Source organism: Homarus americanus, unplaced genomic scaffold, assembly GCF_018991925.1.
Source record: "Homarus americanus isolate GMGI-L3 unplaced genomic scaffold, GMGI_Hamer_2.0 scaffold18703, whole genome shotgun sequence".
NCBI lineage: Eukaryota > Metazoa > Arthropoda > Malacostraca > Decapoda > Nephropidae > Homarus > Homarus americanus.
The window spans coordinates 2,411,920-2,480,491 of NW_024749779.1; the positions used below are offsets into that span (position 1 = coordinate 2,411,920).

At 39.3% G+C, this 68,572-nt stretch overlaps 8 protein-coding genes and 5 non-coding genes across 13 annotated transcripts; 6 read left to right on the forward strand and 7 right to left on the reverse strand.

Annotated features, from left to right (window-relative positions):
* Positions 1-4,549: 4,549 nt before the first annotated feature.
* LOC121853881 (heart- and neural crest derivatives-expressed protein 1-like) lies at positions 4,550-15,541 on the reverse strand. Its single transcript, XM_042348260.1, has 2 exons — positions 15,017-15,541; positions 4,550-5,098 (listed from the first exon to the last, which is right to left on the reverse strand). Exons 1-2 carry the CDS (start codon positions 15,539-15,541, stop codon positions 4,907-4,909), a joined length of 717 nt encoding a protein of 238 aa, XP_042204194.1. The 3' UTR covers positions 4,550-4,906.
* Positions 15,542-24,221: 8,680 nt separating this feature from the next.
* On the forward strand, positions 24,222-24,293 carry Trnap-agg. Its single transcript has one exon. It is a non-coding gene; the product is annotated as a tRNA-Pro (tRNA).
* A 1,149-nt stretch (positions 24,294-25,442) lies between these two features.
* On the forward strand, positions 25,443-25,514 carry Trnap-agg. The gene has a single exon. It is a non-coding gene; the product is annotated as a tRNA-Pro (tRNA).
* Positions 25,515-26,572: 1,058 nt separating this feature from the next.
* On the reverse strand, positions 26,573-28,201 carry LOC121853885. The gene is made up of 3 exons (XM_042348264.1): positions 27,669-28,201; positions 27,216-27,474; positions 26,573-26,938 (listed from the first exon to the last, which is right to left on the reverse strand). Exons 1-3 carry the CDS (start codon positions 27,844-27,846, stop codon positions 26,824-26,826), a joined length of 552 nt encoding a protein of 183 aa, XP_042204198.1. The 5' UTR covers positions 27,847-28,201; the 3' UTR covers positions 26,573-26,823.
* Positions 28,202-29,987: 1,786 nt separating this feature from the next.
* On the forward strand, positions 29,988-30,521 carry LOC121853816 (protein ZBED8-like). Its single transcript, XM_042348192.1, has one exon. The coding sequence runs from the start codon at positions 29,988-29,990 to the stop codon at positions 30,519-30,521; it is 534 nt and encodes a 177-aa protein (XP_042204126.1).
* An 8,535-nt stretch (positions 30,522-39,056) lies between these two features.
* On the reverse strand, positions 39,057-39,128 carry Trnap-agg. The gene has a single exon. It is a non-coding gene; the product is annotated as a tRNA-Pro (tRNA).
* Positions 39,129-40,733: 1,605 nt separating this feature from the next.
* Positions 40,734-42,032, forward strand: LOC121853900. The gene is made up of 3 exons (XM_042348293.1): positions 40,734-40,890; positions 41,108-41,366; positions 41,671-42,032. Exons 2-3 carry the CDS (start codon positions 41,113-41,115, stop codon positions 41,783-41,785), a joined length of 369 nt encoding a protein of 122 aa, XP_042204227.1. The 5' UTR covers positions 40,734-40,890; positions 41,108-41,112; the 3' UTR covers positions 41,786-42,032.
* Positions 42,033-43,921: 1,889 nt separating this feature from the next.
* Positions 43,922-45,128, forward strand: LOC121853898. Its single transcript, XM_042348283.1, has 3 exons — positions 43,922-44,029; positions 44,161-44,419; positions 44,858-45,128. Exons 2-3 carry the CDS (start codon positions 44,166-44,168, stop codon positions 44,958-44,960), a joined length of 357 nt encoding a protein of 118 aa, XP_042204217.1. The 5' UTR covers positions 43,922-44,029; positions 44,161-44,165; the 3' UTR covers positions 44,961-45,128.
* Positions 45,129-45,620: 492 nt separating this feature from the next.
* On the reverse strand, positions 45,621-45,692 carry Trnap-agg. Its single transcript has one exon. It is a non-coding gene; the product is annotated as a tRNA-Pro (tRNA).
* A 1,648-nt stretch (positions 45,693-47,340) lies between these two features.
* Positions 47,341-48,503, reverse strand: LOC121853888. Its single transcript, XM_042348268.1, has 3 exons — positions 48,442-48,503; positions 47,997-48,255; positions 47,341-47,748 (listed from the first exon to the last, which is right to left on the reverse strand). Exons 2-3 carry the CDS (start codon positions 48,248-48,250, stop codon positions 47,646-47,648), a joined length of 357 nt encoding a protein of 118 aa, XP_042204202.1. The 5' UTR covers positions 48,251-48,255; positions 48,442-48,503; the 3' UTR covers positions 47,341-47,645.
* A 2,114-nt stretch (positions 48,504-50,617) lies between these two features.
* Positions 50,618-50,689, forward strand: Trnap-agg. The gene has a single exon. It is a non-coding gene; the product is annotated as a tRNA-Pro (tRNA).
* A 703-nt stretch (positions 50,690-51,392) lies between these two features.
* LOC121853869 lies at positions 51,393-52,432 on the reverse strand. Its single transcript, XM_042348246.1, has 3 exons — positions 52,369-52,432; positions 51,985-52,243; positions 51,393-51,794 (listed from the first exon to the last, which is right to left on the reverse strand). Exons 2-3 carry the CDS (start codon positions 52,236-52,238, stop codon positions 51,692-51,694), a joined length of 357 nt encoding a protein of 118 aa, XP_042204180.1. The 5' UTR covers positions 52,239-52,243; positions 52,369-52,432; the 3' UTR covers positions 51,393-51,691.
* A 4,839-nt stretch (positions 52,433-57,271) lies between these two features.
* LOC121853794 lies at positions 57,272-59,023 on the reverse strand. The gene is made up of 3 exons (XM_042348163.1): positions 58,916-59,023; positions 58,320-58,633; positions 57,272-57,793 (listed from the first exon to the last, which is right to left on the reverse strand). Exons 2-3 carry the CDS (start codon positions 58,628-58,630, stop codon positions 57,679-57,681), a joined length of 426 nt encoding a protein of 141 aa, XP_042204097.1. The 5' UTR covers positions 58,631-58,633; positions 58,916-59,023; the 3' UTR covers positions 57,272-57,678.
* Positions 59,024-68,572: the final 9,549 nt, after the last annotated feature.

Here is a 68,572-nt window from a genome sequence, read left to right on the forward strand (position 1 = left end):
GCACGATGTATCTAAAAGGTGCTTTTGGCACAGTGCAGGTTGAGAATGTGTTTTTGTTTGCATGCAGATGGAATATCAGAAACGTCATCTTAGAGTTGTGTGCGAACAACTTTCTTGCTCCCCATAAGCGCCTCCAACCAAAGCCGCCACGTGACCTGACGGCAAGGATTAACAAATGTGTGTCCGTGACACTCCACCGTCAGCAGTGGCGTGAACTCCAATCAACACATCTCTGTGCTGATCTTCAGTCACCATGAGGATGTGAGGTGATGTGAATTTAGCTGCAGAAACTAGTATACATCAAGGTGCTGTGTAGACATTATTTTGTTAGGAACTCTGTGAGAAAACTTTGTGGTATTATTTTCAGATGACGTGAGTGAAAAACACTGAGGTCCATTTATTGTACTTCCCGTAATACTAAACTTTATTACTTTATGTTTGTCTTGTGCTACATATGAGTGATTATCTCTACTTTATTTCCCTTTATGATAGTTTTCCCTTTTTACTCTATCTCTTAATCTAATCCTTTCATTATTTTACATCCATATCCATTATTTAAATTCCTGTAAGATCTAAAATTCTCTCGACTTTCATTCCATAATCATGATATACTATTACCATAATATGATTCCCATTTTGATATCCATCGATTTAACAATACCCATTATTTCCTATTAGCGTCCATTATTTTAATCCCTACGAGACACCCTCCCCTTGAACTCTAATCCCATTTGTGAAACACTTAACCATTTTTTTTTCAACTTGGCATCCATTATTTTTTTTTATAATTTCCATTTTTATATCAATCACTATTACACCAACTCCTTATTCCCCCATCACTCCTTCCTTACTGGACTACAGGGGTTTGTTTTGCTGTTTCATTTTACTATAAGACGTACTGAAGTTATATGTTTACTAAGGTATTTAAGGTCGTATTCTATAGGTGAACATATACACTAAACATCCACAACTGTATCTTAAGACTGATATATGAATATTTTTTTTAGGTTACCTTGAAATTTTTAGGTAATTTCTTCATGATTATGTATATTAATTAGTTATATCTGTATTAATGTGTATGTGTAGTATGATAGTATAATTTGACCAGATTTGTTGTACTTCTAAAGGATTGGGTAATGTATGTATGTAGTGCATGCGTCCAGAGGTTAATATATAAGTGTATATTAATGTTCTCGTATTTCAATAATAATAAAACAAAACTTAAAGAATAAGACTAAAATACTGTATTGTAATTTCTGAAACAATATTGGAAAATTAATAATAATAAAGTATTTTGAATCATAATTTATTCATGGAAACAAATTAACATTGTATGGTAATAGTAATGGTGGTGACGGGTCCAGCCTGGCGAGGAACACTACCATGGTGACTCACTGCTGTCATGGTGAGTCTTATCTGTCTACTTTAATATAGATACCATGCTGTTCACTTTCAAACAAACAGATCACATGACAATATATAACAGAAAATATGACATCACATAACAGGTCACGTAACGTCACATGATAGGTCACATGATATCACATAGCAGGACAAGTGACATCATTTAAAAGGTCACACAATATCATAGAACAGGTCATATGAAATGTCACAGAACATCACATAAGAGGTCACACGACACCACATAACAGGTAACGTGATAGGTTCCTTAAGCACATGACAGATGAAGTGACATCTCGCATGACACGGTAGACGGCATCACCCCATGGTAGGTCATCGTGTACTGTCCATCAAGGCCATGAACAACTTGTCACTCACACTCTCACATCACCCTGAGCTCCATCACTCATCTCTGGCCAATAACATATTTTCTAACTGATCAATTAATAAATAACTACAATCTCATCTTTAATCTTCAAGGAAATACACATCCATATATATATTTAAGATACAGTGTACCTCAGTATAATCTGTGCTACTACGACACCTTAACCAAGTCCCAGACATATTTCGCCACAGTTCAAGTAAGACCTCGTCACCAACACGTCGCCAAGCTTATAGAACATCACACGATCCTACAAACACGTCACTCTACCACCTCTGAGTCTAGAATAGTTGGTTCACAGATTGTCATAAGCACTAAAGGAACTTATTGGCGTTAGACATTGGTACAAGACATAAAGAAACTGTTTACCATGAAATAGTTACTACAACCTCGTGGGAATTACAGCCTCCTGGACTTGGTGTTGGCCACGTTCACAAAGACTTTAACTGTTGTATACAAAGTTACTATCAGAAGGACCCACACACCTCTATATAATAATTATAATCTACGTAACATAATTTGTTGGGTAGGGCTCTGCTGAAGGGCTCCTGCTGCTGTTGGACATACCTGCACCCACCTGTTGAGAGCTACTGTACTGTCAGTCACCTGCTAGACGGGTACGAGGCCAATCAGTTAACTATCCAGTAACAACAGACAGCCTCCATCAGAGCAGAATAACCAAGATAAACTTATAATAAACTAAGATCACAACACTGCACCGAAATATTTGGCACCGCTTAACCTCACAACAACGTCGCTGACACAACAACAAATTCACAATGAGTTCTAGTCCACACCAAACCAGCGTCTAGACAGGTTTTAAATTTAATAAAAGAAATCATCTTCAAACTCATTCAGCTGCTTTACACATTAGATTAAGCAGTTACGGATCTGTCAGGAAATTTGGACTTTGTTAATCAATGAAAATTAAATTGTTGTTTGATAAATAAGAATTAATGAGTTGTAATTAACCTGACATCAATTATATCCAATCTAGAACAATGTATATACCTGCTTGGCCGTCTGATGCGATAGTCTCTTTGATTGGATGCTGGATCAAGGATCAAATATATACTGTACACTGTTCACTATGTCACCGTTGACGCCACCGTTCAAAGTTCAAGCCATCGATGAAGCATAATGAACGGTGCCACCAGTCAGGTAGTCAAACCTGATTCACATTCAAAACACCTCAATTTAATGGGAGAGAGTGCCCCCTCAATCACTGGGTATTTATCATATAAAGATATAGAACATACTTAATAAATCTATGAAAGACAATCTAAACTATTTTATATTTAAGTAATAAGAGTAGGGGCGGATCGGGCACCTGGAGGTCAGGAAAATTCTCTTGGTACCTGCAAGAAATCCCCTAACGTACAGACAGCCAATCCGCCCCCTGAATAAGGGGGTACTTTTTTAAACACAATACGTGCTTCAACACATCACGTCTTGTGTCGACGTGTTGCAAGAAGGTACAGCAAAATACAGCATGGTCATGATGGTAACAACAGATATATACACAAAGCATCAGCGACTATGCCTGTCACGCCTTATTATAATATAGCTTCCCAACTGGGCAAGATGATAGGTAATAAAGGAGTAAGGGAAACTATTCCACCTCGTTCATCTTTGAGAACTTGTCGCCACAAGTCATTTATAGTTACTCGGGGCATCACCAGTGAGGTGCCGTCATGGCCAAACACCGACCATTCCTCTCATTGTCTCAGGATTTCCATCATACAAATTTAAGATTCCGTGTAAAATTTTGTGAATTGAAGTTCACATGCTGTGTTTTCCAGTAATGTCCCCAACTTCAAGCAAGGCTACAAATAACATCTACAGATAGACTGAGTAAAAAAAAAAAAGTTTTTGGTATATTAGTTTACAACACTATCAGGAACTATTATTGGCAAACGAATCTTTTTAGTAATCATTGTATTGAGGTGTACTCCACACCTCAGCACAACAACACTCGACTCTGATAGCAGAAAAGACTCGTCCTTTTACATTCATCAATAAGTACAAATTAAGTTCAAAGAAGAATAAATAAACTCTAATTTTGGTGTCGTTGATAAACATTTATATATATCTTAATCTGAAGTATGTTTGGTTAATTTTTTAAGTCACATATGAATCTCCATTGTAAGTCATGGTAGAAAGGTATAAAAACAAAAAGAAAATAGAAAGTCGATAGTTCCAAGTAGTAAATTTGTGAGGAGGGAACACACAGCAAGAGGAGAGAAATAAGATAAAATAACAAAAACCATACATAAAATAATAACTCCCACCTTACACCCTTTTTAAAATATACTGTACTGGACAATTGGGAGACAGGGTTATCTCTCTCATAACATCTACCAGAGGATTACCCCACCGACGTTGCTCTGGGTTTGACACACTTTGCCATTTTTAGATCATCGTAGTGTTTTTTTTCTTCTCTCCCTAGAGCTCCTAAGTGCTTAATCTATTGCTATTAGTGCATCTTAAGTGCCAGGAACTCTAAGGTAATGTGTAAAGCTTTCTAGTGAATCATTTAGTTCACTCCAAAATTTTCTATCAACACTTTATAGTTAAGAAAGAAAATGTTGTAAGTTGTTTCTTCATATGCGCTCCAACTTAATCTCACAAGAAATCAGTACTGCAGCTGTCGTAGGTCAGAGCTGCAGCTGTGGGAAGTCAGTGCTGCAGCTGTGATAAGATCAGTGTTGCAGTTTTGGTGGGTTAGTGCTGCAGCTGTGGGGAGTCAGCGTTGCAGCTTTGGTGGGTCAGTGATGCAGCTGTGGTAGGTAAGAGCTGCAGCTGTGATAAGTCAGTGTTGCAGCTGTGGTAAGTCTGTGCTGCAGCTGTGTTAAAACAGTGTTGCAGCTTTGGTAAGTCAGTGCTGCAGCTGTGGTAAGTCAGTGATGCAGCTGTGGTAAGTCAGTGATGCAGCTGTGGTAAGTCAGTGATGCAGCTGTGGTAAGTCAGTGTTGCAGCTGTGGTAAGTCAGTGTTGCAACTGTTATAGGTCAAAGGTGCAGCTGTGGTAGGTCAGAGCTGCAGGTGTAGTAATTCAGTGTTGCAGCTGTGTTAAGTCAGTGCTGCAGCTGTGGTAGGTCAGTGCTGCAGGTGCGATAGGTCAGTGCTTCAGCTCCTGTGCCCACACAGTCTCTGGCCAGCCTGTCCTCCCTCGGCGCTTCTCCAGCGTGCTTCCCTCGGTGGTGGAGCCGACGGAGGCAGAGGTGGAGGATGAGGGTGAGGTGGTGGAGGTAGCGGCAACCACACCTTCTGCCCCCGGGGTAGTGGGTTCTGTGTCCATGTCGCTGTCGTCCTGGGAAGAATAAAAAAAATTAAATCAAGGTAGAAGGCTTCAGGTGGTGGCAGATACCCTTACATTATGGCACAGGCTAGTGTACTTTCTCGGAATATGCTTATGTTATTAACGGTATATTATAGTCTACAATACATCTTTATATTATGATCCAAATGAGTAGATGGATTATCTTCGGCACACGACAAGGGCATTTGTTTCCAAGAGCTTGAGCGAGTTCAACAATGGCCATAAACCCATTATTTTATCCAAAGGAATTAGGGCGTCCAAAGCTGCAACACTGACTTACCACACCTACAGCCCTGACTTACACACCTGCAGCCTTGACTTATACACCTGCAGCTCTCACCTACGACAACTGCAGCTCTGACCTACGACAGCTGCAGCTCTCACCTACGACAGCTGCAGCTCTCACCTACGACAGCTGCAGCTCAAATTTTGTCACGGGGTTTGTACTGGACACAGGGTTACTGAATGTTGATGCACCGATTAAATTTATTACATCACTTAAATTGTCTACTGGTCAAGAAATTTGCCTACCAAATTTCAGTCATCAAACCCAAGGTGAAGGAGAGACATTCAGCTATATTTTGTTGGGTGGACGAAACAGAAAAAAAGGCAATGTTTTCCTGCCGTTGACATAAAAATATCTCATAATGATAACATATAGGTTGGTCATATAACGGATTTTAGACTTACGGATGAAATTAATGATGTATTGTCCTAACAGCCTGTTGCTGCAGATCACACCTCGCTACATCATCTAGGCCGGGTCTATCAAGCGGGAACCAAGGAGTTAAATTGACAACTTAATTCCCGGGAAAGTGTTCGGAAATGTGATTATCAGTGTGTCAGTGCACTCAGTTGTAGAGTTCATTAGTACATATTATTGGACAATTATTTTAGCGTATCAAAAAAATTATTTGGAATACAATCACTTTGTTTGGTTACATTATTATTATCTGAATTATAATGGAAATTGTAGGTATTGGAAAGGAGTCATTTTAACATTATTAATATTTTCATTGGGGAAATTTATGGTATCCTATTTTGGGATTTAAATGTGCACCTAAACAGTTTGTACGGTATGTCAATCGTCGAGTCTGTTGGCTAAGTGAAGTACTTCATATATACAAAGCAATGATTAATCATGGAGTAGAGTATCCAAAGAATCAGCATATGTGATGAGATACTCTCGTGTTTATTCCACCAAGAAACACGCGCCAACCAGCTGACGGAGTGTAAACAAAATGACGAGTGAAGCCCTGGAAGTTACGTGGCCACAGTCAGACATTATTTTTCTTACAGGATTTTTGTATATCTGTTAAATCTTCAATAGTCACTAAACATGAGTGCTCTCTGAACAGTAAGAGATAACGATAATTTATACTGTAATCTTGTCTTCCTTTTTATCCATCACCACTCACCACACTCAACTCCTTCCACCCCTCACCTCTTATCTACCTACCCATCCCTACACTACAACCTACATCTCCCATCACCGACCTCACATCAACATCTCCCATCACCCCTCATATCTCCACCTCCCATTACCCCATTACCCAAGACAATGCAGGTAACATACACACCTCCTGCCATTAAACATCATGCAGATTATTGATGCAAAATTTGTTCACGGAATAGGAAGTTTATCAGCCTGGCAGTATGAAAGCATTCACTCATTATACTTGTAGAAATGGCAACCGGCAATGGGAAATTTCTCTCGGGCGGGATAAGAAAAATTTGTAGGCTCTTATTGCTGTTAAAGATAGCCAGATCGTCCACTGCACACTCGGAGGGGCAGATCTTGAATATCTTCAACCTTGTAGTCAAAAAGAAACAGACAACTGTATAATCACGCATACTTATGTTGCAGTGAGTGAGGGAGCCCAGAGAGTCTTGATACGATCAGTAGACACAGATGTGTAAGTTCTCGCGCTCTTGCGAATGTTGAAAAGCTGAGACTCCTGCACCAAGAAAACGAAATACAGACACTTGGCTGTTTGATCCATTTACATGATACAATACAGTCTCTAGCTTCTGCAGAAAAGAGTAAAAAAACAGCATGGAATGTGTGTTGGGAATTCGTTGACGTATCGCAGGCTAAATAACCTTCTCCAACAGCCCAGAGAACACCCACTGTATAGATCGCCTCAAGTTATTTGTTTTCCTATACTATGACAGCAAGTAAAATGACTACAGTAAATGAGATCAGAGTGGTCCCGGTATCACGGGATAGGGCTTCAGGTAGCATCCCTCCTAGACAGGCAGCTAATCATCAGAAAATCCTCACAACTGTATATAATGGTGAACATATATGGGGGTAAATAGCAGATGCCAGCTTTAACCTGTCAAGTCCTGTGCTGGCTGCATGTGGATGGAAGAGGGAGGAAGATACTGGCAGCCAATGTGAACAACCTGATACCGTCAGACGATTCTGATTTACGTTCAAACCATTTATAAACTTTAGAAAATATTTTATTTAAACGAGGAATATTCATAATTATTTAAATCATCTTTACAAGTGATCATTAGATTTACTTAAGCGAGATCAGATAACTTTCGAAACGTAAGGTAATGACTTATGAATAATATATTTATATCAGAACATAAATACATTGATGTATTGTACCAAGTAGAGGATTATTAGCTTTATAAGTTACTTGATAAATGTTGTTAACAGTTTTATTAAGGTTCTATGTTTGTCAATAAACTTAAACAGAACAAACTCATGATCTGTTTACCTGCTTCGCGCCTTTTTTTTAAAACTTGAACGAGATTTTTATTTTTATTCTGAATCTTTGTGCTTAAGCGTGTGTTAAGTTTAAAATAAAATTAGTTTTCCTTCTGCGGCAAAGTTTATAAGAAAATGCTGAAGAACAAGAATAACTTAAAGACGCAACTGCTCTCTGACCCCTGGCGCCGCGCCATGTGTTAAGCACACACCTGACACTCAGGTGATGAGCGGGAGTGGTGTTACGTGTGTCGCTAATACGACTAACTGTTAAGAGCTCTTACACAATACCAGGTGTCATATATTTGATTGTGGGAAATGTTTGGTCGTTGTAGTGATCAATCTACACGTTCACTCTAATTCGTATTGGTGGTGATGAAATTAGACTCGTAATGTACCAAAATTAAACTATTCAATTTGGTATAGAAAACACCAGCTATCAAAAGGTGATGCCTGTGCTCTAATATCATGACTTCTGCAGACCAAGAAGGATGTACAAGACTTCAACTAGAATTCTAGATCCTGCAACTTATTTGGTAGGTTACCGACTAGGGAGATATCAGACAAGTGTTGATGTCATATTATATTCACCGAGGCGTCTCCTTCCTAAAATCTGAAGATAAATGAAGCGGGATGGTTTTACCTGAGTGAAGTTGCACTGTAGTGGCGATAGTCCGAGTTTTAAAAGAGATTTGGTAGACAGTGGTTCTTTAGAAGGGGATATCAAGAGAAAAGTTTAGTGTAGAGTCACGTACTGTAGGTCCTGATAAAATTGATGTTTTCATTTTCACTTTCGATCCCTAAGTTGTCATCTGGCACCGAAGCTTCTTATCACTCGTCATAGTTTCAAGTAAGTTGTGTTTTATTTTCTCATACGAATACACTTTATACAGTACATCACAGGGCAACTATGTGCGTCTCCAACACCGAGAACTGCACCCAATGCCTCACCTACACGTTCACCTCAACACGCCCACCTCTATACTCATCTCCACGCCCCCACACCTGCTTTAAGGTCACCTTCATGCTCCACCTCAACACCTCCTGGCAAGTAGTGTAATGCCAACAGGTCACGCCACCCACGCAGTGTCGACCACGCCCGCCTCCATGTAGCAGTGCCCACTATCATACGTCAACACCCATCTCCATATATATCCACACACATATCCCCATACACCCACGTCCATGTATATAAGTCCATCTGCACGCATCGAAGTCCCCCCCCCCCTTCCAAATTGTTTAAATCATTTTTATGAATATGTTAAAATAAAGTATACATCAGTAAATAATGTATACCTGTACCTGGAGACTCAGTGGCAGGGGTGGGGGGTGCGACAAACGCCACTTTTACCTTGACAAGTCTTTGGCGTGAACACTATTAATATCTCTGGTATAGAATGTGCGGTGTCTTACTCTTGATGTCTTTATATTCATCTCGTTTCTTCTCGGTGACTACGGACACGAATAAACATAACGAGAAATTCTTTATACGTTTTTTTTTTGAAATGTGAAAGTTATGTATTTTATTGTGACAAATATCAACAAGATATGTTCTTGGACTAAGTGTTATCGTCCTAAGAAATAGTCTCTCACACACCTCATCCTTACAAGACGTATACAGTACATAGGTGTATGGCAGTGAACGGCGAGTGTCTGCCACCTTCACCCTCTATAAACACTACAATTATGATATAACTAACTCCTCACGTTTTAAGTTAGCTCAGTTAAATAAGCCATTGTGCAATTGAATATTAAATTCTTAGTACAGTATATTCTCTGTACTTCATGGTATTTGGTGGGTGGCAGAGGAAACACAAGCGAACGTTAGGAATTTTCCTTTTGACATGCATCTCTTCAGCGGAATCATATTTATTTGATATCTCTTATCGATATTTTCCGGTTTAGATTAAGAAGTCTGATGATATGAACTTCCTGATTAACCTGTGAGAAAAGTACCAAAACTGTTTATCAAAACTATTAATTATACCCCCCATGAGTCAGCTGACACAAATTATTGTATAATATATATCATATTCCGAGCATTTAAGTTCTTTTTACATTTCTGCCTACTTTGAAATATTATGTCTTGCGCTATTAAATTAAATAAACTTGATAAACTACTCTAAATGTATGAAAAATATGAACTTGAAAATATTTAATACTAAGTAAAATAACTTCGCCTCGTCACCTGGGAACATAATACAATATTTGTGGCAAGTGCAGCCGACCTGTAACTTTGTTTCTTGTGTTACCACAATTATAAGTTCAAGTTTTCACTGGTTAGTTATTAAATCCTTGCTTACGTATTGTACATCTATAAGAAGTTCGCTAAAGTACAAGTCAAGCTCTCACTAGGCAATCCCAAAGTATTTCTGAGGGTAGCAGTTGGTGGCAGTATATATCAGCTCTCGTCAGCCACCCCCTGCAGAGGATTGATTTTCATGAACACATTCATAAACCACAGAGCAAAAAACACACCAGGCGTCATGCAGCAGTGGCACACCTTGTCCAGTGAGACTCGCGTTTGTCATAAATTGTAATAATTTTTGGAGTCCTAACTATTACTAATATCAATTTCCCATCAAGTTCATCGCCTCTCATCACAATAATACGTTCCCCGGGATGGAAAAGGGTACAATCACCTTTATTCATGAATTATGACGAATTATCGGTCGCGGTGATATCGAATACGAAAACATTTTGGTTATTTGGGATATTTTCCTCTTTTTTTTCCAAGTCTGGCGAAAAAGATACTCTTAAGACAATTTTCAGTGAATAATAAAACTAAGAAACATTAGATCAAAACTTGTGTTAGCGCGAGTATTATCGAGGCCAACTTTAAATAAAGTATTGTAAAAATAAAGCTACATGTCTATGAACATTTTCATTTTATTAATAATGCTATACTGTATCCCCAGTTGTACAGTTCACCGTTAAAGTAATTTATGTAGGAGAGAACAAGCTAGGTTAGGGTGTGCTTCGTTACTTTAAATATTCTGGAGCCACTTGGTCACTAGACCAATGGCGGGAAACAATGTGGGACCTGTAGCTCGCCAGCCCTGGTGGGTATAGATGCCGAAGTCTATCCTCGCAATATTCAATCCTGCATTTATTTCTCTGTACAGTATGCACACGGAGCCTGCCAAAGGCTTGAGATGCGCATCTGATGAATATTCCTCGATGTCCGCGGGGGTGGACAGGTGGGAGCCAAGGTACTGAAAGTAGGTAACATTAGAGAGAATAATACGGTTAAGCTGGAGAGATGGTGGAGGTATGGCTGAACCAGGGGCAGGTTGAAAGAGAATCACGCGAATCGAGCAGTCGTCATCCCCACCCTGCTGTATGGCAGCGAGACATGGGTCACATACAGGAGGCGCCTCGAGGAACTTGAAAACTTTAACCAACGTAGTCTACGTTCCATCCTCCGAGTTCGCTGGGAAGACAAGAGAACAAATGCCAGTATTCTCGTTGACACCAACTGTACGAGCATCGAGGCTATCATTATCCGTGAACAACTACGTTGGACTGGCCATGTTACCCGCATGGATGACAGTAGATTGCCAAAGCAGCTACTTTACAGTCACTTAATCAATGGTAAACGTAACGCTGGCGGACAACGGAAAAGGTATAAGGATAGTCTTAGTACAAACCTGAAAATGTGCCAGATCGACCCCTTCACCTAGGAGACGATTACTCCACACCGTAACGTTTGGAGGAGCACCACACGAGAAGGTGTCAATACTTTCGAATTAGCCCGACTACATACCGAGGCAGACAAGCGCTAGCGCCAGAAAGACGCTGTCGCCGCCCCTCCCGCACTAGATGTAGCCTTCCACACATGCAATATCTGTGGACGACCCTGCCGATCCTGTATCGGCCTCTCGAGTCACCTCAGAGCTCACCAACGAAGGTGACATCCTTAATAACTCAGAGCTCACCAACGAAGGTGACATCCTTAATAACTCATATCATTGTATAATAGCTGGATGATCGTCATGCTCGATTCCGAGTGACAACAAAGTAGTAGTAGTAGTAGTAGTAGTAGTAGTAGTAGTGTGTGTGTGTGTGTGTGTGTGTGTACAGTCAACAACAAAGCTTTCTGCACCTTTACGGTGTTATACAATATGACACAAGGGACCAAAAATTCTGACAAACATACGGGTTTTATATGTAAATTAGTATTAATTACTCTGCATTAACCGTGCGTGATATACATCGTACCGGTTACAAAATGCATTACACAATCAGAAGTACCAACATGACCTCAGTCAGTGATCGTTGCAACTTGCAAAGGACGTCAGACCCAGAGGTGCATATTAGTTTTTTGCTGACTGTACCTGCCAACTTGTACACATGAGTGGGGACCAGGCCTCGTCAGTGTGTATACCGTGGATAAACACCAGTCGGGTTGAGGAAACGAGCGGCGGGAGACCACATTGTTCCTCACAGCCTAGGGAAGATTCTCAAATTTTCCCTTGACGATGATCCAAACATGTGGAGGCAGTATTTCCCTGTCTCTATTACCTTTTCACAAAAAACAAGGCTCACGGGAAGGTATGGAGCACATGGTGTTCACCCTTCGTCGAGTAGCTCCTGCGACACTAACGCCAAACATCTTCACCAGTCTTCTGCCACTCCAGCCCTGGTTAATGTTACTGGTGCGCTCCTTGATGATGGCACTTCTCAAACATACTTACCTACACTCGCCCCAGTTAACTTATAGACACACTTACACCCATACACCTCAGTGAAGCAATATCCACAGGTGCATCTATTCACTTCAGCTAATAGGAACACCTCAACTGACACCCATACCTACAACTAACCGCACACCAGGTAACTAATATGTTTGGTCTACACTGTAACATTGTCTGGTCTACACTGTAACATTATGTCTGGTCTACATTGTAACATTATGTCTGTCCTACACAGTAACATTATGTTTGGTCTACACTGTAACATTTTGTCTGTTCTACACTGTAGCATTATGTCTGGTCTTCACTGTAACATTGTTTGGTCTACACTGTAACATTGTCTGGTCTACATTGTAACATTATGTCTGGTCTACACTGTAACATTATGTTTGGTCTACACTGTAACACAATGTTCGGTCTACACTATAACATTATGTTTGGTTCTACACTGTAACATTATGTCTGATCTACACTGTAACATTATGTCTGGTCTTCACTGTAACATTATGTTTGGTTTACAATGTAACATTATATTTGGTCTGTAAAATTGTTTGGTCTACACTGTAACATTGTCTGGTCTACACTGTAACATTATGTCTGGTCTACACTAATATTATGCCTGATCTACAGTACACTGCAACATTGTCTGGTCTACATTGTAAAATTATGTTTGGTCTACATTGTAACATTAAGTCTTTGTCTACACTGTAACATTATGTCTGGTCTACACTAACAATATGTCTGGTCTACACTGCAATGTTATAATATCTAATCTACACTGTAACGCTCTGTCTGGACTACACTGTAACACTTGAGTTACATAAATCTCGCCAATATAGAATTCTCTTACCAGCGTTACAACTCATATTGACGAAATCGCAGGTAAATTTATGTGTCGTCAAAATCTGGTGTTTGCGTGCACCAGGTGTGTGTTATTGGCGCTGTACCCGCGGCCTGGTGTGTAACAGGAGGCCGGGCATCGTATTGCACTTAGAGGACTGGTGGTTTGTTGTACCCTGAGTATGCCTGAAAGTTTTATTGTATACTGTTATGGTATTGACGTCACCAAGTCTATAATGTACACACACACACACACACACTACTACGTACATTAACCACACACATGCCAGCTATACACACTGTTAAACGCAATAAATATACACTAATTAGACTGCCTCACACACAGACTATACACATTACTATACACATAATACTACTTACAAGCTATTGGAACTATACACACAAATACAAACACTAATTACTCACTATTACACACAACATCTACGTAATATTGTACAGTATACAGTCACAATTAGTATACACCCTATTACACACACACTAAACCCACACTGCTACACCTACTAAGTATAAATTCTATACACACTAACTACACACTAATTCACACAATAACCAGACACTCATACACACACACTGTCTACACCTAATGGGCATATTAACTACACATTTTACTACACGTTATTACATATACTTCAGTAACGAGTGACTTACACTCTAACAATACATACTGAAGTGCATGTGCTGTATCCACTCAAACATCGCATCTTTTACTTCATACAATAACTACATCAATAACACTAAATCATTCACGAGGTCACTTGTATCACTATACATTCAATAGCTCTACATTATGTGTTGTGGCCATTTCAACATATATCATATCTGTTCTCACTTGTGTCATCGTATTTAAATAGCTCTATATCGTGGTTATGGTCACTTGTGTGTCATCATACATCAATAACTTAACATTATGTGTTATGGTCACTTGTGTGTCATCATACATCAGTATAGATCAACATTATTTTGGTAGACCTAACCCCACCCTATCAGATACTGTGAAATCAACCTTACGCCAGCTGCCTCTCCCTCGGGCTGACGGTACAGGTGTATAGGGTTGCCCCCTGCCGCCTGCCTGCCTGGGTTGTGTTGAACACATACTGTGACGCCACTGTGTAGTGTCCACATAACCATCACACAAATACACTCGTCCTAGAAATCTGAGAAATTATCGCCAATAAGGACAAGGAACTCATCTCCGTTTGTCTTATTGTTTGTTTGTCTGTCTCACTGGTCTGAACAGTTAGTTTGTTTATAATTGTTACAATGTGAACATCTACAGTATCTTAAGTTAAGGTCGGTCATGAAGGCCCATGACTTAAAACGTCATTTCCATGCCTCTTCATGCTCCCTTATGTTTTTGGGTGCGAGTAATTAGCTTTCATAGGTATTTCTTCACACTCTTTCAGTGACTCGGTTAATTTCTGCTTGTGTATATGTGATTTTTTGTGTGTATGATTGTGTATGTACCGAGTATGATAATTGTGTGAATAGTGGAGAAGCGGTGAGTAGTGCCTCACCACCGAGAACAGCGTCCTTGCTTGTGTCGCTGGCTTTACACACAGCGGCAGCGGGTTTAATATACACTCAATAGTTGGGTGAGAGGATGGGCGCTGGCGGCACAAAAACACTCACCTTGTCGTGGTGGGCGGCGGGGTTTGCCCTGGGTCTGGGCGGCAGGTCGGCACGGAAAGGCTCGAGCGGCGGGGCGGGCTGGGCGTCCTCAGCATGAAGGACCTCCATGAGGTAGGCGATGTAAGAGGTGGCGAGGCGCAGGGTCTTGATCTTGGAGAGTTTGGTGTCGGAGGGCACGTTAGGGATGCACTCCCTTAGCTCGGCGAAGGCGTTGTTGATGCTCTGCGTTCTTCGCCGCTCCTTCTTGTTAGCTGAGGTCTTGCGACGCACGACGCGACCATAAGAGTCGATCAGTTCGTCGCCGTCCCAATAGTGTGGGGGACATGGCGGCAAAACACTCCCGTCGGCGTAGGTGACGAGAGGAGGAGGGGGCGGCGGCGCGCTCTGGGGCCCGCAGAAGTCAGGCGTGTGGTGGTGGTAGTGATGGTGGTGATGATGGGGATGAGCCGGCCACTGTGGCGGCGGAGGTGGAGGGTACGCGCAGTAGGGGTAACCTGGCCACCCGCCCTCACACCCTGATGACATTGTCCAGACTCCCGCCAAACACACCAAAACACCTGAGCTACCACGTGGGGCGGAACCCTGGGCTGGAACTTACCGGGTGACGTCACAAGAGGGGAGGGGCTTCCTCCTTACGTCACCCAGGAGGTGTGGCTATTATGGAGCGGACCGAGAGGAGGAGGAGCATCTTAAGCCAATGTGGGAGGAGCGTGACGTAAGGGGTGGGGCTTGATATATTACGTCACAGGAGAGGAAGTCATGGAGGGTCCGAGGCAGTGGGGAGAGACAGACGTCAACTAGACGGATCACAAGATGTGTCTTTCGCGAATCCTGGTCTGTTGTCACGCTAGTGTTATTAAAATATTGTAACTGCCGCTAGTGTGGAAGTACAGTATGTCCAGTCCATAGCTGCTAAGTCTTTGCTTAACAGCAAAAATATGTTAATGTTTTCCGTTTACAATGGATAAATAAGATAAGTAGTTAGATCCTGTATGTTTTACTATACTGTACATTTCTACAGGACATGCACTGTACAGGATGTTGTTCATGGGTTTAGATTGAGGTGATTCACTGTCAGCAATATGAAGCAATAAGAACAAGTATTATTACCTTATATTTTAAAGATTCAGATCAACAGAGACCCACACAAACCTTACTATTCATAAGTTGTAAACGATTGTTTTAGGCTACAATCCTGTATATTGTGCATAAGTATATGTGGAAACTTTCAAGTAAGGGATCATATCAATATGAGTTTATTGATATACTATTTTTTTTTATTCTACCTCCTTCATGTAACATATATTCTAGATATACATATATAGTCATGTATGTATATGCATTGTATAAGCAAGTTTTATATATATAAATATATATATATATATATATATATATATATATATATATATATATATATATATATATATATATATATATATATATATATATATATATATATGCAGCTTTTATCAACCTACTGTATGTATTGCTTATCAATCTTTACATCGTTTAACAATACAAGTAATATTCATCCATCAATGTAAAGTTTATCAATTCAACTAACGATTAACAAAGTAAGTGACGTTTAAGAATGTAAGTAGCGCTAATCATTTTAACTAGCGTTTATCTATTTAATATTTATCCATCTATATAATGTTTATCAATATACATAGCGATTCTCAATATATAGAAGTTAGAACATTTATCACTAACTTTTATCAACCATTTGCCACAGGGAATTATTTGCCATTTGTTTCTATTTAGCTTTCATTAATTTATGTATCGTTTATTAATCTATGTAGCGTTCAATAAACTATATAGTGTTTAAACTGAAGTGTTACTGAGTGATAAAAGGAAAAAACATATTTTGTGTCTACATCTGCGGCAGACTGTATCAAACTCTAGAATTAAAATGGGTCTCACTTTAACACATCCTGGTCGCTCATCTTTAACAATATTCTGGAAGTCAATCCTCCTAAAATATGTTGATCATCCAGTAATACAAAGATGATTGGAATTTTTTTAAGTGTCGTTTTAGGTGAGCCCCTTAATGGTGGTCTCGAGGGGTTAAAACGGGATCGACAGAGTTGAATGTGTGAAGGGTAATATCTAGTGCGAAAAGGGTAATGGCAGTGTCTGTCAGGCACTGGCTCTTGTCTTCATGCATGCCTCGGCGTGGAGTCGATCAACCTCGAAGGTTTTTACATCCTCCCACGCGGTATTTTTCCTCCAAGAGTCACAGTTGGGGTGATTACCTCCCAGGTGCGACTGTCGACTTGGGGACAATTGTAGCCTTCTTGAGTGTATCTATCTCTTCCTGGTGCCCGTCAGCAGTAAGTTTCTCATTCTTTAGATAGCTGTAGAGTAGCTGCTTTAGTAATCTATTGTCGCTCATGCAGGTAACGTGATCAGTCCAAAGTAGATGGGCCTGGATAATGTCGGCCTTGATGCTCCTACAGTTGGTGTCAGCAAGGATGCTGGCATATGTTCTCCTGTCTTACCAGCGCACTCGGAGGATCGATCAGAGGACCCAGAGGCCACGTTAGTGGAAAGTCTCAAACACCTTGAACTGTCGCCTGCATGTGATCGATGTTCCACACAGGATGGGGAAGACCACTGCTCATTAGACGAGCAATTTTGTTGATAGTTTTAACTCCCTACAACTGATGATACGGACTTTGTCACGATGATGATGAATTATGGTGGATAACCAATACACAGAGAGTCTAGAATCTAAAGGGTTTACCTGCTGGCGGACAGCAAAGGTCATATTGGTAGTACTGTGAGATGGTCTAAACTCTAAACCCACATTGTGACACAGGGAAGACTTTTTTATCACAAGAAAGACTCCATTAAGGAGGACGCGGGCGAGAATCCTTCTAGCTATATGGGCAACAGAGAGAGATCCAATTATAACTGCCATTGTCCGATCTGTTGATAACGGCAGCATCTTTAAGGCCTTGAGAAACTTCTTCCTCTTCCAGGACATACTCCATATATCTCCATACACCTTTTTGTTACAAGAGGTTTTCTTTTCTTATGGAGCGTTCGCCCGTGTCAGTAATCAGAGGGGTTCTAACAATCCATGCTGCTACTATTAAAGGTTCTGTAGCCAATTTTGATATTTGCTACTTATTTATGTAGTTTCTGACCATACTAGGGATGATACTATACTTGGTGCGGCTACTCTGTCAGGAGAGATAGTAAACAGGCTATGTTTAGAGCATCTTTCCTAGCCCCTTCCCTGTGCAAGGTGACTAGAGTGGCTCCTGAATAGAGCTGTTCAGTCACAATGACGCGACTGGACTGCATCGCCACCTAAATCCTAGTACATAAATTAACATCTTATCCGTGCGGCCTTCATGCAGATTTGCGACTAGAGAATACCAGTAGTTACAGCATTCCCTATAGCAGGTAGTGTATCGCCATAGGACTTTTTGGAAGAAATAATGAAAATGGTGAGTGAGATGATGTGGATGATACCTGCATGTGAAATAATTAATGTGGTCAAGCAGGTGTGCCAGTTGGCCTCACTCATCTTGGTTCTCACTTTTTTTATCTAAAATTGCAGGTATAAGGTAAGTGCAACAACTAGGGAGAAGAGTTTGTTGGGTTCTGCCTTAGCAGCACGTCCACCGTGTGTTGACTTCATCCACTAGTGTAGTCCTTAGGTTCTCGTGTATTCTGTCTTTGACTTGCAAATGCCCTTGCTGCCGCTTTAAGATGCATAGCCCTCGGCAATGGGTTTCAGGAGTTGGCAGAATTGTATCTGCCCATAAGCTGCCTTAAAGGACCTACGATAGCTTTCTCTCTGGGTTTTCTTGTACAGTGTTTCATTTAAACATCAATACATTTGAGTAATGCAACCATTATTATTTCAGCAATAGAAATTTCCTTTCTTTTTATACGGAAGCCGCATTCTGAATTAATTGCATAAAAACCTCGGCTCTATTGTATGTCTAATGGTTCTTCTAAGGTCATCCCACATTATTGTTTATTCTTCTCAGGTGTCCTTTATATTTTACGATGGATCTCTTATCTACATATCCAGCATCATATCTGACAATAACCCCACACACCCTGGTTAGACAACAACACTTTATTCATATGAAGCTTTAAGAGAAGTAACACTTGCCTATCTGAATCTCCGGTCGGCCAGTTATATTGTATTCTAAAGCTTCCACCACGCTACTATTACTACTACTTTGCTGTCACTCGGAATCGAGTATGACGATCATCCAGCTATGATAAAACGATGTGAGTTATTAAGGATGTCACCTTCGTTGGTGAGCTCTGAGGTGACTAGAGAGACCGATACGGGACCTGCAGGGTCGTTCACAGATGTTGCACATATGGAGGGCTACATCTAGTGAGGGAGGGGCGGCGGCACTTGTCTGACTCGTTTTGCAGTCGGGCTAACTCGAAAGTATTGACACCTCGTGTGGTGCTTCTCCAAGCGTTACGGTGTGGAGTAATCGTCTCCCAGGTGAAGGGGTCGATTTGGCACTTTTTCAGGTTTGTCTTAAGACTATCCTTATACCTTTTCAGTTGCCCGCCAGCGTTACGTTTACTATTCGTTAGGTGACCGCACAGTAGCTGCTTTGGCAGCCTATACAGGTCGTCCATGCGGGTAACATGGCCAGTCCAGCGGCGTTGTTCATGGATAATGGTAGCCTCGATGCTCCTACAGTTGGTATCAGCGAGAATACTGGCATTTTTTCTCTTGTCTTCCCAGCGAGCTCGGAGGATGGAACGTAGACTACGTAGGTGCAAGTTTTCAAGTGCCTTGAGGTGCCTCCTGTAAGTGACCCATGTCTCGCTGCTATAATTAGGGTGGGGAGGACCACTGCTCGATATACATGTAACTTTGTAGATAATTTCAGCTCCCTTCAGCTGAAGACACGGGTAAGGAGTCTGCCAAAGGCTTGAGATGCACATCTGATCCGATGTTGAATCTTTTCATCGATGTCCGCTGTGGTGGACAGGTGGGAGCCGAGATACCGAAAGTGGGTAACATTAGTGAGGGTAGTACTGTTAAGCTGGATGGATGGTAGAGGTGTGGCTGAACCAGGGGCAGGCTGAAAGAGAATCTGAGTCTTACTTACATTCATCTCAAGGCCGAAATATGGATACGCATCTGCGTAGGTGTTCAGGATTTCCTGTAGGTCGCGTTCAGTGTGAGAGACAAGGGTGAGGTCGTCTGCATACTGAAGCTCAGTAATGGAAGCTGCCGACACCTTTGTTCCTGACTGGAGTCGTCTTATGTTGAAAAGACTCTTCATCTGGTACTGGATGTCCACCCCACCGGCTAAATTGGCACTGGCACGAATAAGGAAGGCAGCCAAGAAAATGGAAAAGAGAGTTGGCGCCACCATGCACGCATACACGCACGAACGCACCCACACACACTCTTTTTCTGAAGGATAGGCTAAATGCCACTACTATCCAGAACGTCCAGCAAATACACGTTTTTCTTAATGGTCCTTAAGCGTCCTACAAATACAAGTATAGCCATGTTTACCAAAGTGAAACATCCGCCCTATACCATGAAACTGCTGGGGAGGCTCCAGGTCCCGACACCACCAGTCCCATAACTCACTAACCCACATCAAACAATGAGAAATATTCCCAAGAAGATCCTGATATGTGACTTATAGAATTCAGAACAAGGGTACAAGACCTCAGCGCTTCTCATACACTCTCACCCGAAGTTATAAATAGAGAAGGATTTAGAATTTTAGATAAGTTGAATCAGTATGGAAAGCCAAACCCAATGGGCCAAAAAGGAGCCACTGGAAAAGTGACTCCTTGGAATTAATTAAATCAGTTTAGAAATTACTTGTAACACACATTCCTGGAAAAAACACCCAACCCAGCTGCTAAACCCACCTGTGCTATAAGAGAAACAAATACTACGAGATGGTACATTTATTTTCCCTGACAAATCAACAATCGGACAAACTCCCAAGGAAAAATCCAAGAGAAAGATATTGGTTCTAAACTCCGCGTGGAAACCATTAGTCTAGTGACTCTCGTCCTATATATGGCATCTACCCTAACATTAAGCGTCGCAGCAACATGTTTGGCATTTAAAGTATAGGAGAGATTTAGCTCCCTGATGACTACTAAGCAGTGTTCAATTAAACCTTCTCCTGTATGAGAAATCTGGAGATATGTTTTATCTCCAGATTTATCATACAGGAGGTTTAATTGAACACTGCTTCTAGATACATGCCAAAGATGACTTGTTATTAAATGAAATATAAAGGATTCCTGTCTCCAAAACTTTATTCCTAAGAGATGATCACTGTTCAGCCTTGGTGTTGTGCTGTGTTTCACTTTGCCAAGATGATAAACGCTCTGTTGTATCGTGCCTCCTCATACGTTACCATTCTATTAGTACAGAAAGTAAACCAAAGAAGCAGATAACGTAAATTAATTGTATATTTTCTGTCAAATTTACATGACGACGTTAGTTCAGTATGTCACTATCTACCTACCCAGGCAGCATAGTTTAAGGTCTCGTCATAGTGAAGGTGGCGAAACATCTTGTCACATTCTTCGCGGGTTTGCCAAGAGTATTACCCTTCAAGGAATCAGTTAGAGGGCGTCATGTTGAACGGATTCAGTGATGACACCGCGACCGATACTAATCAACTTCTCGCCACAAACGAAGCTTTGAACTCCCCAACGTAAACTCCCTTTTCGACGACTTATAGTTTTAGTTACCAGATCCAGATTACAGCTTCTAACACTGTGAGTCAAAACCATTATGACTGTATACAGGTACATTCTTTCATGGCCTGACTATATTACTAAAGCGGTATGTACAGGAATCTCAAATTAAAATACAGTCCCATCGGATTCTTCTACCCTGTAAACTAATATATCCAACTTAAAATGCTAACGTGGCAACGACAGCTATAATACTGATAACAGTGACGTCATAGAAGAGCCGCTATCAGCTGATTTATGATTGGTCCGCCGCGGGGGAGACAAGTGACGTCACATGTGCGCAGCTGTGGTCACAGGGGTATTAAGCATATGAAGGAATTTTTGTGCATGTATAGGGAAGGTTTCGATTTCAGTTTGTGGCTTACGTGCCGTCTGGACAACATTGTCTAGAGAGAGATCCGTGGGAAGGTTGAGAGATGACTGGTGAGACAGAGGCCCCCACAGTCTCTCTCTCTCACTGTACCCGCCCCCTTGGGACTAAAATATAACCCCGTGTATTTTTAGTCATGGGAAATGCTTGACGGAGGGTATATTCTGTTGGGTGTAGGAGGGTACAGCATACTCTCTCATCCCTGTGTACCTTACCTTTATGGAGTTATACAGTATAATGTAACCTGTACTACTAGCTTTAGTCACGTTACCAGTGCCACTCGTTAGTCGTGCCACCGGTACTTCCTGTTAGTTACGTCATCAACACGTCACCAGTGTTACTGCAATTAGTGAGGTAATCAGTAGCACTACATTTAGTGGCATCACCAGTACTACCATATAGTGACATCACCAATATTACCAGGGTTAGTGATGTCACCTTTCTTAATAACGTTAAAGAATTTACTAGTCTCTCTAGAGTTAGTGACGTTACCATTAAAAACACATAGTTATCATTAACATTACAAGAGTTAGTGATGTCATCATTGTTACTTAGGTTTGTGAGGGCATCATTACTGTCAGCTATTGACGTCACCATTACGTGCGGAATTAGTAAAGTCACCAGTACAACGAAAATAAAGAAAGACAATAGCACTACACTGTACCGGGGTTAGTGACGTCACCACTGCGTCCAGAATTAGTGACGTCACCATTGCTTCCAGAATTAATGACGTCACCAGTATCACTTGTTTGTGACGTCATCAATATCACCTGTTAATGGCGTCAACAGTACTCTAAGAGAGGAACTCGCTGGGACTCACAATAACTTTATGTCTGACGCATAGGAGTGATACATCCCCCTCAAGTCCAACTTATGTGGATGATGATGGAGGGTGGATGGGTAGTGTGGATGATGATGGTTGGTAGATGGGTAGTGTGGATGATGATGGTGGGTAAGATGGGTAGTGTGGATGATGATGGTTGGTAGATGGGAAGTGTGGATGATGATGGAGGGTGGATGAGTAGTGTGGATGATGATGGTTGGTAGATGGGTAGTGTGGATGATGATGGTTGGTAGATGGGTAATGTGGATAATGATGAAAAGTTTGCGTGTGAGAGAGAGAGGAAGTGTTATATGTCTCTCTCTATTAATTTATTTGTGTTCGGTGAAAGAGTTTAAAAAATAGTTGTGGCATCCATGATTTTGTTTCATTGCACAAAATCCTAAAAAAAAACAAAAAAAAACATTTATGTTGTATTTATTATCCTTTTAAGAATTTCTAAACCAGTATAATATAAACTCTAATACCAACGTAGTGACATAATTACCTTAAGATTATATATAAGTGGATTCATTGCAAGGAGGTTTAAACCCCCTTGGTTCATCGTATCATGTATCAGGAGTTCCTGGTCGAGCTTCCTGAAGATGTGAATGAAAGTGAAAGTGTTGACTCATGACGTCAGCGCACCATTACGTCATTATTTTTACACATGCGATTTCTTTACTAGTTTAGTTATTCCTGCGATATTTTATTCAGAAAATATAAAAATACATGCAAAAATTTAACTCATACTAACAACAGACTAAGTGTGTCCAGTCAGTTAGAACTTATCACTAAGCTAGTTCACTGGACGACTCTACCACGCCGTCAAAGGCTATGACAACTAGTTGATGAGACGTACTTTACTTAAAGCTCCATTTATGGCTTTAATTAATTATCATCTTCATACAGCTTCATTTTGTGCCTGACTGCTACTACTTCACAATTTGTAAAGTTCACTATAATTTACTAAGTACTATCGTAAGTATCGTCTTTATATTACGGAGGAATTTGTATTTGTCCTGGCATTGTTCCTCTGAATTTCGATAAATTTCTTACGTTTTTCTTTTATTCTTAGCCTGTTTAAAAGGTAAAGACAATTTAAACAGCATTTAAACATTCCTCAAAAGGTCGACAGAAATAGAATGGTGTGGCCAAGTTTCTATCCGTTTTCTGTTTTGAATCACAAGAGGACGAGAGACCATCTTTGACCTACTGAGTCCTCCCAGTGAGGCGGCTGCTCTAGAAAGTGGCACCAGTGTACAACATTAACAATAGGTGGCCTGATGGTCTAGGGGTATGATTCTCGCTTAGGGTGCGAGAGGTCCCGGGTTCAACTCCCGGTCAGGCCCTGACACTATTTTGGTGTAAGCGCAGAAGCGTTTACAGCGCCCAACAGAGAAGCATGCTAAGTTCATGCTTGCCTTATGTCTCATGAGTTAAGGGCGTAGAAGCCTGAAGAGTAAATGGCGTAGAAGCCTGAAGAGTCAATGGTTTATGTCAAAGCAAGTTATTGGAAGCTCCAACAACTTGTCCCTGAATACGAATTCGCAACTTTCGACTTACAGCAGGTACCTACTTTGCTGTTAGGTGAACAGGGACCAGGGGGACTAGGAAGAGTGTCCAAACAACTTCCTTACACAAGGATGTAAGGGGTGGTGCCCAATAAAAAAAAATGGTGTAAGGTAAAATTCTTGCTGGTTGGCCAGACCAGGAAGACCGGTGCTGATCACATATCAATGCGATTTTAAATTACATTGTTACGAAATATTTTACCACTATACTTCATTGTATACTGGTACTACATGTTCGCTATAACACTACCTTTAAATTTATAAAATCATCATTAATGAAGATTTAATACTATAACACTGCCACTACCTGTTCATTAACCTGTAATATTTTTTCCTACAACACTAGTAATAATTGTTCATCAGAAAACTCAAGTAAACAATATATTTATCCCCGAACATGTACAGTATTGTGCTAAAGTCAAATAGAAAAGTAAAAATAACTCCAAAACTATAAATTTCCGACGGGGACGCTATATAGTTAATTAGTAGTCTTATTTGTTCTATCTCCCTATATAAGAATCAGTATAGAGTTCCGTGCATGGAAACTTTCGAAATATTTACCGAATAAGAAACAGTTGCAATATGTAACAATAAAAAATGAAAGTGAAGGTGTAGAGGAGTGTAATCCTAGTACTAGTATTTTGTGTGTGTGTGTGTATTTGTTTATGTCTGTGCAGTTGTGTGTACAAGTAGCTTCATTTTATCTGAAGTAATAATAATACAAAAGATAATTATTATGCAATATCGGAATTTATTCTGAACGTTTATGTAGGTTATAAAATATAAATGTCATACCAAGCATACATCCGTTTTTTTTTATATAACCTAACCATAGAAAACGAAAACACTAGTAGGATATTTCGGTGACGGTAACCGGGTGAGCACATTAGAAAGTTACAGTACTTTAAGAGCCACATATTATACAGTGGCCTGATGGTCTAGTGGTATGATTCTCGCTTAGGGTGCGAGAGGTCCCGGGTTCAACTCCCGGTCAGGCCCGTTAACCGTTTTAATATTTTTTATTTATTTAGTCAGAGACTGTTTGTCCACATCTACCTGTAAATATGGAACTTATTCTAAAGTGATGTAGTGGTCTTTGTAACATTTCTTGACCAGAAAAGCAGGCTATCAACAACAAAATTTTCAAGTTAAATGAGAAAAAAATCTTTCATACCTCCGCTTTTATAAAAAAAAAAAAAAAAAACTGAGTATCTTAGTTCTGCTCCAGAGGTCTTGGAGCAACATCCGTCAACATCGCAGGAGGAGAAAAAAGCCTATGGGATCTCACCGGCAAATGAAAGCCGTGAATTATATAACAATAACTGAGAGTACTATTCGTCGTTGGGTTAAGCGAGCGGCTGATTTAGACATTGTACAGTCGTGAACAGAAGTCCTGTCACCCCGTCTGCTGCTCCACGAACCCTGAGATTCAGACTCATGAATCCGAAGCATTTATGGGCAGAATAATGCACCAGTGTCTACTGCTTTGGGTTCATGAGTCTGAATCTCTTGGTTCACGGAACAGCACAAGGGGCGACAGGACTTCTGTTCACGACTGTACATACCGAACTGCTTGATGAACTACACCGTAGCAGAACATCGCGAACATTGCAAAAAAACAGCATTTTATATAAATATGAGTAGTGCCCATAACTTATAAATCTCGGTTAGATCAACCCTTGGTGTCATGCATTATAAAATAGAAAACTGTGAATGTCCTAGTCTCTTGGTTAATAAGGTGTCTGAATGCTAGAACCAGTTGCAATACTATTATGGCTATAATAACAAGAAGTGTTGTTTAAAATAATATTTTAACATGTATGTCCTTAAAGAAAATCACTCGATAAATTCAATGTAACATATGACAGTGAAGAGTCTGTCAGTTGTATGCAAAAAATTCGCCGAAAACAGATACCAAACAACTTCTCTCTTCTATATCAATAAATCTAATTTGTTTCTGATGTGAAATATAAAACAATATTTAATAATGAGTTAAATTTCATGCGAATAAGATTTTAACATAAAAATCCGAGGATAGTAAACATCAAAACAAAAAATATAATAAAAATATTTTATTCAATAAATTATTAACAAAAACTTAACAATGTGAGCGTTATTAACTAAAGGTTGGAGTGAGGCCGTGATTCACGACTTAACAACGGCTTATGCCTCAGAGCCCCCCTGCTGTAGGCTGTGTTCTCTGGTGTTTGTACTCTGAATAACCCAGCTTCATGGTTCACGGCGACTGACACTGTCGTCCTCCAATTCCTCTTTTTCCTTCATCGCCATCATTAAGGTGGCGAAGACTTTAGCTAAACCTTAAAGGAACACGATTCCTGATAGTGCTGACTTCAGGCTCTTCCCACTTCATCACCGCGTCAGCCAGGGCGTCCAGGACATTAGACAAAGGTTCCAGCGACCGGCTGTTGGAAAGAATTTAATTGTCAGATACTCTAGCATGTTATGTTGGGGCAGATGTCAAGATACATTATTGTTTAATATTTAGGTAATATATAATTGTGCACAAGGTGATCCAAGTACATTGACTATTAGTGCATATGTACTTTCGCGCTGGTATTGTATAACGATTTTCTAGAAATTTTAATTATTTCCATATTACGAAGTATTACGAAGCAGGATCACGAAAGACAATGATGTAGTTTAGAAATCGTAAAGCAATAATAATCCGACAAAGCTCACCTTCCACTAAGGACATCAGTGAGTCCCAGCTGATCCCTGTTGTCCCAGGCGTGAGCAGCGGAGGACAAGAGACTCCTGCCATAGGGAGAGTAGGACTTGGTAAACAGGTTCACCAGGAAGACCACACCCACCACCACCACCGCCAGGAGACCCACCGTCTTAAAGTCCAGCTGGCTGACCCAATGTGCGAGGTCAACACTACGGAGACTTTCCTGCAGCTGGTACATGACGGGGGCGAGAGCGTTGACGGCCATAGTGACTGTAAGGAAAGATACCATTAGTCTGTATAGTCAAATGACCATCACTAATCCTTGGCGAGTCTTTAGATGTAAACACTTTTTTCGGATACGTATGTGAAATGAAAAACTATGAACTGCGAGCATTGTAAGTTCTCGCCGTTGTTTATAATCCTCACAGTATATCGTAACATTCTAAAAACAGAACATCTCTTACCTTGATAAATGAGGTGTATGGGGAGGCGAGCTTGCTGTAGTACAGTACGATGAGTGTTGAAGGCTGACTGATGCACAGACCGGTGCGTCCAACGCTTTATACCAACACAAAAACGGAAAAGTATGTTGTCATCCCCACCGCTGGGCACCTTCACTGGAAATTTTTCAACGAAAGACATTCTCTCTGTTCATCCTGTTGGCCAGCTTCGGCATCCTCCTGGAAGAGAAATTACCTCGCGCTCGGGGTCTGGTGACGTCAGTAGCATACGGATGTAATAGTTGCTCAGTTTAACAGAACGAAGTGAAATGATTTGGGATATTTAGGATCTGATTCACTTCCTGGGAATATACCTTGTGGTTGCTAAGTACTAGGATTATCTTCTTATAGTCGTTTGTAGTTTAACCTTAACAAGATGATACAAGATGTATTGAGACTGAATGTAGAGTTTTATCCTATAGTTATCTGCACATTGATATAATAGAAAGCAGGTCTTCTCCCCCACCCCCCCAAAAAAGTTCATGGATCATGTGAAGATTACATGCCCTAGCTCGTTTCACCTGGTGATTAAACACCCTAACGTTACCTGGAACTGTGGTTAGGTTAGGTTAGATTGGATTTGGTTAGGTTAATTTAACATTAAGGGGCTTAGCCATCACGTGAAATAAGCTAGGGTGCCTAATCTTCAGGAGTTTCACTGTTGTTGTATGAATGTTTTTACACATATAATAACAAATACTAACGCCGTATCATCGGAATACTCAGAACGTATTTGGAAGGAGTCATCGTATCACACACACCAAGACAGATCCTGCTCGAGTCTCCCGAAGAAGTGAATGAAAGTGAAAGGTGAAAGTGTTGACGCGTGACGTCAGAGTTACTACACGCTTATCGTACACATGTGATGCTCCTCGCCTTAAGTTATAACAGAAAACTAATATTCGCAGACGTAAACATACAGTAAATACTATGAGTGACTCTAGAAAACAGAACACAGTAATAACTCACCAATAACTGTTACTGGAAAAGGTTAAGTAACAACTGTTCAAGGTCACGGCGACTCCTCGCTCACAACACAACGCTGATTCATCATCCATTTCCAGCATAATTTGTTATTTACACGAACTTTATTTAATCATCGTTATATGACTACTTATATTTAGTTACCAAATATCGTAGCAGTACATACTATCTGGTTTGCAGATTTCATTAAATAATTTTCATTAATAACTCTAGTGGTGTCATTACAAAGAGTGTTATGATTACCTAATAAGTTAACAGACAAATTGATTAGTTGCAATGTCTTTCATCCATATTCGTTCTTGGGTCACAGGAGAATGAAGGAGTATTGGTGAGCTAATGACTGAAGGACCAGAGTGAGAAGACTGTTCAAGAAACTGCCACTGATAGAATAAATATTTATTATAACGGTCTGATGGTCTACTCCTGAGTCTAGACTCTAGGGCACTGGTTCCCAAACTGGGGGCCACACTAGAACAGCCAGTCAGCAGCTGAGCCAGCCAGAGGAACAAGTGCGTCTGTACTCGGTGTACGTTTGAACAATGCCTTGCTGCCAGACGCATGAGTAATATGGTTTGTTTATATTAAATACTATATTTAACACACTAATAAATGTTTAACTATACCGTAAAACTGATGATATTAATTGTTAATAAAAACCCCATCTTAGAATTTTCTGTTGTCTCTAAATATACATATATCATTTAATATGGTGCCCGCTATCGTCTTAAAATCGGGTCCCATATATTCCAGAATCGCCCAAAAATATAAATATAAACACAAATCAATTGCAATAATCTTCCCTCTCATGGGTAGTCCACTACATACCAAATAATCATGTATTGTGAAGCTTCATATTTACCTTTTGTAGTCTCATTATGAGTGACGTCATTTAGCTATAGCAGTAGTTCTTTGCGCTTCACACCCCTCTGTGATGGCTTCTAACAAGAAACGCAAATACGACGACAGCTATCTGGATTTTGGATTTACAAGCATTAATGATAAAGGTGTAGTGAAGCCTCAGTGTGTGATTTGTCACAAAATACTCTCCGCTGAATCACTGAGGCCTAGCAAGCTTAAATTGCACCTGGTAACTACACATTCTCAACATGTTGGCAAGGATCGTTCTTTCTTTGGTCGACGGGAATTGAATATGAAGAGACAACGACTTGGTGCCAGCGGTTCCATTCACCAACAAAATGCTGCATTAGTGGAGGCATCATTTTTGGTATCCCTTGAAATAGCAAAGAAAAAGAAACCTCACACCATTGGGAGGAGTTAATTTTGCCATGTGCCAAAACTATGGTCAAGCTTGTTTTGGGTGAGAAAAGTGCTGAAAAGCGGAGTGCTATTTCTCTCTCAAATAATACAGTGCAACGCCGAATATCTCTTATGTCAGATGATATCAAAGAACAAGTGATACAGAAAGTTAAAGAAGCTGGATTATTCAGTATTCAACTTGACGAGTCCACTGACGTCCAGTCCTGCTCACAACTCATGGTTTTTGTTAGGTATGTTCATGGTGAGGATATGAAGGAGGAATTCTTGTCTTGTGAAACTCTCGAGCAATCTACAAAAGGTGAAGATGTAATGCAGAAACTTTCAGAATTCTTTGAAGCAAATGGTCTCGACTGGGACAATCTCTGTGGGATATGCACACACGGGGCTCCAGCCATGTTAGGTTCTAAGTCAGGTTTTGTTTCAAGAGTTATACAAAAATCACCAAATGCTATACCTCTCCACTGCATGATCCACAGGCAAGCTCTTGCTTCAAAAACCCTACCCTCAGAATTACAGAAAACCCTGAATACCATAAGCAACTACTTGCACCACTAAATCAGGAAAATAGAGAGCCAAAATGTGTGGTTGCCTTAGCACATAAATTAACTCACGTGCAGCCATCATCCAGCTCATCATATTCTCATCATCACCAAACCCCTATTCTCCAAAAAGTTCAATGGCGACGGGAACATGCAGGGTTGACTGCCGGGAGTCTCTAGTCACAACTCTGCACATGGGCGGCATAGATAAGATGGTCGTTTATGCACTGGGATCTAGGAAGCTGTGCAGTCCGGTCCTGTCTGTGCGACTGAGCAGCCCTTTCGAGGAGCCACTCTGCTCACCCCACATGGAGAGGGGGCTAGAAAAGGCGTCCTAAATATAGCTTGCCTAAAAAAAACAACCTCACTGGGCAACCGCACCCACTAAGGTCATCCTTCTGCTGTCGAAAATATAATCATAATCACAGATAAAAGAAAAAACAAACTAAACAACCTTTTATGGTCGCTGATGGAATGTCAGGATCCTTCTGGATACTGGCACAAATGAAGGTCCTGAAAGAAGAACCGTCCTTGTGGCAAAAGAGCTGTCTAGGTATAACCTCGACATAGCAGCCATTAGTGACTCCCGGCTCCCAGACGAGGGTCGACTCACAGAACAGGGGTCCGGCTATACCTTCTTCTGAAAGGGTAAGCCTGCTATGGAGAGAAGCCACTTTTATGGAGTAGGGTTTGCCATTTACCGATCCATTCTACATAGGATAACTGAAATGCTCGTTGGGATCAACGAGCACCTCATGACGCTCCAAGTCCCACTGAATCTTTGACGTCATGCCTTCTTCATCAGTGCATATGCCCCAACACTGGATGCAGAGAATGACATCAAGGAGGCCTTTTACGCCGACCTCGACAGTGCTAACCTCAACCACCAGAGAAGATACGGTTGTGCTCCGCGGTGACTTCAATACCAGAGATAGCAGAGATGCTGACATATGGCAGAGAACCATAGGGAGGAATGGAGTAGGCAAGTGTAATCCCAACGGCCAACTCCTCCTCAGCAAGTGTGCTGTACACAAGCTCACTATCACCAACACCTTACTTACACAGGCGAACAAGTTCAAAGGTTCTTGGCAACACCTACAATCCAAACATTGGCATCTCATTGACTACATCATTGTCAGAGAAAGAGATCGCCAAGATGTCCTCATCACCCGAGCCATGCCTGGCTCAGACCATTGTGGTACATACTAAATCATCGGCTCTTCATGTAAAAAAAAAAAGTGTGCATAAGCGTTGCACCAAAATTCATATGCAAATATTTTTTTTAGCTGATCCTGAAATTAACTTTACAAAACGTTGCGCTAAAATATATACATGAACATTACCTCCATCCAAAATAAGCATTGCATTTAATTTAACAAAAAATAGGTACTTTACCTTTATCTGAAAATAAAGTTTGCATGTTTTGCACTGAAATTCATATGTATTTTAACTGTACCTGATAAAAAAATTCATTTGCTTTGTACTAAAAATTAAACATGACCTTTAACTGCACTTTAATAAACTTCATATTTCGTAATTAAAGGTAGTGAGAAAAATACATATGAATGTCATCTGCACCTGAAATAAATTGCATTTATATTGTACTAAAATATATAAACTTTATCTCCATCTGAAAAAACAACAACACTACAGTACCTCAATAAACCTCATTCTAAGTGTCACTTATACTGAAACTTATAAATTGTAACCTAACCTAACCTTAACTTAATTTATCTCAGTACATAGCACTAACACTGCTAGGTTTCTTGTACTGTATGGTCTGCAGGGTTAGCAAGATAAATGCAATTAAAATAATATAATTAAAGTCTGCTCCCTGATAAAGGAAGGCTCAGGATTCGAAGTAACTTTAATTTTTCTTTTAGTGAATTTTAAAATTTGTTCAACCATACCCAAATCATAAATCTGGATGTGCATATTAAAAAATGCACCCTATCATAACCTACCTAAACAATTACAAAATATGATGAGGTTTTTAAACAATTTGGACTTTGTACTTACCACCAACGCTTGTGAAGTTCTAACCTGAAAAACCAAAAGCCACTGTTAAAAACATTTTTTTACAACAGTAAGCTTGTTTAAAAAAATCTTGTAAAATAATAAACCTCGTCACAATGCAGTAGGTATACTTCACTGACACTAATGCCATAATGAAAAACTATCACTCAGACACTCACTAAGCATTTTAAAATAATGGCTTCATCCCAGATAATTACAAAAATCATCAAGCAGTTACTAATATAATTATGGTTTATCACCTTTACTACTACAGGTAATAATATTGTCTTTAAAAAAATAAGAATGAAAATTTCAATAGCAATGAGTTACATCCCTCTGGTAGCAGTGAGCTGATAATTTGTTTTTATTCAGTGGAACCTTCAACAACTCCAATAAATGTAACAAACCATAATATTATTGCTCATTCCTTTTCCCCCTATATCAATGTCAACGTGCCTGTGACATTCTAGCAAATTAAAGTGCATGTCTATGATTCTAACTGGAAAGAACCATTGACCTTTGCCACAAGACCTGAAATTTTGACATTTTCAATTGCGGTTCGTTTTTCCTGAAATTTAGATGGATGATAATTTCATTTAATTCAACAGACACAGCCATTCAGAGCCATTTTTTTTAGAACTAAACATTACTGTTTGTATGGAATGCAACACAATGGTAACATATAATTCAATTTTGTACTGTATTACATGTACAGTTATTGAATTAAGAAAGTGTAACTAATAATAAAGTAATGATAAACTTGCCAAATACCAAGGAAAAATATCTGGCTTTGCCCAGGTTAGGTATATACCTCCCACAATTGCAGTGGCAATATCTCAGTCGGAGAAATTTTTGGGTTCTTTCCTGGACCACCCGGGGGTCTGTGATCAATAGTAATACTAAGGTGCACAATCTTGGGACCCATGTAATATTTTTGTAAAGTTTCAGATTTGTAAATGCTTCCATTTTGGGCCTATGACTGCAAAAGACTTACAGACAGAGACATTGTCAATCGTAATAGCAAGGTGCACAACCTTGGGATCTATGTAGTATGCCAGTAAAGTTTCAAATCTCCAACTGCTATCGTTTTGGAGCTATTGCTGGAACAAACACAGACAGCCACCTGGGTGCCCTTGGTTAATAATAATACCAAGGTACACAACCATGGGATCCATCATCATGTAATACGTGTGTCAAGTTTAAGGTCTCTAACTGCTTCCACTTTGGTGCTATGACTGGATTAGATATAGACTGTCACAGACAGACAGACACCCGATAGTCCGTGGTTAATAATAATAATACCATACATAACCTTGGAGCCTTTCAAATATGTGTGTAAAGTTTAAAGTTTCCAGTTTGGAGCTGTGCCTGAATACAGAGAGAGACAGACAGACAGACAGACAGACTCACAGATAGTCACATCCTTTTAATAATATCGCATTTAAATATAGGCAGGCAAATGGGTAGTTGAAAATAAGCCAAAACCACGCACTGCCTAATGTGAAGCACCATATTGCATTCTTTCACAAATATTTTGTGTTAGATTAATTCAAATTGCAGATATAAAATCTGAAATATTACCTGAAAATACACCTACAAACTAGGAGTTCCATCTTTCATATTTTTTTATTGTGATGGAGTAGAGTGATTTTAACCTTAATAGGCACTTAAAGAGCTTAGTTGTTGAAGTGCAGTAATAAAAATATGACATCAAAAGGTCTTGTCCTCGTTTCTGTACAGAGAAACATATTTCCCACTAATAGGGTGTCCACATAAAATATTACATACTGCATAAGTACACCTCTGTATCACACTTCTTGAGCTTGGCTTTCTGGAAGACACATTTGTCATAAAAAAGTTGAAGAATATGACAATAGTTTGTCATATAATGTATGCTTAGTAATACTTGACATGAGAGATCTGGCGTTAGGAACTACCCGGCGAAATTTCCTCCTAGAAAATAAGTTTTCTTACATCGAGAAATATACAAAAAAAACATATCATAACCAGTGTGAACAGAATAAATGAACACCTGGAACACATCATTCCTAAAATTATGTGGAGAAAAAATTCAAGTAATTTAAAATATGACATTATTGGTACCCAAAATGTCATTAGCTAGCAATTAATTATCAAGTGGCAAAATACACTTATAGTCTGTACCTTCCATAACTTAACAGACCTCACCTAAAATACTACATCAGCTATTTTATTCTTCTAAAATCGAATAGAATTCCTTTCTGAAAAAAGAATCATTCCAACAGTGTAAACCTGCCATTTGTGGTGGCTGTCTCCATCCATCCATTTCGCAAGTCAAACGTGATATATCACAAAAAAGTATTCCTCTTGCACTTTATGTCTGCTTCTCTATAGAGAAGTTTTGTGAGGTAGCTGCTATGGCTGAAACAAAATCTTGAATATTATCAAATACAATATAGAAATAATACTCACTGGTGGTCTTCCTGGTGGCCTCATCCCGAGCTCATTAATTATAATTATCACTCAACTGAGATCCCTTACGATAAAGATTCGGAAAAATTCAACCACAGAGCTCTATATTGAGTTGTATATAGGGAAATAGTTAAAAAAAAAGTACTTTGCTCTTAATCATTTTTGTCATTTATATTTTTAGAGTTTTTAATCTTCAATTTCTCTTTAAAAGGTGCAATTTTAAACACACAAAGTGAGCTGGGCTTTAAGTACAGAAAACTTGTGTATCACAAAAAACGACGACGCACAAACATGATAAAGCCTAACCTAACTCTTACAGAAAACGTTAAAGAGTCTTTATTTAAGAACGGGTGCATGCGTCTATAGAAGAAAAGTTCTTCAGGTTATCAAGATCCTAAAATGATGCAGGAACTAAATTTTGCCAAACAAAATGATCATCGAGAACTTAACCTAATGACTAAATATTAACATACTCGTACACGTCTAATCTAATATAACAATAGAAGCCCATGGGACCTGACCTAACCTCCAGGACCCCTCCAGTGTTTAAACCTAACCTAACCCAACAAGACAAAAGCAGAAACAAAGGAACCTAAACAGCCATCCCCAAAATCGAAGTCAGAAAACACGAAAAAAAAAAACGACAAAATGCCATAGAATTAGGTTAAGTTAGGTTGAACTTTTCCGAATCTTAACCTTACTTATTTTCGCTTAACCGATATCACTTGATTACACTTAACCTAGATCATTTATTTTCACTAAACTAACATCACAAATTAACACTTAAAGTGAAGTTTCTAATTATAACTTACTAATATCATTAATTTTCAATTTACCTAGATCACTTATTTTCACTTAACTGTGATCACTAATCACTTATTTTCACTTAATTGTGATCACTTATCACTTATTTTCACTTAACTGTGATCACTAGTTTTCACTTAACTGATATCACAAATTATCCCTTAAGCGAGATCACTAATTATCACGAAAGCGCCATCACTTATTATCACTTGCCAAGATCATTAATTTTCACTAAACCGAGATCACTAATTTTTCACTTAATCGGAAGTTTCTAATTATAAATTACTAATATCATTAATTTTCAATTAACCTAGATCACTTATTTTCACTTAACTGTGATCACTAATCACTTATTTTCACTTAATTGTGATCACTTATCACTTATTTTCACTTAACTGTGATCACTAGTTTTCACTTAATCGATGTAATTTTCTATCACTTAAACGAGATCACTTATTTTCACTTAACTGAGATCATTATTTTTTCTTAATCGAGATCATAATTTTCACTTAAGCAAGATAAGTAATTATCACTTGTCACACAAACACTCATTAAATGTCTCAAAATAATATCACTCGCTATATCGTCACTTAACACACTGAAGATGTGATTGATATTATCGATATTTTTGCCAATAAAATCTTAAATACGTTTGAGTAAAGTTTGTTTACATCACAGCTGTTGATCTTAGCATAACACTTTAAACTCTTTCACTTTTCCTCGCCATAGCTTTTATCCTTGATGTTTGTAGCGCCATTATTCTAGCAATATTTTACAAAGTAGGTGTGGGAACCAGTTCATGGTAGTGCACAGTAGTAGGTTATGTAGGAGACAGTAAATGGCGTCGTCTGCCCGGCACTGGTGAGTGACTGACGGACGGTCGAGTTCAGGAAGTTGGGAGCATTCGTTTGTCCCTAAATTCATCAACCTTTTACTTATTTTATCATAACAAGTTTGTGTTCCGTTGTAATATATGAAGACAAATATTAATAAAATAAATAAAAATAGATGAGTGAAGGAAATCTATCAGGTGTCATATATCTTTGTAGTAATATTTATTAACACCATATACTTGTAGGAAAATTATGAGTACGAATTGAATATGCTTAGAAAGTCATAATTTAACAGTTCATAAAATATATTTTTGACAACCTAGTGAAACTCATATGATAAGATAAATACATTTAATATTAATATTAATATTAACTCTAATATTGATATTAATATTGTCACAACTATAGAAAATGTCTCGTGTTTATATGACGTAATGTAAAATGGCAAAGGCTGTGGCAGTATGTCGACCTGACTCCATTGTTAAACCTGAGGTAAAATGGGTTGTAAATGAATTATTTTAGGCATACTGTATGTATGATTGTTTTTAAGATGACATCAGGGGTTGTCCAGGATCAGAAGAGAAGTGAACACCATAATTATCTGTTAGGATGGGATCGAGATCAGTTGGTGTGTGTAAATAAAGAAGTTCATCCATATCAGCTTTCTCCACTTAACTGACCGTCGCAAGTTTACTCTTAATAAGACGATTATACCTCAAAATCATGATAGCATAATAACAACAAATTCTAGCAGTCTTATCCTGTATAAATATATATACAAAATCAAATACGTAGTTATAGACACCCAAAGTTAAATTGGCTTAGCAGTAATTTTAAGCACCCATGTATACAGACTTGGCCAAAGTTCCCTCGGCACTTGGTAATATCTGATAGTCACCCACGAAAGTTCTGCTGCCTCTCCAGTTATTCCACGAACCCCGAGATTCAGGCTCTTGAGCCCGAATCAGTAGATATTGATGCATTATTCTGTCTTTAAGTGCTTCGGGTTCACAAGTCTGAATCTCGGGATTCGTGGTTCAGGAGGAGAGGCGACAGGACTTTTATGGGTGACTGTATTCGTGGATGATTTATGTGATTAGTTTATAGCTGCTGAATTCTTCTTTTTATCAGTCTAATAACAACATGATGAAAACACTGTACCGTAATACAAAAACTAATCTGAGTATACAGATGTTAGAACCTAAACCTCCCTTACCTACATGTCCACCAGGTAAATGATGCCAGGTGCTGACAAAAGTGTATAGGGAATGTTTTTCAGTTGAACATTCCAGTCAGTCTAACAACATCCAGTCACGTCTGTTTGCCTGTCTGTCTCTTGCCACACACCACACGACTCTTTGACAAGTCAGAATATCAACGTTGCTTGACAAACGACAAGCGGCTGACCCAGTCCTGACAATGAATGTCTCAAGACACTTAACCATCATCCACCAACACTACACTAAATCGTATCTGAAAAATGAATCCTGCAAAAATACGAAATATGAGGATGAAGTGGAAGGAAATTTCCAATACAGTAGAACTCTTTAGGCAATTGTACTGTATATATCCATGTAAAGCTGAGAAGGAGATCCTGAAGATTTTTTTTCACATGAAATACAGTCATATTCACCTTCGCTCTCGGACTTTGGCAAGTTATATCTACCAAATGTAAAATCCTAATTTGCTGCAATATCTTAAGCAGAATGAAGAGCCTGGCGTTCCTGTGTCTTATGACTGCAAAATCTTTATGGAGCTGTCATTGTTCAGTACCAAGAGAGGAATCTGAAGGATGCTTCAATACCGGATATTGTGTGGGAACAGCCCGAAGGACCCACAAAAATAGGGGATTGGCTGTTCGAAGAAAGAGTTCTGCCCAAACAACACTCCCGGTCAATTCGAATGACTTCTTTACCAATATGCATGAATCAATGTTATCTATAGCTTCCAACAGTCCAATGTTAAACTGCCACCATAAGGAAGCTAACACAGGGATTGTTGTCCACATGCTGCCTACTCTGGAGTAGGGAAGGCAGGTAACTCAAATAAGAATTGTGGACACATGTAGTTTCCATTCTCGTGGATACATTCTATGAACGTACAGCAACTCAACCAATGGGTGACTTCTGGGTAACTTCTGGAATGGGTAAGAGTTACAAACACTGTAACATATATAATATCTGTTTCATCCTTGGTGAACAAAACAAAGTTTTGACAAAATCGAGAGCAGCTTTCGTTTGTGACGATTCAATGCTATTATTTGCATATGGAGACCAACATGAATTTTCGTGATTTCACTGAAACTTGCTGAAATTTGTCCTTATATCCTAAGAGAACTTTACCAAATTTGGTATACTTTTATCTGCTATATGAAGATAACTAAAAAAAATAATTGATGTTAAGCGATTGTACTACAATAAGAATTTTGCTTCACACGAAAATAATCAGGGCCTGACCGGGAGTTGAACCCGGGACCTCTCGCACCCTAAGCGAGAATCATACCACTAGACCATCAGGCCGATATACTGTGAGTCTAATATACTAGTATAACTTTCTATACTATAAGTGTAGCAGACGCGCCACTCGGTGGGGGAAATGAGAAGGGCTTCCGGTTACTAATTCACCGAGTCTTACGTTTTCTTTGCAACTCATGAAAGAAAATGAATTAAAAATTTGGTGGAACTAATCTATTTCTCCTAAGCTTATTACAAGTTTAATTTCAATAATTTAACAATACATTTGACACTCAGAAATTATTGTAATAAAACAGTAAATATTTCACTGAAATACAAATATTTCATAAACGTATAAATCGTGTAGATGCATAATAGTCTAGAATTCAATCTGTAGCAGACTGCTGTGGGAATAATACAGAGTTCTATCGCTCATATTTGTTTTATTATTGTTGAATTAGTATATTACTAACCTTTTTACACGCTTAAAGACCTTAGTTGTTGAAGTGCAGTAATAACATTATAACAACAGTGAGAGTATAGGGAGAGATAAAGAAAATAAGTGGAACAGATTTAATATGCTTGAATGGTGAGTTAACAAAGTGCAGATACAGTGAGTCGGAAGTATTTAAGGGATTCAGGGGTAAATTGTATCATATGAGTTACATATCCCCACTTCTGGCGCCAAAGCCAAAGTGCCGTGTGTTAAACTCGTCCAGTTAACAAGCAGGTCTGTTGGCGATCCTCCGCAATAGATTGGATGAGAGGCCTTCAGATTCTCTTCTTGTACTGTAGGTCTCTCTCTCCACAAATCTTTTCACCTGTTTATTTTAGTCTGTATTAAATAATCTATCTGCTATTTTCATCTTCCAACAGTATTAACAGGAAAACATAAGGGTGAGGATAATAATGTAGTTCTGACGTCTTTAAGTCAACACACTTTCAGTTTCATTCATCTACAGGAGACTCGACCAGGAACTTTGTCCCGGCGTGTAATACGATGACTACAACCAAGTATTGTACTTTCTTGAGCAAAGTTATGAGAGTGTGTTAGTATTTAAGTTACTATTAATATGTGAACATATAATTCACATGCAAAACGATCTGAACATATGCTCATGTACAGTCTCGTTCAACACTGCTGGAGACAGCTGGCAATTCAGGGCCGTTTGTTTATTATAGTATGTAGTAAAACTTATGAATGAATGTAAAAGGTTATCGGTGATTGGTTACTTAGTTCCCCGTTGCTTAATTAATGGTTGGGCTTTGCTGTTTCGTATTATATTATACTACGTACTATAGTAAACAAACGGCATTAAGTTGCCAGTTGTCTCCAGCAGTGTTCGAAAAATCTTGAACGAGACTACATATACCGTACAGTATATATATATATATATATATATATATATATATATATATATATATATATATATATATATATATATATATATATATATATATATATATATATATATATATATATATATATATATATAAATATATTCTGGTAGTTCCGCATGTCTGACCACTATTAAGCTCGATGCCTACGACGTCACCAAATTCTTAGAACGCGACGTTTTCTTTTCCAGGAAGAGGACGCCGTTGGCTACCAGGATGCACACACACACAATACTGCATCCTTCACCACCCTCACGGGTCAGCCCAGTGAAGGTGCCGCCACAACATCCGGTCCACTCGCTGTGGGGATGACAACAAACCTTTCCCTTTGTGGTGGTATAAAAGATTGGACGCACCAGCCAGTGTATCATTCAGACACCTAACATATACATAGTTACCTCAAGGCCGTTCCTACACACTCCTTTATCAAGTAAGAAGTTTTCAATCTCTTATTCATAAACATAAATCATAAAGGATATAAACTCAAACATGCATGCACTATACTACCATAGAATACACGTTTAAAGACCTTTTTTGTTAAAGAGCAATAATGCATTTAATTATAACTTCAACAACATAAGTGCACAATAATTATGCCTGCAGTTGATGGTCACAGCTCAAAACACTGATGTACTCTTTCCTTACAGTCGTTATGGCCGTCAACGCTCTCGCTCCCATCATGTACCAGCTGCAGGAAAGTCTCCGTAGTGTTGACCTCGCACATTGGGTCAGCCAGCTGGACTTTAAGACGGTGGGTTTCCTGGCGGTGGTGGTGGTGGGTGTGGTCTTCCTGGTGAACCTGTTTACCAAGTCCTACGCTCCCTATGGCAGGAGTCTCTTGTCCTCTGCTGCCCACGCCTGGGACAGCAGGGATCATCTGGGACTCACAGGTGTCCTCAGTGGAAGGTGAGCTTTATAATTTGTAAGATACATCACTGCCTTCCGTGTTCCTGTCTTCCATACGTTTCTTACTATTGAATGTAATTAAAGTTTCAAGAAAAGCTTTATATAATTCCAGGTTATTAACCGAACGCCTGGTGGTACAAATGAAGCATGAAGCGCGAAAATACATTTGCACTGATAGTTAATGTACTTGGATTACCTTGTCGTGCACAATCATATATTATCTAAATATTAAACAATAATGTATCTTGACATCTGGCCCAACATAACATGCTAGAGTATCTGACAATTAAATTCTTTCCAACAGCCGGTCGCTGGAACCTTTGTCTAATGTCCTGGACGCCCTGGCTGACGCGGTGATGAAGTGGGAAGAGCCTGAAGTCAGCACTATCAGGAATCGTGTTCCTTTAAGGTTTAGCTAAAGTCTTCGCCACCTTAATGATGGCGATGAAGGAAAAAGAGGAATTGGAGGACGACAGTGTCAGTCGCCGTGAACCATGAAGCTGGGTTATTCAGAGTACAAACACCAGAGAACACAGCCTACAGCAGGGGGGGCTCTGAGGCATAAGCCGTTAAGTCGTGAATCACGGCATCACTCCAACCTTTAGTTAATAACGCTCACATTGTTAAGTTATTGTTAATAATTTATTGAATAAAATATTAATTTTATTATTTTTTTCGTTTTGCTGTTTACTATCCTCGGATTTCTATGTTAAAATCTTATTAGTTATAAATTTGACTCATTATTGAATATTACTTTATATTTCACTTCAGAAACAAGGTAGATTTATTAATATAGAGGAGAGAAGTTGTTTGGTAGTTTATTTTCGGCGATTATGTTAGTAAAATATTTGTTATAAATGAACTTATTGACCAATTTCTGATTAATGTGTTTTTACTCAAGATAAGATGCCTTAGCTATAATTCCTCTCATAACAGTTACATTGGGAAACAGAATAACATACAGTATATGTATAGCAAATACGTGGTTATACCAACATCTATTGTTATTTTGAACAAAAGTTTTTATTGTTTTTTAAAAGTTCGACTGAAGTTGCAACTTACAGATAGTTACCATGAAATGTGAGATACAAAATAATAGAAAAGATAAGGACAGGATTCAGAGAAACATAATACTGTTAACACAATTATCCCTCTATGGCGATCTGTCCTGCACCAGTGTTTCCACCCACGCAGCTGGATTATTGACGCACACTACTGCACAACACGAGTGTGACTTGAAGTTGAACCACCAGGAGTTCTCTCACACTGAAGGAGCGTTATACCCTCAAAAAAAGGCTTAGACCTATTATAACACATCTAGGGCAGCTGCTGACTCTGGCTTCCAGTAACTAACTCACCTAGTTATAACAGTAAAGCAAGTTTGTTTCTATGTATGATAGTTAAATATCAGGTTTTATATGGTTGACATATTCCAGATTTTAACTGTTAAACGAGACATATATAATATTGATTTTGTTAAGGTCTTAATTATTGTAATATATTTTTCTAGATAAGGTTTAGAATCAAAACAATATTTTGGGTAATAAGTACAGTAAACTAATGTCAAGCTCAAATGAGATACATACATGTGTGTGTGTGTGTGTGTGTGTGTGTGTGTGTGTGATTGACCGGATGATGTGTTTGGTAGTCTTTGTATTACTTATATATTCCCAAAAATTTTAGGACCAATAACAGAGGTACGATGTATAGTGTGTGTGTGTGTGTAGGATATGGTGTAGTATTGTGACGTCACGAGTCAACACACTTTCACTTTTATTCCCATTCTTAAGAGACTCGACCAGGAACTCTGTCTCAGTGTATGATATAGTAACTCCATCCACATGAACTCCGAATCTAATTGGTATTATCATAAGGTTGAATATATCTATATATTTACAAGGGAATTATGAACTGAGGATAAACTCATCACTTATCATTTATATTTTAGGGTTTTCTTCACGGCAATAATTCCAACAGAAGTTAAATCAAGCTAAGAAAATTTCCTGCTCAATTTATGATCAAATATATATATATCAGTGTTGCAAAAAAGGAAAGAATACAATGACAATTTTGATTAACCTGAGATCGTTTTAAGATGTTAAAGTAAAATTATAAATAATTTAATTCAGTATTTGGAGTTTCTTACTAACCATATCTTAAGTTTTCAAAAGTTATTGTTTGCATTAAGTTATTTCTATCCCCTCCCTCACGTACCTAACAACTTAGACAGCTATTACGCCCTACGCCAGTGACGTCACGTGATTCGAGGAACGTAACTTTTCCTCTTTCCAGAATGATGATGACAATAACACCCGGATGTACAGCTGTGATGTTGTACTCCCTCCTGTTGTATGACTCTCCAGAACCAGATTTCTTGCGAATAAATATCAATTGTGGATTAATACAAAAATATTCAGTGTTTCATTACATAAAACACGATGGCAATAATTACTTTCTCCTACTTACCATCCTCACGGGTTAGGCCAGCAAAGGTCCTTAACAGTATCCGGTCTACACTTTGTGGGAGCGACAACAAACCTTACATTCTCCTGTGGGTATAAAAGACTAGACGCACCAACCAGTGTGTCAGTCGTCATCTAACATTCGCTTTGTTACCTCCTGCTCCTTCTCACATACACATACCCGGTAACTCATTAAATAAGGTAAGATCTTCCGTGATTATGATACTCAGAGATTAATTGTGAATTTTATGAATACATCGAAGACTCGTAATTTACCAAGATTTATTTCATATTCAAATCAACTCAAACACTCTTGTGAACTATCATTACAGTCACTATGGCCGCCAACGCTCTCGCTCCCGCCATGTACCAGCTGCAGGAAAGTCTCCGTAGTGTTGACCTTGCACACTGGGTCAGCCAGCTGGACTTTAAGACGGTGGGTCTCCTGGCGGTGGTGGTGGTGGGTGTGGTGTTTCTTCTGGACCTGTTCACCAAGTCCTACACTCCCTATGGCAGGAGTCTCTTGTCTTCCGCTGCTCACGCCTGGGACGACAAGGATCAGCTGGGACTCAAGGATGCCGTCCGAGGAAGGTGAGCTTGGTTATATCTCCGTTGTGTTAAGATTTTTGACCAACTTCGTCTATGCCTTAGGTATAGACAAAGAATCAACGCTCTTGTAACGTGAAGAACACTTAAATATTCGTGAAATTTTTCGTACAGTTCCAAATATTAAGATTTATTGTATATTTTTTTTCAGTTGACCGTATCCGATAAACAATAAGTTACTTATAAATATAAAATGAGGTAAACAATACCAAGGCTTATGTACCCTTATACTGTACTGTACTGTACTGTTTTGTACTGTACTGTACTGTACTGTACTGTTCTGTACTGTACTGTGCTGTACTGTTCTGTACTGTACTGTACTGTACTGTACTGTGCTGTACTGTTCTGTACTGTACTGTTCTGTACTCTGTTGTACCTTGGTTTCAACTTTGATAAATAACTAACCACAATATACCCCAACAGCCGCTCTCTGGAGCCTTTGTCTAATGTTCTGGATGCCCTGGCGGAGGCAGTGATGAAATGGGAGGAGCCAGAAGACAGCACCTTCAGGAATCGTGCACTTTGAGACTTCAGATGAAGTCTTTTATATCCCGATAGAGACGGTGGAGAAGAGAGGAACTCGTGGTGGACAGGTCCATAAATCACGCCATTATCTCAAACATTTGTTCATAACATTCACTTCGTAATTTATTGTTATTAATTTATTACAACAAATAAAGACTTTAAAGAAAATTATTTGTAATTGAATATACCACGATCCATGCATAAGTGTCAGTTATGTAACTCTACTGCCAGATGTATAATTTTCTAGGAACAATGGCTCTCTGATGATAGCCTCCAGAAATCTATTGCACAAACATGTACTGAAAATGGTGCAAATTTCTCTTAGTTCTTAGTTTTTTTATAATAACAGCAGCTGAACGCAACGGAAATGAGATGCTTGGTAAAACAATTGTTATTTATGACAATTTATTAGTGGTGTGCTTTTGTAAATCGAGTGCTGGGATAAATAACTACAAATACTGCCGAAACACTTAGTACTGAAAAAGTAGACCCATGTAAGTGTTACTAAACATATTTAATATTTAAGGAGCTTTAACCAAATTTAAGTAATGGTGCATTAAACTCAGCCCTCATTTAGCGTAAGTGAGTTTAATAATCAGGTGAATTAAACGGAAGTTCCTAATATTCCTCAGATCCAGTTTACCTTACACCAAAATTTTTCGGGCCTGACCGGGAGTTGAACCCGGGACCTCTCGCACCCTAAGCGAGAATCATACCACTAGACCATCAGGCCAACGTTCTAAGTTATATACTAGCCTACATTTCTTTAGATCAGCGGCTACGCTCGGGGCTCTCTAGTTATTAGCTCAGAAATATTTACACGTTTACATTGTAACGCTTGAAAGAAATGGATCTAGAATTTGATAAAATAAACCTAAGTTCATTTTTTTTAGGATATTGCATGTTTTATTTCACTAATTTATTCCACTATATAAATTGATTAACAAATGAAAATTAATAAACAACATAAACAGGATTTGTGTAATGGGTCTGGAGCGATATCAGAGGTAAACCTGAAAATTAAGAATTCTGTTAATAGAAGATAACGTCTTTCTTAACCCAAGAAAAATAGTGATCATAATGAAAGTTTGAAAAATGCATATTTATTGAGTTATGACCCTTCTTGCTATGTCCCACCAGGGCTACGAAGCAGAGGGAAATCGTGGACTTAAAAACAAAACTAAAAGAACCTAACCTTACCTAACCTAATCTGGTCACTTTACTCACTGCAAACAGTGGCATACGATTTAGGCTCGTAACCCGAAACAGGTAAATGATTTAGGCTAATTTGCCGGGTGTTCACAGAATGTTAGCCGAAGAAATACTATAAAGTCATGAGGGTTTTCAATTTAAAGGAATCATATTTTTTACGACTCTCTTGTCCTGAACACTACCTTCAGCTGTAATGTCTCGTCGACGCCACAATAAATACAGTATGTTAGTGGAAGTTGACTTGACTGTGGGTGTTTTTTTTTTTTCGTCCAGTTAACCAATATAGTTCTTTGTGTGGTAGGCTAAGTGGCTGAATTTGAATGTTTTGTTTTATATATATTAATGTTTTCTTTACTCAGTGTTTCTCTTCCCCGTTGGCTGGCTGCTAGACTCTGGGAAGTTACGAGTACAGTACTAATAAGTCAATTGTTAATTAAAAGGCAAACTGAGTTAAATGAGCAAAGGCAAAGTTTGTTTTTAGGGGAAGGATGTCTTACAATCTTTCTTTACCCAGATAGGAAATTCTTGGACCCCACCTCATTTGCAACTCTTCTCCCTTTCGAGTCTCCCGAAGGCGTGAATGAAAGTGAGTGCGCTGACTCATGACGTCTGCATTTCACCATTATTTTCCACATGCGATTTTCTTCACCAGTTTAGCTATTCCTGCGATATTTTCTTCAGAAAATATCATAATGAATGCGAAAATAACCGAACTAACAGATGACTGTGCAGTCAGTTAGAACCTTCCACTAAGCTGGTTCACTGGACGACTTCACTCTACCATGTTATCGACGGCTTTGGCAACTAGTTGAAAAGACGTACCTTACATTAAGCTCCATTTATGGCTTTAATTAATTATCATCTTGATAACAGCTTCATTTTGTACCTGACTGCTACCACTTCATAATTAAAAGTTCACTGTAACTTACTAAATAATATTGCAAGTGTTGCCTTTATATTACGGAGGAATTTGTATTTGTCTTGGTATATTTCCTCTGAATTTCGATAAACTTCTTTAGCGGAAACGAGATCCCTTAAATATTTTATTCTGGCTAACGTCTAACGATTATATTCAACTGAGGGGAGCTAAAGGCCTAATGGGTCCGGTTCCCAGGGTTGAAGAGTTTTATATACGGATCCGAGGATACAAATACAACAACAAATAAATCTTAATGTAACAGGTATATTTTGTATAATAAATTAAAAACAATAAATATACAAAATGAGTTTTATAAACATATGCTTGAGGTAAGTCATGCCGTGATTCACGACATAACAACAGCCTCTAATGCAGCGCGACCTGCTGAAGGCCATGGCTCTAGGTGTTTATAATCTGACACCTCCAGCTCCTTCACCGCCTCCACCAGAGCCGCCATCACAGCACTCATGATTTACGTCTACTGATGGTCTCTTCCTTGAGTTCCCCCTCTCCTTCATCACGTCCATCAATATGCCAAGGACTTAATGTAGACTTTTAATGTGCACGGCTCCTGGCGGCGCTGCCTTCAGGCTCTTCCCACTTCACCACCGCCTCAGCCAAGGCGTCCAGGACATTAGACAAAGGTTCCAGCGACCGGCTGTTGAAAAAAAAATATTTGTTAGATACACTACTGTTTGTCACTAATTTATTAAGGATGCTAAAACTACTGTGTGGTGGATGTTTTATTCAACGGAAAAATGATATGTAATATATCATTCGAAATATCTTGATCTATGTGACCTTATATGACTGAAAAAAATTGCATTCATTCAGATATACTGTCTTTAGATGGCAATTAAGAGACAGGAAGACAGAAGATAAAGTGATACAACTAACAAAGCTCACCTTCCACGGATAGCGCCTGTGAATCCCAGCTGATCCTTGTTGTCCCAAGCGTGGGCAGCGGTGGACAAGAGACTCCTGCCATAAGGAGCGTAGGACTTGGTGAACAGGTCCAGGAGAAAGACCACACCCACCACCACCACCGCCAGGAGACCCACCGTCTTGAAGTCCAGCTGGCTGACCCAGTGTTTGAGGTCAACACTACGGAGACTTTCCTGCAGTTGGTACATGACGGGGGCGAGAGCGTTGATGGCCATAGCGACTGTAAGGAATGTCCATATTATTTTGTAAAGTTCAGTAATCTATTTGCTCTCTGAGAGTTCTTACATGAAATTATATATTTTCTCCCCTGTGTATGTCAGTGAAATGAATGTATTGTGAGCGACGAGAATATTCATATTCTTCATTGTTTCTAATGTATCTGAACCTATGACTGAGCACTTCTTACATTATATAAAGGAAATGGATGTGGAAACTAATTTGAGGTAACACGGTGAAGGTTGGAGGCTGACTGATGCACTGACTGGTGCGTCCAGCCTTTTATACCACCACAAAAATGAAAGGTAGTTGTTCATCCCGGCAGCGGGTGAAGCGGATGTTGTGAGGGATCCTCACTGAGCTGGACCTTGACGATAATGTGTAAACTGAAGTCATTAAGAGTAATCCTCTGTTATAGTTTGAGAAAATAAACCCCATCTCTTTATTATTTCACCATGGATATTTCTACACAAGAAATATAACTCTGGGAAAATATTTCGACAAAACAAAGGATTACATCCTGGTGGACAACGTCGCTTTCTTCCAGGTAACGTAAGTCATGTGTGAGTTTGGTGGCGCCTTCGGTGTAAGGCGTGATAGTCGTATAGTCTGGGTGAACTAATGGAGAAGGACGACAAGAAATAATTTGAAATGAATTGCCTTATAATGTATTTAGTCATTAAGGATCAGCGCCTTAGCATACCAACCCAAGGAAGGAATGCTTACTTCATACTAGGATCTCGTCTCTCACATGAAGAGATCTAGGGAGTCTTGTTGTTATAATGTTATTACTTCGCTTCATCAACGAAGGTCTTTAAGCGCGTAATATGGTTAGTAATGCACTCGTCCAACAACAATAAAAAATGATGAGATAACTCACTGTGTAGAGGGAGTCTTTTATTTCGAGTGAGTAAGGCTGTATGTAAAGAAAAATAAATTAACAATGTCGAAAATAAAAAACAAATAAAAAATAAATCGGTGGTGGGACAAGACAACATTTCCCCAAGAGTTCAGGGAAAATAATCCCAATTTTCCCTGAACGATCTTTATTCTCTTCTCTGGGGCAAAGAAGGTCCTCTAATTTTAGGGTAAATTTATTCTGCAGTGATATGATTTTTTTTTTATATCCATACAATAATAACTGAAATACCAACCCGCTCTCATAACTATGCTGAAAACCAAGCGTGTACTGTACATAGCTGTAGTATTGGTATTACACTCTGAGACATAGTTCCTGGTAGAGTCTCCTGAAGATGTGAATGAAAGTGAAAGTGTGTTAGCTTTTGACTTGAAAATTACATTATAATCATCACCCTTATATTTCCTGTTGAGTACTGTTGGGAGATGAAAATAGAATAAAGATTAATTAATACAGACTAAAATAAACGGCAGAAAAACGTTAGTCAAGAGAAACGGAGTGCACGTAGATAATCTGAAGGCCTGAAGTTTAACACACCGCACTTGGGCTTTGGCGCCAGAAGTAGGGAAATGTGGGGGGGGTGGGGGGGTGGGGGGGTGGGGAGGGGGCTGGAGGCAAGCTGCACCCTTGAAATGTAGTAATCTAACATGCCTAAAAACTCGTCTCGATTACGTTACAGGATTTAGACTCATATGGTATAATTTTACCCCTGAATCCCTTAAATACTTCCGACTCACTGTATCTGCACTTTGTTAACTCACCATTCAAGCATATTAAATCTGTTCCACTTATTTTCTTTATCTCTCCCTATACTCTCACTGTTGTTATAATGTTATTACTGCACTTCAACACCTAAGGTCTTTAAGCGTGTAAAAAGGTTAGTAATATACTAGTTCAACAATAATAAAGCAAATATGAGCGATAGAACTCTATTATTCTCATCTACGCGATTTATACGAAACATTGTAACAGGAATATTGAGTATTTTTATTTTATCTTATTCGCCACTTATCAGCTTACTAGCCGTTTGGGCGGTTTATCCAGTGTTAGTACAGGAGGAAACTGAGGACCGGGAAACCTATGGGTAGTGTGGGTCACATAGGATAACACCCTTCTCACGTGTGTCAGTGCCGAGGCTTGAACACTTGACATATTAATTCCGAACCACATTCATGAAATATTTGTATTTCGGTAAAATATTTACAGATTTGTCATAATAATTTCTGAGAAGCGAATGTATTGTTAATTAAATTATTGAAATTAAACTTATAATGGTCTAATAAGCTTAGGAGAAATAGATTTGTTCTACTGAGTTTCCAATCCATTTTCTTTCAAGAGTTACAAAGAAAACGTAAGACTGGCGCTGAGGCACCCCCTTCCCCCAGTGCCGCAGCTCGCACAGTGTACTATAGAAAGTTGTTCCAGTATACCAGACAAACTGAACAGCGGCCTGATGGTCTAGGGGTATGATTCTCGCTTAGGGTGCGAGAGGTCCCGGGTTCAACTCCCGGTTAGGCCCGTTTCTATTTTGGTTAGCCTTTGGTGTTATAAACATTTTGGTAAAGATAATGGTGTGAGCGGTAGAGGATGGAACGGATTACTACTGTCACCGTTTAATCAGTTTTTACCTGAAAATTCTATGAAACATTTTTTATAAGTTTAACTTCAGTGGAACTTCAGAAAATAAAGCACTCATACTATTCACAACTCTAATAAAGGCTGATGCTTGTCTTCATTTCTTCCAATTCTTAACTAATCTTTCCCTTCTCTAACCATTAGTCTTCTTTCACTTGCTCTTCTCTATAAAAAAAAACCCTGACCTAAATGCTTGGTAGTTTTTGAGGTCAATCAGTTCACCTGCGGTCAACATATAGCACCCATGTTCAATAACAACCTATAATTCTGATGATATGTCCATCTATTTATAGAGTGGAATTTAGGAGAAATATTTTTATTACTTAATGTCAAAGTTCACGTTTTACCCCTCGATATAAGACTTACCTGTCTTAATAAGTTAGAGACATCGATAATTCTCTTCTATTTCTTTTACAAATCTCAATCGAAATTGGTATAACCATTTTGGTTGTCTTGCCAGAACTATTATATAAGTCTGTCAATCACCTAACCACCTCCTTTCATGGGGTATGTCTGAGGCACTAATGGGTCTTTATCTAAGCGAATAAAATTTTCATACATGGAACCTGGGATACGAAAATAGAATGTCTTTGATAGGAAATGTATTTTTTTACATAATAAATTATTAACAATACAAATAATGAGTTAGAGAACAAACATTTAACAAAGGGTTGTGATTCACGATGTAACAACAACGGCTTATAATACAGAGTGACCTGAGTATAGCTGTGACTCCTGATTCTAACACGTCTTTCTTCTTCACTGCCTACGCCATTGTAGTCAAAACCAGCTTCATAGTTTACGACTACAGGCGGAGACGTCCTCGAGTTCTTCTTTCTCCTTCGTTGTCACCATCAGGGTACAGTAAAAAACTTAATCCAATATTTCAAAGTGCACGGTTCTTGACGGCGCTGGCTTCAGGCTCTTCCCACTTCAACACCGCCTCAGCCAGGGCGTCCAGGACATTAGACAATGGCTCCAGCGAACGACTGTTGAAGAAATTAGCTATATGTTACACCGATACTGTATGTGCAAGCAAAATACTTTAAGTACCTCGAGATTCGGATCCAGAAATATTTGGTGTTAAAATTGTATAATTTGGGACAAAATTATACAATGTAGAAAAAGTAACATACGAAGGTATATCTTATAATGCAGAAAAGGTCTAAAAAAGCTCACCTTCCACGGACGGCATCGTTAAGTCCCAGCTGATCCCTGTTGTCCCAGGTTTGAGCAGCGGAGACCAAGAGACTCCTGCCATAGGGAGCGTAGGACTTGGTGAACAGGTCCAGAAAGAAAATCACACCCACCACTACCACTGCCAGGAGACCCACCGTCTTAAAGTCCAGCTGGCTGACCCAGTGTTTTAGGTCGAAGTTGTTGAAGCTCTCCTGCAGCTGGTACATGACGGGGGCGAGGGCGCTAGTAGGCATGATGGCTGTAAAAAGAGTTTGTGTTAGTTTATGAAGTCAAGTAGTTAGAACCAGTATACGAGTATGTCACCGAAATAGTTAATATTTCTCACAATTCATTAATACACATTAAACACAGAGTTCCTCTTACTTTTCTAAACGAAGTGGATCTGGGAGTGTCTGTAAGGTAACAGGGTGAGCGTTGAAAGCTAACTGATACTCAGGCTTGTGCGCACAGCCTTTTATACCACCACGAACATGAAAGGCTTTGTGGGTATACCCCATAGCGGGTGGACCGGATGTTGATGTTTTGCAGGGGCGTCATGACCTTCAGAGGCGAGCCAGTAAGTGGGTGACAATATCAAATGGATTTGTTATGATATATGTTAAAAATTAGGGAGAAATAATTATTTTAACCTCCGAATAACAACTAATATTAAAGAGTCCTGTTCCTGTTTTACAATGAAAATCAAAGAGACTGAGTGTTATAATATCTCAACTGAAGTGACCAGTGATAACAACAGTTGTGATTCATTTATGATAATGCAAAACTAAATTAAATTTGTCTACGACTTTTGTATGATATTGGAAAACACTTAGAAATAATACTACGATCACGCACTGTACAACAATGAATAGAAATATGTTTTGTACACCTTGGACAGTAATAAACACTAGAGAACAGGAGTTTGTTAATCTCTGCAAAATAATGAAGACAAAATAGCAGGACTTCTGTGATTTTTGAAAATAAATATTGACACTTTGTTGTTGTATTAATAAAACTAAAACCAAGATACAAGGAAGGTATATTTAATGAAGCAGGTGAATAACACAGACATTCAAGGTTGCAGAAATTGACGCTATGACGGATGCATAATCTTCAAGGTGAACAGAGGCATTCATTAAAGCACAAGGTTAACTGGGGAAGAGAGTGAGAGTGACTCGTGGAAATATCGTGTCAGGAGTACAGGTAATAATGAACTTTTTCTTGACGACGGGTCCTAGGTCGTGGGTCACCTGGCTATGTTGATGAGGGGGTCCAGGGTCGTGGGTCACCTGGCCATGTTGATGAGGGGGTCCAGAGACGTGGGTCACCTGGCGATGTTGATGAGGGGGTCCAGGGTCGTGGGTCACCTGGCCATGTTTATGAGGGGGTCCAGGGACGTGGGTCACCTGGCCCTGTTGATGAGGGGGTCCAGGGACGTGGGTCACCTGGCCCTGTTGATGAGGGGGTCCAGGGACGTGAGTCACCTGGTCATGTTGATGAGGGGGTCCTAGGACGTGGGTCACCTGGCCATGGTCATGTTGATGAGGAGGTCCAGGGATTAAGAGACAGCACTGTTAGTGGTCTGCACTAATTACAGCAATACTGTGTAAGGCGAATGTATCAGCTGAAAAGACAGACTCTCTCTCTCTCTCTCTCTCTCTCTCTCTCTCTCTCTAAATTTAATACTGTGGTACAGTACAGGCAGCTCATTATAACAAAGGTAAAAATTCACCTTATATTCGTATATTGATTTTAATATTATCTCTATATAAACTATATATTATACGATGTCTCACAACATATTTATGTGATTTTTGTAGTGAATCTCCGTCTAATGCTTCCACCTCTGATTGTTGTGTTGACACGGTCAGCACCTGGAAGTGTCGAGTCTTTTAATTCTTTATTTGTGTGCTCTTATTTCCTGTAAATCCTAACCAGAACTTTCATGACAATACTCGGTACTGAATCTTATTGTGGATTCATTGCTAAAGTAAAATGTTCAACAAAACATTATATATCAGTGAAAAATGTTTAAAAATTTTCTTGGCATGAGGTCAATATATGAACCCGGTAAAGAACTGAACATCTTTGCCTCATGCTCACCAATAGAGTAAATCACTAATGGATAAGAAAACGCGACTCATTAGGTCACAAAAGCTACAGCCTGATATTAAACTAAGACTCTGAAGCAATTACAAGTGTTTCCTTATTCTCAGTACCTGGAGAATGTAAGCGTCAGAGCCTCTGACAATCCGGATCCAAGATTATAAAAAGTATTTCCTTTCACTGGTTCTACACAATACTTTCTATTCTCGGTACCGTAAGTCATGTCATAAGGTGGACCTTACCAAAAGTTTCCTTCTCATGACCTCAGCAGCGAGCGTCTCCTTGTTCACGCAGACGTAATAATAATAATAATACTAATAATACCGGTAATAACAACAAAATACATCACAATGTCTCCAACAACGACAATCATCAACGAAACAAAATGTACAATAACAATAGCATTAACAACATAAACGATAATGATGACAATATCTTCACTCCACCCATAGGGGCCAGGTAGCTATGTTATCAGAATATTTTGACGAAAGAGTTGCGTAATCCTAGATCCGGGTGACCCCCTTGTGGCGTACAAGACGTATCCTGTGACCTGGTGTATGAAGGCGGGGGAAGGGTGGGAGAAGGTGGGATTGGGTGAGGTGAGTGGACAGGTAAGAGAGAAGAGAATGTAGAAGGGATAGTAGAAAGAATAGATGAGGAAGGATGAGAGAGAGGATAGCGGAGTCTTGTGGAATGAAGTCTAGCCGAATAAAGGGTGAAATATATTACATGTGAACAATAGGTGGCGTTAATAGAATGCAAGGAATATGGAAGACGAAATAAGGAGATGTGAAAGTGAAAGTGATGTCGGGAAGAAGGTCGATAACCGTTTGCCAATGTTGTATGGCCGTATTAAAAAAATGGAATGAATGAGTCACACACACACACACATACACACACACACACACACACACACACTGGCACACACCAGATATACACATAACCAAGCCAACAAAATCCTCCAAACACGAACCTTTTCATAATATTCAACTTCGTAGTGTAAATTTACCTGATACATGACAGCTGTAGAGTTTTGAGAAGTACTGTCACCACGTTAGGTAATGCTTAACTCTCTTATTCATAATTTAAGTAATATCCTGTCGAGGTGTGGAGTGTGTCAGTAGCCCCACCTAGGGACTCCCAGCCCATAGTTCCGGCTCAAGTTCTTACTTTCATCGGCCAAGGTCACGAGATGGTAAGGTGGGCGGGGCCGAAATGAGGAGAGTGACAGACGTAACAAAGACAGCGACCAAGATATAGAGTCAGAGAAAGACAGACAACCTGAATAATAAACAAATACATATGCACAGAGACAGAGAGAGAGAAAGGGAGAGGAAAGAGCACGTGAAGGGCTGTCAGTAGATCCTGTTTTGGACCCGCAGAGCAGTGAAAGGAAAACCCTGACTCACACACATAAACACACACCTCCACCTCCCAGACTACATCATCCCACGCTACAGTTTAGTTACTGTTCGGGTTTAAGAATTCGCAAATGGCAATGGTCGCACTATGGTCTATGAGTGTTGACTCAACACCAAAGACAAATACCTTATTCGTATGTATATATGCTGGGACAAAGATTAATCCTTTATGCGGTAATGTAACCCTTAGGTATTTTATTCTGGCTAACACCAGACGATTTTTTTCAGCTGAGAGAAACCCCTGCCCTCTAGAGGGTAAATCACCTTTATTAGCTATTAAGATAACTACTCCCTCATATCATCTTATTCAGCTTTCAGGAACCACAGCCTTGACCACCCAATACTAGACTTCTCATTCACCATCAGTGCCAGTCACAGCCAGGACATGGAGCTGTGCATAATAGTCCCTCCTCATGACAACAGAAAACACAACTATCTCCTGTAATAAACAGTCAGTTGAACTCCTTGTACCCATTATACTTCTACATTTAATTTAGCATTATTGTGTATTTTTTTAACTGATCGTTGTTATCATAACTGTATTTAACTTAACAGTTTGACTTCCTTCCGGTCATGATTTGGATGATGTCATTTGACTATAATATTTTATTTAATCGTTTCCCTTTTTAATGTCAATACATACGTGTGTTTCATGTGTCTGAACATTGTTGTTTATAGCTGATAAAGAAGAATAAGTGTCAAGATGTTCAACTTTCTCCCAGCCTCGACGTTATTACGTACTATAGTGCATCAATGCGCTTAGCCAGTAATAGCGCTTATGTGTATAGTATAGACAAGTGATCGCGGGCCCTTCGTGCCCGGTGAAAGTTTGAACGCTCGTGCTTGCCTAGCGTACAGCCAATGAGGGTGCGCCAAGTCCGTAGACTTGCATCGTTTACCATCGCAAATAAAATGGTTAATTAATGCCTTCTTAAAGAAACCATCGACATGGGACCAGGTTTGTTCCACTCTACGAATTTTTTGCGATTTTTTCACCAAGTTTGATGAAAAACGATTGTGCCGTTTCGGCTGCCCAGAACAGACACACAGACAGACAGACACACACACGGCTATTCCTATAGTATATTAGATTAGTACAAACACTGACCATCAACAACTTAAAATTTAATAATAGATAAAATATATATCACGATCTTTGAAACTTCCTGTATATCTCCATTAAGGAGTAAAAAATTGCAGGAGAGGGTTAATAGTTTCCCAATAACTCGTATAGTCTACTGAAAAGTTCCACTATTTTTTCATGACTATAATTAACAGAAGAATGTCATTGTTTTCCCCTTTAGCAAGTACAATTTATAAAGTATCTTACATTGTTCATGTTTATAATTTACAAAGTAGTGTTGTTATTGTTCATCTCTGAAAACAGATTTCAAATACTGTCTTGCTACTGCTTTTCATATTTTTAAATACGGTTTACAAAATATTTATTGTTCCTTCCACTGATGAGCATAGTTAACATGACAGTGTATTATTCTCCCCATTACTACGGCTGTCAGTCACCTAAAGCATCTCAGGTAAACTATTCATAACCATAATTTTTCTTGTTTTATATATGATGAAAAATATGGGCTATTTCTTTATATTAGCAAACAAATTGTGCAAGACAGATTCATGAGTCAGATTCAAGGTGATGGCTTGCCAGCATATTTCAAAGAGCCTTTCATCTTATCACTCTATTCTGTCATACTTTAGAAATTAAATAGTTTTGAAGGATAAATATACAGTACATACACACGAGAGTAGGTAAGCCAAAGTGTATTGCTAGTACAGGTAACTTACATTGAAATATAATAAATACAACCAGTTAAAGTATTTTTGTAGAATATACGCGGCGTTTATCTTTGGCCAGCAAAGGTCGCCATACTCATGTTAGCGAAGCTTGCCCAAAGAGGAAGCGATATGAGGTCTTAACCATGATAGTCCAGTGGTGAAGACAGCCTGAGCGAATTTGTCGATTTTAGTTTTCTTTCTTTTTCCTCTATAGTAGAATAGAATGCCTTGTAACTAAGAGACTGAAATATCTGCGACGTTTATCAAAATGTGAAGAGGGGGTGAGTCGCCCGGCAGTTCTGGACCACCAGCTCACCCCTTGACGTTCCCAGTCCGACACCCCGACTGATTACATGCCTGTCGTAGAGGGTACTCATTATAGGTCCTTGCTTTGCCTCGCCTGAGGGACGTCATTAGTCTCTAGATCCTCGTACTTAAGGACGGCGTCGGCTAGGGAGTCCAGGATCTGTGTCATGGAGTCCAGGCCACGGCTGTTGGGAGAGGGAGAGAGGTGTGAGTGGATTACTTGTTGTACACCCGTTGAAATCACCATAATTGTTTTGCTTAATAATTGCTTTGTCCCGCTTATACAGTACAGTATATATATGGTAAAACCACAATGAATGAGTCACGTTCGAATCGGCTAATGCCGATTGAAAGGATTAAAATACAGGTGTAGGGCCTTCGTCCAAATACTATTTAATTTAGATAGCTAATAGGTATGTAGGTAGATGATAGATAGACGGATAGATATATTGGATTGATCTGTGACTAATGTTAATAATATATTAATAACGTTAAATACTTTGAAATTTACTGAAAAGAATGTCAGGTAAAATAATTAATTACACCACCATTAATTGCACCGTCATACGTTAGTTCAATACCATCAGTCACCTGCATCTCACTTCGCCTTCACCGACTTTTAGTTGACAAAAATTTCAAGACTCCTTTTCGTTATGATATCTCATGACTATGTTACTAATGCTAAGCAACAGTGACGCCAACACTACTCACCCTCCACGGACGTAGGGGTTAAGACCCAGCTGCTCCCTGTGGTCCCACACCCTGGCGGCGGTGGTCACTAGACTCCTGCCGTAAGAAGTGTAGGTGGAGGAGTCGTCTTGGTAAGAAGAGTATCCGTAGTTGAGCAGATCAAAGAGAAATATGCCCACCACTACAACTAGGGTCAAGAGGCCCACTGTTTGCAGGTCAAACGCCTTGACCAGGCTCTTGAGATCGAAACCGAGGGTACGGAGGCTCTCGTCGACCTGATGCATGACAGCAGTGGCAGCGGGCAGGGTGCTGGTGACCACGGTGGACGGCATTGTCTGATGTAGGAAGGTTGGGGGATAAGTAAGGTGAATCAGGGATAACTAAAGCGTTTTTAAGTAAATATGATATGAATTATAAGAGGTGACCTGTCGTTTAAAGAACATTTTTACTATATGAAATAAGAAAAGTATAATGTCAGCAATATTTTGATATATATATAGGCAAATTAAAACATCAAGTTAAATTACAATGAATGCTCCCTGATATATAATTACCATTTGAAAGCCTTAAAGTACTGTATTAACGCAATCTTTCTTATTAGAGGAAGAAATACTCACCAAAATTTGTGTTGAGTGAGGGAGATAAGTTGTAATAGCGATGGTGAAGGGGAGGACGCTCGGCACTGACTGACTCCTGACCCGGAGTGTGGTCTCTTATATACAGCCAGCACCAGCACCTGATGAAAGGTTCCTCGTGAAGTCTCCATCCGGGTCTTTGAACTGAGTCGCTGCTGAAGGACGAGTGTGAGCGAGCCTTATCAACCACGTCCTCCACGCCACCTATTGTACAAGTGAGATGTTCGTCGGAATACACGCGACGCAGCATATCAACCCACTATAATGTTTTCTGTAGATAGAACTTTTGTAGCCAAATGGGTAAGAGTACACCAAACATTGGTTAAATGCATCAAAACTCTTTTACAGTAACATCAACCACAAAACCACCATGACCAACATCAAAATATCCAAACTTAAAATCGAAGTCAATGTAACTTCTCTGAATTAGTCAATTTTTTAAAGATTAATTTTCTGTTATTGAACATGAATAAAGGCGTGATGCTAACATACAATTTGACACAGATTATACAAGATTAGAGTATAGAAGCCTTCAATATCGTGCCCTCAACTGCAGAACAGGGTAGTTTATTGCTTTCGGCCCTGGCTGCCTGTCTGTCTTTCTGTCTGACTCTTGTCCCTAAAATAAATGGAGATTGCGTTTGCGGATTTGCACCACACCTGCCAGCTTTAACCAACATCAGACAATGTCCACGTGGTAGAATTTCACCAAGTGTTGCCATGGTAAAAAGTTCGCGTAATGATAACAGTGTTTTTAAGTGGTAAAGATTCACGGGGAAGATTTTACATTCGCTCGGACAGTGTTTGATTAGATATTTTAGGTGTTGCTGCGGTGTTAACACTTTACGGTATGGCTGCATAAGTGGATGTGGTGTGTAGGAATGGCGAGTGGAGGTGTGTGTATGTAGATAGATTACATACGTACATACATACATACATACAAAGATACAGACAAATAATGAGGATGTGTACGAGGTATGAAAGAGTCACTAACATAATTGTCAACAGAACGTAGTGACTCATCAGAAGGGAGCGGTGAGTGCGTCTTCCTTGCGCCAGAGAGAAAGTAAGAGTTAACTCAGAGACAGCACCAGCGAGGAGTAGTGTACGCCAGTTAACCTCCCCATTCAGTAAACCCATTGAACTGCGGAGTTGAGGTGTACACACTCACGCTCCCGGCCATCATTTTCAAATTTTCATTATTATTGCCTTTATTATGATTATTATTATTATTATTATTCACTTGTTAAGATTTAAAGAGTGTCGATGTGCTGAGTTTTTTTTTCCCACTAGCCTCCCTCCCTTGTTCCCACCCTCTCCCGCTCTCCAACTGGTGCGTGAAGCTTTAACAGGATACTCATTGGTTACTCCTCGTGTTTATCACAGAACTTTTTACGCAAGGAAGCTCAAGTTTGGACACAGTAGTGGCAAAGTGTATTCGATTTTTTCCTGTTTTTCTTTGCCTTTGATTCGTAAATTTTGTCTTCATTTTTTACCTATAATTTACTCATATTTTGTGTTTACATTATATCATGTTGTTAAAAATTCCAAATTCTTTTGGGAAGACAAAAACGTTTGACGTAGGCATACATATGTTTTTCTTTAATTTTATAAAATACGCCCATCAAAAATAAGCACGCATATACTCGTATATACGTGTGTGTGTGTGTGTGTGTGTGCGCGCGCGCCCCTCCCGCACTAGATGTAGCCCCCCAAATGTGCAACATCTGTGATCGTCTCTGTCGGTCCCGTATCGGCCTCTTTAGTTACCTCAGAACTCACCAACCTAGGTGACATCCTTAATAACTCATATCGTTGTATCATAGTTGGATGTTAGTCATACTCTATTGAGAGTGACAGCAAAGTAGTAGTAGTAGTAGTAGTAGTGTGTGTGTTACACCCCGACCTAACCTTGGTAAGGTTAGGTTAGGTTAGGAGCCCTTTTCACTAACTAGGTAAAGTTAATTAGTCTAACGTAACTCAACCTAACTTAAGCTAGGTTAGATTAGGTTGGGTTATATTAGGTTGGCTGGCTTGCATTAGGTTATATTAGGTTTGGTTGGGTAGGATTGCGATAAGTTAGGTTAGGATAGGAACCATTTTACGAAATGGATACAGTAAAATGACTTTGCATAGTTTATAAGCTGGGCAATTTCACAAACTTTACTCTCTCGCACACCTACATACACAATATATATATATATATATATATATATATATATATATATATACATATTTGGTAGCAAAAAGGCTTTCAATTGTCTCTGGTATTTCTGATATGGCTGAAAACTATGAAGAAATGAAGGTGAAACTGTAGGGTTAAGGAAATGCAAGTAGTTTGTACATACCAGAAACTCTTAGGTTATGTGTGGTTCCGTGAACCTAAAATACCAATAACTGTTTATGGAGAAAGGAGGACACTGGGAGGAAATTCTTGGATCATATCCCTGGCCACCCAGTCTTCTCTAGAGTGCTGATTTCGTAGTCACTATGTTGTCTGACAACCCACGCCTGACGTACGCTATCACTGACCAACAACGATACACGGTGGACTTACGTCTACAGTACAATAGTTAAGGACACTTGTTTATTGTCATCGTTCAGCCCACATTAAAGTTTACGTCAGCTTACTTGTAATGAGCGATGACCTTTGTTTTATTGTTTCTTCATTATTTTGACAATTTAAAAAATAAAAAATAAACAGAGATTCACCTTCGGAAAACGCAGTAAAGTTGTGGGAGTGGAGGTAACCGGGGGAGTGGGTGTTGTGGTTGGGTGAAGGTAGTGGGTGTTGTGGATGGGTGGAGGGGGATTGGGGGAGAGGTGACGGTCGGTGAAGGGCTGGTGTTGGTGAGGTGGGGAAAGCAGAGACGGCAGTAAGAGGAGTGTTAGGGAGGGGAGGAGGAGAGAGGTGCCACATGGAGGGGAATTCCGAGCAAAAGAGAAAGTGAGAGTGGTGGAGGGTGAGCCCGGCCCCAGGCAGGAGTCCAGTACAGGTGACCCACCCTGCCCCTCTCACTGCCCTGCCCCTCCTTCCCCGCCAAGGATGAACCATGTACGGCTTCCCTTGACGCCCCTCTTATACATGTTTCTATTTTCACGTTGTATTTTAAATAAATCAGTACTTTCACCTCATCCCAGCTACATAAATAAAGGTGTGTTTTTTCAGGAACGAAACACGTAATTGATTGTAGAAACAGTAATCAAGAAACTTATACAAAGAGAAGAAGACAGTTCATTTGGTCAATGCACCGTGTTTGTGCTCCACTTACAGCGGCTACCACGGGGGTAGAACCCATCATAAAGTACATTGCTGCGTTCAGGCATGATCTCTGAACGATATAATAATAATAACAATAATAATAATAATAATAATAATAATAATAATAATAATAATAATAATAATAGTAATAATAATAATAATAATAATAATAATAATAATAATAATAATAATAATAGTAATAATAATAATAATAATAATAATAATAAAAATAATAATAATAATAATAATAATAATAATAATAATAATAATAATAATAATAATAAAACTCACCTTCCACCCGTTAGGTCAGCGTCCTCTCTATTTTTTGGTCTCATCTCATCTTCGACTTCCCAAAGGTCTTACACCCTCTGGTCTTCATTCGTAATTTATTTTTGGTAGCCTGTATTAAATTTCTACTTTCATTTTATAATCTTGTGGTAATGACAATAATCCCTTCACTGACCCACAATATTCTTTCCACGCAGGAACTCATCACACGTCTCTAATACACGCAGGGTATTTCCTACATCATCTATACCAATCTAGTTTTTTTTCTCGTTTAGTGTCGTCACATTTACAATTCTAATTTTTAATGCATTCCCAGTTTCGTTGTTCATGTCCGTTTCCTGTCGTTATCCGTAAGATCTGTTCTTTACGAGGCTCAGTAAGATTTTCATGGGTTAAAAAATATTCGACCATCGATTAGCATGGCCTTTCGATGTTATAGTCTCCGTCTTTGCCCTTGTTTGTGATCGACATGGGTCCTATGTTTCCTCATGACCGAGTTATTAGTATGAATATTAGTATTACCTTATGTACCTAATGACCATCCACTAGAGGTGACCATGCCGAGGAAGGAGGCAAGTGGCCTATTTTGTCAAGGGCTACTTTGAAACCCAGTAATAAATTATTAGTATTATTGTTAGCATTTTTATTAGTAGTAGTACTAGTAGTGTTATTATTATTATTATTATTATTATTATTATTATTATTATTATTATTATTAGCTGACACGAAAACTACACACATTTAACTAGGTACAAACAGTTGATCAGGGGCAGAGTCTAATCCATTAAAAAAATATTCTCAACCATCTCCCCAGCGCAGTTAAACGTACCCTACCTAAACATACTGTAGACGTTCCCTAACAGACATAAACACTCCCTCCTCTTGCACGAGCGACGACACAGGGGAGTTGGCGACACAGTCTAACAAAGGTGAGACATTAAACTCTCACCCAGCCCGTAGTTCCGGCTTGTTTACACTGTGACGTAGTGAGTGTGACGCAACGCTCGTAGAAGGTCACTCATCATGGCGCCGGGGTTTTCCTGTGCAAAAAGAGAGGTGTCGCTCTGTGGACCCTTGTAAGACGTGGGTGTGCTGCTGCCGAGTTTCTTGACCTGTCTGTATGTTGTCTTAGTGGTGGTGTTAGTGAAGGTGATGAAGATGAAAGTGATGGTGACGGAATTAATGATGATTATTGTGTTAGTGTTGAAAATGGTAATGATGATGAAAGTAAAAGTTGTTGTTGTATTAGTGATGATGGTTAAAATTGTGTTGGGGTTGTTGGTGATGGTGTTATGGTGGTAATGGTGTTGTAATGGTGATGGTGTTATGGTGGTGATGGTTTTGTGGTGGTTATGGTGATGGTATTGGTGATGGTATGGATGAGATGATGGTGATGATATTCGTGTTGGAGATGGTGTTGGTGTGGTGATAATAATGGTGTTGACGATGGTGTTGATGTGGTGATGGTGTTGGTTATGGTGTTGGTGATAGTGTTGGTAATAGTGTTGTTAATGGTGATGGTGGTGTTAAAAGTATGTATATAATGATAACGATAATGATGACGATGGTGATAATGACGATAATGATGATGATGGTGTTAATGACGATAACGATGATGATAGTGATGTTGATTTTCTTACTGAACTACCTTTTATCTTTGCTTTGTGTCTGTAAGGCTGCGTCTGTTTGTCTATTTGCTCACACACACTAAAATGGAGAAATAGCACAAGGTATCGTCACCAAACTTGGTAGAAGTAAGGTTACTGATAATAATTGAGGTCAAGAGGTCAAAGGTCAAGGTTCCTGGATACTCTTATTGTAAATTTTATACATACATGAATTTTACATCAAGTATCTACAGTAAGTTTTGTATTTCCATAATGGATTGGATCAAATGGTGAATGGTCAATATCACTGAAGTCATCCAGAGTTAAAGTCACACAGCTCAAATCATTTCACCGTGACTCTCAAAGATATAAAGATTTTCTATTGGTTAGGATATAAAAAAAACTGATGGTAGGCGACAGATCATGAAGGCCCGTGAATGACTTGTAACTATAAGTTCTCACCAACATAGGATTGCAAGTCATAATAATACTAGTCCCATTATTTGTTGTCCTAGATATTGTGAGGTTGATGGAAACACTTATGTGTGTCTCTGTTTACTGTATATGTCAAGCTTGTGTATTTTGCTTAACGTGTATGTATTATAATTGCCCAAAAAAAAAACTTGAGAGCTAGTAATTCAATTTTTTGTGTGATGTTTTTACGATAATCATTATATTTACAAGATAAGATTTGTCTGAAGAGATCATTTATGTAGAAATATTTTGCATGACCTTATTCTTCCCAGCGCAATAACAAAACTATATGTAATTCTGTATATTAGTGTCCATTCCCAAGTTGCTATAGGTTCCTCCCCTCCCCCCGTAACCTCCCCCCCCCTTGATCACTGATACACCTCTAAAACTTTTTTTTTCATCTGTGCTCAAGACGTTACAAAAGAAATACACCAAATATTGGAGACGTCTAAACAAATTCATGAACATAACTTGATTATGATATATATATATATATATATATATATATATATATATATGCTGATAACCACAAGGAAACAAGAAAACACGACCCTTGTAAATGAAAATCACACAGTAAATATGAAAGGAAATCAAAACAGCACAATACAACAGGGAAACTCCAGTAATATCATGAAGAAAACAGTCGCGAGTTAGCTCTAGAAGTATTATAAACAATGAATTACGTCACATGGCGGATCTGAAAGGAGGATGCGAGCAGTGAGTGACCCTTCATTCACATCTGGCCACCATCGGGTGAAGGAAATTGAGGATGGGAAAAACTGACATTGCATAAAAGTGAAAGCACAGCTTGAAAGTTGCATGCAGACCAGGTACCAAGAATAAAACAATGTTCTGAGATGTGGATAAAAAATGAGAGTGAGAAAATGATAAATAATTAAGGAGAGAGAAAGTAAAAGAAGAACAAGAAAAATAAGAGAGACAGAGAGAGTCTAGTTACCGATATACAGCTGTTTGTCGCTTTATATTCGTCAATAAATAAATAAATAAATCTATATATAGTAACTTAGGAATTCGAAAGCATGGACGTATAAGGCAAATCAATGCCACGGGCTAATCAAACACTGCTATGTTGGTTCACGTTCCACTAACGTTCGGTGCAGCAGCAGAAACAAAACACTGACAGAGATTTACCTTCTGTTATACGACAATAAAAAAGAGACGAAGATTATTTTTAACGCATAAGAATACATTGGTATAGCGGTTAAATTGTTTTATTATATTTAGTTTTGGCAACTGAAAAATACATAAGTCAATCACACATTTTTCTCGGGGTTTATATACATCATTATACGTTACGTTTATGAAATAAGTAACAGCGAAAATAAACGATGCTATAAAACACTTGACACAGTAATTATCACTCAGCAACAAAGGTGATAAACAGGGCGTAGGATAAGCAAGATAGAACCGAATAGGAGGATATATGAAAAAGGTTCAAAGGATTCAATGCTAATTCTTCGTTATATAATGAAACAATATGGCTGACACTGCACTAGACTGCCTTCACTTCCCAAACTGTAGAGCTAGATAACTATTCAAAACTGGTTGGACTCAGAGATTCTTGGGTTTGCATCGGCAGTATAAATAAGATACAATAAATAAAAAAGCCAACTAATCACAAATTACATTGAAATATATAAGTCAACCACATGCAAAATGTTAATGTTTACAGTGCGTGAAATGTAATAATGTGTGTGTGCGTGTGTGTGTGTGTGTGTGTGTGTGTAACGAAAAAGATAGAGAGATCACACTGAAAAAAAAGTAAAATTTGTCAATTATAAGAATAACAGCGAAGAGAGGCGCTCCCCGCGGGTTAAACAAGCACCACAAACACAAGCAGTGGCCAGGTTGTGTAAGACCCGAGGCTGAGTCAGGCACCTCACCGTCGACACTGGATGAAAGGGAAAGTTGGCCGAGGCTTGGGAGTGGGTGGCTAACTGTGGGGGTGAACGTTTTCTTTAGGCGTGATCGGCTATTTTTTTTGGGGGGTGTTTGAGGGGCATGGAAGTTTTTGGGGTAGAATATCTTCTTTATTGGGGGCGTGAACGTTTTTTGTGGTGAAAGTAAACGGTTTTTTATGGACGTGAACGTTTTTTTGTATACGTGAACGTTTTTTTTGTAGACGTGAACGTTATTTTGGTGGACGTGAACGTTTATTTTGGTAGACGTGAGAGTCTTTTATGGTTGTGAACGTTATTTTTGTGTACGAGAACGTTTTTTTGGTGGACGTGAACGTTTTTCTTTGTATGCGTGAACGTTTTCTGTGGACGTGGGTAATTGATTTTAGTCATGACCCCTATGGTTGATGTTGAGTGGTTGCTTATAATCCTGGATGGTTGTTTTGTAGATAGTCGGCTGACTGGGTACTGTCAATTGTTACTTTGCGTGAATTGTTTTTCTTAGTAGTGGATTACGTTTGTTTGTGTGGGCTTGGTTGGTTCTTTGCTTAGGTGGGTTTTCAACTATGCGTGTGTGTGTGTGTGTGTGTGTGTGTGTGTGTGTGTGTGCCTGAGTTTTGGGGTGAAGAATAATTGATTGCGGGGACATGATTGGTTGTTGAAGAGGTGGTTGGTTGTAGCCGTGGACTGTTTGCTCGTTGGCGTGATTATAGTTAACATTTGATATCGTTAGGTGTTTGAGCGTAGTTTGAGTGATTGATTGTTGACGTAATTGAGTAGTTATGTGCATTGACTGGTGGTTTATAGGGTCAGGTGGTTTCTTATGGGAGTATTTGGTTATTTGTTGCCTTGAATTATTTACTGTAAAGGTGGATGGTGTGCTGTGGGCATGAGCAGCTACTTGGTGACGTTGTTATATACCTGTGGGCGTGGGTGGGTGGTTTTAGATGAGTCTGGTTATGGATATGGTCAAATGTTTGTAACCTGGTTGATTAGTTTTGGACGTGGTTGGATAGCTGTGAATGTGGTTGTATGTTTGTAGTCGTGGTTAGTCGGTTGTGGGCGTAGTTGATTGATTTGGGGCATAAATAGTTGGTTGTTTGGTTGGTTACTGCTAAGATTAGATGGTTGTGCGGAGGTTGTTGCTTGTGAGCGTGGTTGAATAGCTATGGGTGTGGTTATTTGGTTGTGGTAAAGGGTAGTTGTGGGCGTGAGTAGTTGTCTGTGGGCATTGTTAGATCCTTGTGGGTGTGGTTGGATTGTTATGGGCGTGGATGATTGTTTGTGGATATTCATTGTTTCTTATGGGCGTGTTAAGCGTGGGAGGTTGATTGTGAACGTGGTTGGATATTTTTTTGTTGGCGTGGATGGTTGGTTATGGGTGTGGGGTAATTAGTTATGGGTGTGGTAAGTTTGTAGTGGGTGTGGGAGTGAGTGGTTGGTTGTGGGTGTATAGGTGGTCGTTGTACTGTAAATGTGGGTAAATGGTTGTAGGTTGTGGGTATACGGTTGTGAGTCTAGGAAGATGGCTGTGGCCGTAGGTGGTTGGTTGTGGATGTGGGTAGATGATTGTGAGTGTGAGTGGTTGGAGATTATCCTCGTAGATTGATCGTGGCCATAGTTGGGTGGTTATGGGCTGTTTAGTTGGTGCTGTCAATCGTTGGTTGTAGGTGTGGTGTGGTTTTGATTTTTGACTATGGGTGTACAGTTGTTGGCATATGGCATAGGTGGTTGATTGTGGTGCATAGATTCTTGGTGCAAACGTGGTTGGGTAGTTATGGGCGAGCCAGGGACTGGTCCTACAGTCACGTATACAGGGTATGAAAGTGATTTATGTCTTGGTTACTTTGGGTCAAGGGCATAGAACGTACGTAAGTGTGCGTGTGTGTACCATGAAGTGCAAAAATGTTCCTTTGCGTCATTTGTACATGTAGTGTGTGCTTATTTAAGTGTATGTGCATAAATAAGATTGTATCGCTCTGTGTGCATATAAATGTGCTTGTACGTGTGTATTATGTGACTCAATTCTGTGTACACGTGTATATATATATATATATATATATATATATATATATATATATATATATAT

Excerpts from the sequence above, each read along its gene's own strand:
- LOC121853869 (XM_042348246.1), bottom strand. The coding sequence starts at position 52,238 with ATGCCTACTAGCGCCCTCGCCCCCGTCATGTACCAGCTGCAGGAGAGC. Across the intron at positions 51,795-51,984 it reads AACGATGCCGTCCGTGGAAG|TCGTTCGCTGGAGCCATTGT; the intron begins GTGAGCTTTTTT and ends TTTCTTCAACAG.
- LOC121853816 (XM_042348192.1), top strand. The coding sequence starts at position 29,988 with ATGGTCAAGCTTGTTTTGGGTGAGAAAAGTGCTGAAAAGCGGAGTGCT.
- LOC121853888 (XM_042348268.1), bottom strand. The coding sequence starts at position 48,250 with ATGGCCATCAACGCTCTCGCCCCCGTCATGTACCAACTGCAGGAAAGT. Across the intron at positions 47,749-47,996 it reads ACAGGCGCTATCCGTGGAAG|CCGGTCGCTGGAACCTTTGT; the intron begins GTGAGCTTTGTT and ends TTTTTTCAACAG.
- LOC121853898 (XM_042348283.1), top strand. The coding sequence starts at position 44,166 with ATGGCCGCCAACGCTCTCGCTCCCGCCATGTACCAGCTGCAGGAAAGT. Across the intron at positions 44,420-44,857 it reads AAGGATGCCGTCCGAGGAAG|CCGCTCTCTGGAGCCTTTGT; the intron begins GTGAGCTTGGTT and ends ATACCCCAACAG.
- LOC121853900 (XM_042348293.1), top strand. The coding sequence starts at position 41,113 with ATGGCCGTCAACGCTCTCGCTCCCATCATGTACCAGCTGCAGGAAAGT. Across the intron at positions 41,367-41,670 it reads ACAGGTGTCCTCAGTGGAAG|CCGGTCGCTGGAACCTTTGT; the intron begins GTGAGCTTTATA and ends TCTTTCCAACAG.
- LOC121853794 (XM_042348163.1), bottom strand. The coding sequence starts at position 58,630 with ATGCCGTCCACCGTGGTCACCAGCACCCTGCCCGCTGCCACTGCTGTC. Across the intron at positions 57,794-58,319 it reads AACCCCTACGTCCGTGGAGG|CCGTGGCCTGGACTCCATGA; the intron begins GTGAGTAGTGTT and ends CTCTCCCAACAG.
- LOC121853881 (XM_042348260.1), bottom strand. The coding sequence starts at position 15,541 with ATGTCATCAGGGTGTGAGGGCGGGTGGCCAGGTTACCCCTACTGCGCG. Across the intron at positions 5,099-15,016 it reads CCGCCGCCCACCACGACAAG|GACGACAGCGACATGGACAC; the intron begins GTGAGTGTTTTT and ends TATTCTTCCCAG.
- LOC121853885 (XM_042348264.1), bottom strand. The coding sequence starts at position 27,846 with ATGTCTTTCGTTGAAAAATTTCCAGTGAAGGTGCCCAGCGGTGGGGAT. Across the intron at positions 27,475-27,668 it reads CATACACCTCATTTATCAAG|TCACTATGGCCGTCAACGCT; the intron begins GTAAGAGATGTT and ends CTTTCCTTACAG. Across the intron at positions 26,939-27,215 it reads ACTGATGTCCTTAGTGGAAG|CCGGTCGCTGGAACCTTTGT; the intron begins GTGAGCTTTGTC and ends TCTTTCCAACAG.